This window comes from Bemisia tabaci, chromosome 6 (genome assembly GCF_918797505.1).
Source record: "Bemisia tabaci chromosome 6, PGI_BMITA_v3".
NCBI classification, from domain to species: Eukaryota; Metazoa; Arthropoda; class Insecta; order Hemiptera; family Aleyrodidae; genus Bemisia; species Bemisia tabaci.
The window spans coordinates 22,169,561-22,241,649 of NC_092798.1; the positions used below are offsets into that span (position 1 = coordinate 22,169,561).

At 40.0% G+C, this 72,089-nt stretch overlaps 2 protein-coding genes across 2 annotated transcripts; one reads left to right on the forward strand and one right to left on the reverse strand.

Annotated features, from left to right (window-relative positions):
- Window positions 1–7,176: 7,176 nt before the first annotated feature.
- Window positions 7,177–53,480, forward strand: LOC109041336 (probable E3 ubiquitin-protein ligase HECTD2; the record flags this gene model as incomplete). The annotated part of the gene is made up of 9 exons (XM_072301966.1): window positions 7,177–7,355; window positions 43,589–43,737; window positions 44,419–44,606; window positions 45,488–45,628; window positions 46,593–46,973; window positions 48,733–48,807; window positions 49,838–50,032; window positions 51,655–51,770; window positions 53,129–53,480. Coding segments are annotated over 9 exons (1,689 nt in total), but the record flags the coding sequence as incomplete, so codon positions are not given.
- LOC109041325 (uncharacterized) lies at window positions 36,134–42,382 on the reverse strand. The gene is made up of 4 exons (XM_019057659.2): window positions 42,343–42,382; window positions 40,215–41,851; window positions 38,611–38,923; window positions 36,134–37,027 (listed from the first exon to the last, which is right to left on the reverse strand). Exons 1-4 carry the CDS (start codon window positions 42,380–42,382, stop codon window positions 36,888–36,890), a joined length of 2,130 nt encoding a protein of 709 aa, XP_018913204.2. The 3' UTR covers window positions 36,134–36,887.
- Window positions 53,481–72,089: the final 18,609 nt, after the last annotated feature.

A 72,089-nucleotide genomic window follows, 5' to 3' on the forward strand; every position in this document is an offset into this window, starting at 1 on the left:
AGTGTTCAGTTCTCGGTATACCAGTCATAATTCATTTTAACATTTGTTTTCCGATGTGTTACTTTTCTAATTTTTTCTTTTTTTTCTTTTTTCAGGTAAGTGATTAACACCACTTTCACCAGAGATATACTATTCTTTTGCGCTAGTATGCACTGTAAGTTGACTTTAAATTTCTTGATTGTTACTCTGTCATCTTTTTTTCGCTAGCGGGCTACACCCCCTGACCGCTTCGCAGTCCAACTCCTTGAAACGCTTTGTGCCTCATGCGTTACGCGTTACACGTTTCTCTTGTGATATTATATTTTAGAGTAAGACATGAGCGTCACTTTCAGGTACACCCGATCTCCCTCCTTAATGTTCTCCCTGCATGAAGCTAGTTGATGGCCGGATTCCTGTGTACTTAGTGCACCGCGCCCTTCCTTCATCATCGGCCCGAGGCACGCCCAAAAACTGGGGGGTGACCTTTGCCTCTCTCCCGCTGCTGTATGAACGAACAATTAGATAATTCACGTTAAAAGTAAAAGGAAGACAGCCCGGTTTCCTGTGGGCGCAAGATCATTATCTTTATTGTCTCATTATATTTGTTTGATTTATCGGGAATTGTTTCGTTTACTGAGTTACTTCTCTCGAGGGATTGGTTTGTCGGTTCATTGCATGTTCCCTGCACCTCGGAGCCGCTTTTTGCTCGCCGGTGCTCGTGGAAGTTTCCGGCGCGAGGAGGTTAGTTTTGCCTTAAAACCGGTTTCCGACGATTTACAATATCCTTTAGTTCTTTCTTTTCCTGCATTAAAATAGCCCCGACCCTTTGGAGTCAATTTATTTTGAACGTCTGATCGCCGGAAAATAATGATATCCACCATGATGCAAATTTAGTTTGATCTAATTTTGTAAAAACGAGAAATGTGCATAAGGTGTTGCTAAATTTTCACTTCTCATTTATTTTCAAGGAGTCCATTCTAATTCTTCCTTAGATTTTTTCATGCAAAAATATCTTAAGTAGCTAAAAAAGGTGATTTCTCCATGTAAGCTTTAAAATGTGGGTTCTCGGTTTTGCCTACCATTAAAATAAAAAACTCCGTGACTTGGCTCAAAATTTCACATCCCCTCTTCCCAATAATTGAATTTCCTATTACAAAGATATATATGATTGCATCTCGCACGGGTGCTATACGCCCGGAACTTTCAGCCTCTCAGCCTGGAACGCGGATGATGTTTGTCTATAAAGCCGGTAAGTACGGCTTCCGCGGCCATGCAGAGTTTTTTTTTTTTTTGCAGTGTGAGTTTTTTTTTTTTCTTCAAAAATGACATTTTGTGGGAACATTTTTGAATCATAGTGGAGACCCAGACCCCTTGGAACCCCCCCCCCCCCCTCCTCGCTACTGTCCTTCTTAGAACGCCGGCCCATCCCTGGTAAAAATTGGCGATAAGAGCTGCGTTTCAAAATACCATAGGAATTCTAATAGCCGACTAAAAAATCATATAGCTGGCTGTAGAATGCGGAGAAAATCATACGGCCGGGCTATACGATGCGATAAAAAATGATGCAGCCGGGCTATAGTTCATATTGCCGGGATTTACACTTTATCGCCTAGCTGTTGCTTTTTCGCCATCGATTATAAAAGGCTATAAGAAATTGTGTAGAAATTCGTGTGCTTTGGAAATCATTAAGTTCGGTACGGAACCACCTTAATATTTACAAAACACTCATTATATTTTCCTTTAATACATTTTTTTTTTTCATCAATTAAAATGAGAAGAATCCATACAGGATGTGCAAACATTTCAAAATCATGAGTTGGCTGACTCCGCCAGATTAAATATTAGAGCCTAACACAAAGCGGAGCGGCGACGCACTGGCGCCTACAAACCTAACAGGGATACTTCACGCATTGCGCAACGCGTGAAGTATCCCTGTTAGGTTTGTAGGCGCCAATGCGTGTTTCGCGCTCTCTGCCCGCCTGCCACGGCGCTTGAAGCAACTATTTCACACCAGAGGTATTGCACAGTATCATACGAAACTGAAGGCGCTCTAATATATTAGTAATGGCAGGCATCCATCAAAAGTACGCTTTCCTCGCAAAATAAATCAAGATACTACTGCCCAAAAAGAGAGCAGTATTCCAAAAAATCACTAAGTCCTGGCATCCGTAATTAGTAACGTTTAGCATACACTTTATCGCCTGACTGTTGCTTAATCGCCATCAGCTATAAAAGGCTATGAGAAATTGTGTAGCCGGCTATAGAAGCTATTGCAAATCTTACAGCCGGCTATAGGTCTATGGTATTTTGGAACACAGATTCTACTGCCAATTTTTACCAGGGATATTTCGTCTTCATCCAGAAAATGTGCTATGATACATGTTATTCGAAGCCCCGTGCCGGAGAGCGCCTCTGGAATGAGCCCTGGATCTATTAGGAGGCTAAGTTCGTACGGGAGCGGGTCCCAGCGGGCGGACGGGAGGCGGGCGTGATGGAGGTGGATCGTGTGGAGTGGATTTAGTGGGCGAATCAATGTCGTATGCCGTAAGTGACTGCGCGAGGAGAATCCTAATAAACGAGGAAACGGCTATGGGATCCGTGTAACACTGTAAAGTAACAGTTCTCCGCCGCTATCACATGCATCTTGTGTCGGTTGCGGGTATGTTGCGTCCGAGAGGTTCGTCACACGGAGCTTCTGCCACTGCCGAGTGCGAGTGCCCCGTTGGCTCTTGATTCGCATTTCGAGAGCCACTAACTGTCTATTGTCTTTCGGATGCCTCGCGGAGTCGCCAAATCTTGCCGTTTCGTCAAAAGTGACAGGTTACACTGAGAAAGAAAAAGAAAATTCAAAGCTGCCTCCAGCTAGAAAAATGGGTCACACTGGGAAAAAAAACACATTGGAACTAGAGTCCAGACTCTTAAAAACATCGACAAGAAAAAGTACTCTTGATTCAATCAGAATCTAGCTTAAATCAAGAAACAAGCCTCTTAATTTAAGCGGATTTTGTTTTGATTCAAGCAAAAATCCGATTGAATCAAGAGTATTTTTTCTTGTCAATGTTTTCAAGAGTCTGGACTCTAGATCCAATGTGTTTTTTTTTTCCAGTGCAGTTGCACCATAGGTGAATCCAGACACTTCGAACGGAAGGGGCGAAAAGGGTAGGGGGTCCGGGAGTCTTCTTTCAGGAAATGTTCAAAATTTTAAAGCATTTTAATAGGAAGTTTGAGTCAATCTTGTCATGAATAGTTACCAAATGAAAGTACTCATGCAGAAAGGAACTATGTTGCAGGCAATCCCTACGCGCACAGTTCCTTCTAACATAAATACGTCTAAATAGAGACGTCATTCCTTATTTCCTCCTTTCCTCTTTCACACCATCCCTCTTTCCTCCTCTCTCTCTTCCGTGCGCCCCCTTCTCGGATCCGCCAATGAGTTGCGATGGTTATGGAATCGTGTTTTGATGGTTTAAGCTTATGCATTGCCAATAAATGATAAGATCTGCTCAAACAAAGTCATACCCATCTGCAAAGTTTCTACATCCAGCATAGGCGGGTCCAAGGCGGGGCGTTACAGACGTGCAAGAAACCCCCCCCCCCCCCCCCCGCCGTTTTTCCGAAAAAAGAAGGAAGGAAGGAAGGAAGCTTATATTTGGTAATTATTCATGACGAAATTGACTCAAAATGCATATCGGATGCTTTAAAATTTCGGAAATTTTCTGAGAGAAGCCCCGCGGAACCCCCTTCCACCCCTCCACCCGTTCCAAATATCTGGATCCGCCTATACTTAGCTACTGACGGAGATATCGCTCACTGAAAACTCGGTGAATAACGTTAGCCACCGCAATGGTGCTTATACCATGGTTTCTTCCACCTTTGTTTCATCCGTGTTTTCCGTCCATTATTTGGGAGTTTCTTAATTTTTCGAAGCAACACTAAGTCCCCTTAAAAGAGCACACATATTTCAAGTCATACATGGTCATAATACATGGTCCCTATAAGGACACCGCTGGAGTACTTGCAGGTTTTCATCTTTCCTCCTCTTCCTGCCGCACGAAGTGTCACTAAATGAGAACTCCATCAATCTAGATCGTCAGGCCTATGATTTATTATCTTTTATTTCGCGCAAGACCACCGCGTACCCCACACTTTTTTCAGCTCAGTTTTCTTTTCTGAGCCGTCTGGTGGAACCGTCCGCCAGAATCCAGAAAAGGACTCTTGCCACGTCTGGTAAGGACTCGGTTATTTAGGGCAGTGGTTCGTGTGGTCCATGTTGCCGCACAACATGAAAAACATCAAACCGTCATACTTGTTTTCGTTTTCTCAGAGACGTCAAAAGCAATTGCCAAACTGTGCTGAATTTCACACTTTTGATCGAAGTTTTTGCTGTTATATTTACTTTTTTCTACAGAGGCTTGACAACAGACCGTGCTGGCAAATAAACGCGAGCGCGGTGGGTAAATGGACGTATTTCTGCCCTACGGAACTTTGTGCATTATAACGTGAGCCCTGTTATACATATATTCTTATGGGTCTCAGGGCTCATGTCTCAATGCACATAGTTCCGTTTAGCAGAAATACGTCCAATGTTGATTGAAAAGCGATTCAACGCGTTGAAAGTTGATTGACAGGCATAACCAGCCATTGATTTGGGAGCTTGCCGGTTTCCAGCGCGATGAGAAGAAGTGAATAAGCACTGCATAACTAAGTAACAGTTTGGTTTCGATCCATCAGCACCGTCTGATGGAAGTTCAATGCATCGGCTGATTATGTATCAACTGTGCCACACGCATCACCAAATCAGGATGCCCTAGAATAAACACTTAACGCATTGAAAATTGCTTATTTTGTAACTTACCTTACGTGATAAGTTATTTCTCCGCGACCGGGAAAGTAAGCACAAATAACAAGTGCATGAAGGAGTGGGAGACAGTTAAAAGCACCAAAAATTCCTTCGACTTCAATATTTTTCAAAAAATTTTGATTTTGCATGGGTGTCTTCAAGAAAAACCGCCCTTTTCACGGCAATATATATTTGAACTTCAGTGTTCGAAAATTTAAGGAATACTTTAAATTTATGGGTTGTCTATTCACATTCGAAAAAAAAAATATTTTGGTCATACATGATCCTACGAAAAATTGATAAAAATGCATTACAATGCCTCTCCAAATACTTTTTCTCTCGTTCACATTTCACAATTTTCTGGCGGCAAATTTGCTCTCACGTGATTGCACTTCGTTATTTTTTGCAAAGTCTGTCGAGATAAAATGTTCCTGCGACTTGGCAATCAAAATACGCGATGCACAAAAATTTTTGCACGAAGCTCGTTCCGTTACATATGCTACCCGAGACACGTTACGCGTTACGTGACGCACATCGCCTTACGTTTTCGTCAATTCGCGACTTTCACAAGACCCCAGTTCATTTCAAAAGAGTAATCCATCGACTCAAAACCATGAGTATAAAGTGAGGTGTTGTACAAAGGACGGAGACGTCTTCTTGCCACTATGGAAACTCATTAGAATAGTTTATTAACGAGAATAACCTTATCGTAATGCACTTTTGTTTGTTGATATGATGAAATGAATCTCATTGCTATAAAGAAACTATCAATTTCCTTTTTTTAAATATAATTTGCGTGATAAAACCCCTCCTTGATGCAACAAATAATATCCTCCTCAGCGCAACCAGAGATGTCTGTTACAGTTGTCATGAATCCAATTTTTCCCAGTGTAAGATTCAACCATACTGAACGACACCAATAAAAGTATTTGTGCTCTCGTGTTACATTTGGTTAAAATAGGAAGTGAAAAACTAACAGAACTAACCCAAATTTTTTGTTGATTTTAGTACAGTTTTCGGTGAATTTAGCGTAAAAAACAAGGGACGGACTGGAAATCCCAGAGTCAACCAAAGGCTTGAGTAATTTTGTGTTTCCTGTCCCGTATTGACCAAACTTTAGTGTTGAGTTCTCTCTCCGTGCAGCAATGCAAAATCCAACACAATTAACGTAAATTCAGAGAAAAATACGAGAGGAAGAGAAAAAACGCATTATAAATATTGTTTTCAAAGAGAAGAATGCATCTCATTGCAGGATACTCTCTGGCTTAAATAGGAAGCCGAGGCATCCCTTCCAGATTCCAGCGGGCTGATTGTTGAAATTGATAGACAAAGAAGACACAAATGATATAGAGGGATTCTATGGGTGTAAGCGGCTGGTTGCAATGGACAAAGGAGATAGCTAGTACACTAAGTAAAGGCAACCCACGAGGAACCCGATAGTTAGTCCATTATTTTCTCCCCTCGTCTATACGAACCACCCATTTCAACCGATAGGATAGCTCCATACTCCCTATGTCTTCTGTGTCTATCGCTTTGTCCATCAATTCCAACAATCAGCCCGCAGGGCTACTTTATCGCTCGCATTCTCCACGCACTGGATCGCGTCTGGATACTGTAATCCCTTAAAATGTTGGAAGCTGGAGGCATGGTAACTGTGCTTTGAGCGTGCGTCGCATGGAGCCTGCCAAAGAGCCGTCAACACTCGACGGTAGAAAAGTCAGCAAGTTGACCATCGGCCCGTATGCCTCGCCGCGTGTTGCCACGACCGGCCGGCCGCCCGGCGTCCGGTCTGGTCTGGTGCCCATGCAGCGTCCCGTTTATGGACCTCGTAAACTGGTCGCAGCCGCCGTTTATTTCTCCTCCCAGTGCACCGCATAATGCTTTGATATGGAAGGAGATCTGTTTTATATTATCGTCCCCCATCGGAGCACTCCAGGTCCCCCTAGATTTTGTTTCAGCCGCTTTCATTCGGATTTTGAAAATGTGTTGTGTTTAGTCTCACGCTGAGAAAAATTAAATGCTAAGATAGCGTCTCGGACCCAAATTTTGTCGACCAGTTTACACACGGCTGAAAGTTGTGATATCTCAATATTTTCAAAAACTGCACTGATGCGCCTTGTCCTACAAGCCCCTCAATTTTTATGAATGAATTTATCATATACATTGCGGTGACAAAAAAACCCATTTTCACAGGTTTTCTCCAAGTAAAAAACCTCTATAGTACTGGTTTTAAGAAGCGCAGAAAGCATTTACCTAATCGTATGTCAAATCTTAAAAGCAGATTGGGTAACAAAGAGGATTTGTTCAAGCTCAGAATTAGTATTTTCCGTATTAGGCTGTTAATTGAGTCTCAATGATTGTTTTATCCCTTGTTTTGCAGCCTGTATTCAAAGGACGAGGTAAGGGCATACTTTATCCTGCTCCCATGCCCAGTTTTTGAGCCTCAGTCGTCGTATAACGTATTTGCACACCTACTGAAATCGATCGCAAATCTAAGCAGAGATGACCATCAACTCTTAGTCAATTGGTTCAAAATGTGAGTCATACATACGTACATACTGGAAGTCTATCCTGCGTTGCTAAGGAAAAACGCCGTATGCACATAACTGCACATTCAAATGTTGCCAAATTCAATCTCAAAAAAAAATTATTTTTTAGAAAAGTTATGAATATTTTTACAAAAATGTTTAGACACTTAGATCAAGTTACGAACAAAATTCTCTGAGATATTGGGTGAAAGTGGTTGAAAAATTTTACCGAAAATGTGTGATCGGTCGACAGAAATTGAATGGCAACGTCTGAAAGTTCTTACAGCGTTCTTCCTTAGCGCGACGCAGTATCCTCTCCTCTGAAATGTTATTTCTGACTTATTAGCGATACGGAAAGACTGGCTTTCCTTTCATTGCTAATTTCAGGGATGACCGCATATTACCAATTATTTTTTAATAGGCACCCACGAAGTCGTGTTCAGGCGTTCATTCGACACGAGGATAAATTATTCAAAGAACAGAAATGCGCAGGTGGACACGAGATCCTATTTTGCGTCGAATTTCGGTGACAAATATTTATTCACCCGTTTTAAATATATGGTACGAGGGACATTAAAAGGTCAAAACTTTTATGAGTAGATCGATATTCGTCCCTGCCCACGCGATAATTGTTTCGAATAGATTAAACAACTCACCCATTTAAACACACTTTCGATGTAATGCATTTCTTTCTAAGTATGATGGGAATGCTTGAATCTTTTTCAAATATATCGCTCACGCTATGGTTCTTCACAATAACTGATAAAGGTAAAAAGAATAAATTGGTTCTTAGCATAAAATATCAACCAAGGAGGTGCTTATTTTCACATAAAAAGTTTTATTTCATAAAAAAGCAACGAATCAAACACTATTTACAAACTAGGAATTTTATCAGTCCACGTGCTGCTCAAAGAAATGAGATTATTGGAATATTAATAATACTTGCAGAAAACTAAGCATCCCCTCTAGATGCGTGTACATATTGACATTTTAATAAAACATGAAAAATCTACGGACTTTAATCCACTCTTCAGCCCCAGTTGTGATATGGTTTGGTGACAGGTTTTTATATCGATGAAAAATTAAGTTCTATGATGAACTACGAGACTTTCTCAACGCAGGGTAGTTCTGAACTGTTGACGGTCCTACGAGGCAAGGTCAATCCTCCTACAGACTGAAAGTTTGAGTGGCAACATTGCAACATTGCACAATGTTATGACAAAGATCCGAATTTAACTTCGATGTGGCGCTGAAATAAAGGAACTTTACCCTTCTACAACGGTTCAGTAGGATTAATTCCTGACTTAACACTTTTTTAACAGAAAATTATAACATATTTGACATGTATCAAATTTCTCAATCGTCTTTTGTCCGTAATGCTGAATAAAATATTAAAAAAAAAACAAACTTTCTCGGCCTCTAGGCTTAAGAGCATTACAAAGACGCTCAATGTTAAATAAATAGGACATCGTTCTGACAGGAATAATTAAAAGTCCCTGATTTTAAAGTTATGACCTTAGTTTTTTCACATCAACGTAAGGAAATTACGAGTATATTGCTAAACCTCACTCAAAAATGGAAAAAGGTATTAACCCAAAGGGGGCGGGGCGGTTTTTACATCGTTCAACAAGACTGCAGTGTGTTTTAAATGGATCAGGAAGTTTTTAAAAGTACACAACATTTTTAAAAACCAGTTTAGCAACAGTTTAAAAAGTGTTTTTAATAGTGACTCAAACTTTAAAACCCAGAATAGCTCGGTCGAATAATTGGACTGCTTTTTGCAATTTGGAACTATATATGTAAATTCTGGCTCTTCTGGAAAAACACTTATGTGCATAGGGAAACTAATGGCAAATACGTTGTTTTCAAACCGGGCTAGAGTTTATAGTTCCAAATTGCAAAATGTAGTCCAATTTGAGGTGTCTCTAAAGCACTTTCTAGAAACATTCAATTGCCAATCGATCGATTGGACTGCACTCTGCAATGAGGAACTGCAATTTCTGGCTCATCCGTAAAAACACTCATGTACATAGGGAACTAGTGCTACTTGCGTTGTTTCTAAGCCGAGCCATAAATCGAAGTTCCGAATTGCAAAATGTTTTCCAATTAATTTCCCCAAAGGAACATCACGGAGTAGCTCATCGGTTATTTGAACATAAGAAATTCGATTAGCAATCATCAATCGACTACTGATTTGTTAACGAGAGTTAACGAGAGATGTTGTTAACGAGCCCTGCAGTATTTTAAATGAGCACTCACTGGAAGAAAAACTCTTGGATCTAGAGTCCAGACTCTTAAAAACATCGACAAGAAAAAATACCCTTGATTCAATCGGATTTTTGCTTTTATCAAGAACCAAGCCTCTTAATTTGAGAGGATTTCCTTTTCATTTAAGCTTAAATCTGATTGAATCAAGAGTATTTTTTCTTGTCAATGTTTTCAAGAGTCTGGACTTTAGATCCAATTTGTTTTTTTTTTTTCCAGTGTAAGTCTGGACTCTAAATTCAAGAGACTTTTTTTTCCAGCGTTTCCTTACTTAAAGTCGAATATCTTCTCACCCCAGTTTTTCTCTTTAGATTCAAATTTGATCAGCAAGCAATTACTGACTCCATTAAACCCCCTATTTTATCCTGTAGGTTCTTATTCACTAAGATTACAGGTTCATAATGATCATGACCCCGATCATATTCGTCCATACCCGCACATCTAGAGAAAGGTTCCGTCTCTCTTAAGCCCCAATCCTCATTTTCAGCGTAAATTGTGTACGGCTCATGGGCTTGCCTCGCTTCCTGCACCGACGCAGGCGCAGTTAACCCAGTCTTCGTGGCAGACTGAAACCCATGCACCGCGACAACCTGATCCTTCAACTCGGAGACAGGTCCATCAGATAGAATCAATTTTTGACTTACGCTGTTTTGCTGACTTTGCTGAGGTCCTGGACCGGCGAAAACTGGTTGGAGTTGCTGTTTTTGCTCAACTGGAAAATACAACCATACCGGAACACCGTAGAATTCTTGCCCTGAAGAGAAAAGACGTCCGTACTGATTGAATTCATTCGACGCAGGGTTGAGGGGCTGGAAAGTTGATGATGGTGCGAATGGATACGGTCCACCACGCACTATTGGTCGGAGTTTTGATGCGTAGTCTTCGAAGTCATCTTGTGTGGAAGGTTTTGAGATCTGCTGCTGCCCTTGCACTGCTGTCGGTTTTGCGATTTGAGGTTCGTTTTGTCCATTGGGCTTAGGATCTTGAATGGGGCCTGGCACAGGTGGTGGTAAACCATAAGCAGGTATAGTTAAAGGCGGTTGAAGCACATACTGACAAATTAGTGTTGGCCGCAACTCCAAACCTGCATGTTGATCTGGGTAACTAGGAACAGCCTGAGATCCATACGGCGATGGTGTCAATGGTGCGTAGTGTAGGAACCCATTTTGCGGTATTGGTCGAGGTCGTACAGGTTTGACTAGGGGGCTTGGGAGAGGGTACTGATCGTATCCATTGGGAACTGGTTTCGATGGCTGAGATTCACTCTGAACGGGACTCACAGGGCTTGGAGATTGAGATGAACCTTGGTCTTCGAAAATAGGTTTCGAAGGTTGAGGTTTTGAATAAACTGGCTCACTTTGCGATGCGCTGGCTGAGGATCCTGAAGTGAAAATTTCAGTATTGGGATAAATTGCGCTGGGAATATACTGTTGAATGTTATTTGCGTTGATTGGGTTAATTGGTATTGATGGAGGAGGTGGAAAACGCACTGGACCCTGGAAGGGTTTAACGGGTTGGTAATTCTGCTGCGCTGTTTGGTACCAGTAAGGATTAAACTGATTTGACTGCCAGGAGGTTGGTGGGTTGGGAGACTGGGGCAGTTTTGATGCTACCGGTGTAGGTTGAGCTTGTGAATTACTTTGTTGTTGTATGCCTCCATCTTGTCTTGAGTAGTAATAATTTCTCCCACTGTGCGACTGCGATACAAAAACATCTGAACCTTTTTCCTCGTCCAATGGGACTGGTTCGAATTCGATTGCCCTGTAATGACGCGTGACTGGGTCATCTAGTGCTGAAAATACTTCAGTTTGACAAGCACGGGCTCCTTGCCGCTTTGCCCGAATGACGTCACTTAGAGGAAACTCATACTCAAGTCCATTCAATGTTGAGTCAGCGGAATCTTCGACTATACTTCCAGGGAACGTTTCACCTGTACCCGCGCGAATTAAACTTGCGAAAAATATCACAAAATGCAACATTATTGGAAGTAGAGAGAAACTACTGAAAAGACAATGGTTAAAAACACTTTTTTAAGATGCGAGTCTACGCCGTGATCATTCGAACAGTAAATCCAGCAGCGATTTAACGATCACGCAGGTATATTTCGCGCACAAAAAATTGGCCTCAAAACCGAGTTCAACACTCCCGGTCACACCGCTAAGATTGAGTTCGAAATCAGCTCGAATCAAGTGTCATCCCGAAATCAAAACTCAAATTTTCTTCCGCGAAATATACACTATTGTCACCGGTAAGACATAACAAAATTGTCACCCGATTTGAGGACGCCGTGTGCTCATTCATTCGATCCGCTACGACGTTAGTGACACCCGGAGCATGAGCCGAAGGTGTCCGTTTCAGGTGCCGTTGTTTTGAGGCGGAAGATTGTTGTGCAATCACAGGCCATCGCTCTGAAATTGTGTTTTGAGAAGCTGAGGTATCACCTGCTCTCGGGGAAGTTACAATTTTCGTGTTGGTTTCCCTTAACGTCCGCTGTCCGAGTCTGGTTCGAGGGTTAGTTTTCCAAAGGAGGAATAGATAAAGGCCCCCGCGCCCCTCACTGGAAAAAAACACATTGGATCTAGAGTCCAGACTCTTGAAAACATCGGCAAAAAAAAAGTACTCTTGATTCAATCAGAATCTAGCTTAAATCAAGAACCAAGCCTCTTAATTTAAGCGGATTTTGTTTTGATTCAAGCAAAAATCCGATTGAATCTAGAGTATTTTTTCTTGTCAATATTTTCAAGAGTCTGGACTCTAGAGCCAATGTGTTTTTTTTTTTTTTTTTTTTTTTTTTTTTTTTCAGTACTCTTCCCTATGGCGGATCAAGAATGACATAATCCTCCTAGCATGATTTTAATAATTTTGTATCTCTTTCCTTGTTTTGTCTCTACTTTCTGCACATGGTCCACGAACTCGGTTTGTTCAGATAATGCACTGCTTTCCACAGAAAAAAAGGATGATGCTGACGACAGAACCTTCTGTTCACAGGGCTCCTGCAGTTTCTTGGTTACACTTACAGAATTTTTCTGTTGTGAGAACAGAACTTCAGTCGTGGGAATACTGTACTCTGTCCTCATAACGGAAGCCTCTGTGACTTTTACAAAAGAAGTGCAGGAGCCCTGTGAACAAAACTATTTTTTCAGTGTCATGCGTAGAACTTATTATTTTTTTTCAATATAGTAGAATTTTTTTTTTTTTTTAAATTCAATATACATATCGACGGTGTAAGTCGGCAATCTCATAACTTGGTTTGCAACGTCGCAGACTTCCTGTCATACTTCATTTTTTAAACGGAAAACTACTCAACGGCAATTCTTCAAAACTTCCTTGATTTTTCTTCTCTGTGCGAAGAAGATCCTGCAAAAACTTTAAGGAATGATGCTAATTTTCTCTCCTTTAAAAAAATTACATAGAGACGGAGATTTTCAGACACCGCAAGAGAGATATGTGATAGCGGACTTCCGCCGTCAATATTGCAATTATGTTGATAACTTATTGCAATTATTTCAAGTATACTAAAAAATACTATATACCCTGCCGTTCTGTATATAATAGAGACAAGTAAGTAGCAGTTCACCTTTATTTTCTCCATTTTGGGGAGGAGGGGTAGGTGAAAGCTTAGGCAGAAAGCCTGACTTCGATAATTACGTATGTAAAAAGAAAACAGTCCACTGAAAAATGGGTCTCACAGTCTACAAAAACTAAGTTTGAATTATAAATATACCGGACTTAATCAGAAGAATGTTTTAAGAACATTTTGGGACAAAAATTCCAAGGAATGTTGAACCACATTAATCCGTTAACTTCTGGCCCAAATATCTTAAGTGTCATTTGCCCTTAGGCACAATTTTGCCGTACATGTCATTATTGTTCCAAGTTTTCTTTACGACTTTTGCACATACTTTCATGAAAATTTCAAAGATCCATTTTGATGGCAAAAGAAATGTGACGTGAAATGTGCAATTAATTTTGTTGATTCATTTTCCGTAAACAACTGAACAATTTTGAGAAGTCTGGCTACGTAGTGCCTGGGCGCAAATGACATTCGTAATACTTTGACCAATGGTGACGAATTTAGAAGGATTACAGTTTGCAGCTCAAAAACTTGATTATGAGGAAAAGAAATGTGAAGTTTTGATCTGTCATGGTTTCAGGTAGGTCTGTTTGATCAAATGGCCTGTAATGACACAAAAAAATTAACCTCTCGCAATTAATTTTTTGGACTAGTGCGCGGATTTTTTTTCTGAAATCTTAAAATCGGATTTTCAACCCAATTAAAAAAATTGCCGTGCTAAAAAATACAGCACCTCCGTAGACAAAGGTCCTTTTCTTCATGGATGGTCACACCTTGATGGCTAAAGTCGAAAAATGTACATTTCTGATAGAAATCATTGCAAACCTTCAGTAATAGTATTATTCTGTCAGAGGGGCTCTATCTGACGGCATCTCTTGAAATTGTCCATGTATTTTTTTTCCGGATGAAAAAGTAATTAGAGAACTTTTTTTTTCTTTTAAAAAATGAAATATGTTCGGAAATTTCTAAGCGTTCATAAAGAGATACGTATTTGTTGACTTTGAAAACCTATGTGCACCGTGTTTTGCCTCACTGTCAAAGTAGTCTGAAGAATTTTTACCTAAAATGGCCGGAGATTAGGCATAATTTCTATCACAAAAATTGGACTTAAATTAGGAAAACATTTTCACTGAGAAATGCATCGATAGCCAAAGGACAAAACCACGTATCTCCGTTGGAGACATCCTGTGATACATTATTATTGCTTTAGAAAACAAGTCTGCATAGATTCTTGAATACTATCACGATTTCCCTACTCTGTTAGCAGAATTTTCTTTAAAGTTTTCCAACGATGAAGTTGGCTTATCTCTCTATGGAGAAAATAAAATAGGAACTGGGATTTTAAAAAACCACAATGGAGATACTTGTTTTTGCACTTTGGCTTTTGTTAAGGTATTATGGTTCTTTTACGTATAAGGCCACCCTCTACAATCTTAAAAAAAAAACCGATGGCGCTTACTATATTTTGAATTTTTACGCTCCCGCTACTTCAAGCAAAGGGGAGAAGTCTTTTCTACCCTATAGTGTTTCTCATTCCGTCAAAACTTAGGTAAAACATACTTTGAAAGTCACTACTTATCATACTCTATAATGTAAAATCATAAGAGTAATGCGTGATTCATAACACATGAGGCGCGGGGCGCTCCCGGGGGTTGGACCGCGCAGCGGTCAGGGAACGTAGCCCCTAGATCTACATACATTGGATTCCGCAAGATCACTGCTGCATGTGACTGCGGATCTCTTTGCAACTACCTATGTTAGTGATTTGAATTTTATTCAGATTGAGTACGTAACTAATCCTCCTCAAAATTATTACCTCAGTGCTGACCAACAAACTCTTATATGCACTGGGAAAAAAAAAAACACATTGGATTTAGAGTCCAGACTCATGAAAACATTGACAAGAAAAAGAACTTTTGATTCAAGCAGATTTAAGCTTAAATCAAAAGGAAATCTGCTCAAATTAAGAGGCTTGGTCCTTGATTTAAGCTTAAATCTGACTGAATCAAGAGGGTTTTTTCTTGTCGATGTTTTTAACAGTCTAGACTCTAGATCCAATGTGTTTTTTTCCAACATGAATTACGCCACGACGAACATCGTTGACAGTTTAAGTTATTTACTATCCTTTGCTTTCGGCTAAACTTGGAAATTGTGTATACTTCTCCGTGGCTCTTGGTGTGTTTCTGGAAATTTTGAAACCATTTCGGGCGACACACAATATTAAAAAAAATTGCAACATTGTGAAGCTTCACTCATGTTTTCATTTTTTAAGGGAAAATTACCAAAGTTTTTCCTGTAATTGTCTGTGAATTGTTCTCACTCATTTAACTACATTAGCACGACATTTCAAGGAGATATTTTGATTAATTTTTTAAAAAGATTGGATCATTATTGAAGATTTTTAAAAGTTGTATGAAAGATACGCATTTTTTAACTTCAGCCATCGATGTGTAGAAAAATGAGAACTCCTCTTTAATATTTGTTTAGACTTGTATCGATTCAATAGTGATACCTACTCTACCATGCTAAGTATAAACGACGTATGAGCATTTGAATGTTGTCATATTGCCTCTCGGAAAATATTTATTTTTGAAGCAAGTCATGAATATTTTTCCTTCAAATTTTCTGAAATTTTGGTATGAACTAAATTTTCTGAGACTTTGGAGGAGACATGTGTACATATTTTCCAGACAATTTGCGATTGTTCAAAGGAAATTCGGCAATGTCTGAAGGCTCATATGGCGTTTTTCCTTGGCACGGTAATACTTGCTGCTTTAGTTGCATAGACATTTAAAAGTCATAAAATTTTTAGACTTAACAAAAGTCAATAATTCAAAGGATGTTTTATCGTATGCTCGTAGCTGAATGAAACTTAGAAATCTTAAAAAATTCCTTTTTCTTCTGTATTGAACTTAATCTTTTTTCGGCGAAGGAATGTATCAAAAATTCGAGCAATTTCATGTTAACTTCCCAATAAAAACAATAATTCTGTTTTCGATCAAACTACGTAAATATAAAAATTGACCTTATTCATGATTTATTATCCATCGAAAGGAAAAAAGCTTTGGATTTACGATCGAAAAATATACACTGGAAAAAAACACATTGGATCTAGAGTCCAGATTCTTAAAAACATCGACAAGAAAAAGTACTCTTGATTCAATCAGAATCTAGCTTAAATCAAGAACCAAGCCTCTTAATTTAAGCGGATTTCGTTTTGATTCAAGCAAAAATCCGATTAAATCAAGAGTATTTTTTCTTAGCAATGTTTTCAAGAGTCTGGACTCTAGATCCAATGTTTTTTTGTTTTTTTTTGTTTTTTTTTCCAGTGTATATATTTCCTAAAATGAAGAACTCTGTAAGAAAAATTACGAAGAGGCTTATAAAAGGCTGGCCATTCATATTGAGAGGACATTCTTTGATTTTTACTTCAGAAAGTTAGAAACGTCTTAATTGAGCCTCAGCTATCTTTTAAGTAAAGACGTTTTAATTCACTCTTCCGTAAGATACAAGAATATTTATATATAAAAATTGTAGTGTATCTCTAAGTTTGTCAGAGGCGGATCCAGCAATTTGGCAACACCGGATTTCCTCCATTTAAACACATGCTAAGTAATCGATTCTTGTCGGAGCACCTGGCCCTTCCATGATTCGATACATTTCCATAGGATTAAATGGAGAAAATACAATGTTGCCAATTTGCTGGATCCACCAATGAAGTTTGTAGATGACATTTGTCGAAAAAGTTATATGTGTCTTATGTGAAACTTGAAAAATTTGAAATTGCAAGTGCATTCGTGGGAATAAGATGCATGATCTTTGATTGAGATGATTTCAGCAGGCTGGCGTTATGAACAGCGACTGAAAATCATGATTTTAATTTAAGAATGAATGAAGTGAATAATCGAGACAGTTAATTTATTAATTACAACAGAGAAAATATTTCTTTAGGGAACCAAAATTTTATCTGACCAGAAATGCAACATTAAAAAAGTAAAAAAATTACCCTTTGGCAAAAAATTGACGGTTTAGTTTGTAGCTTTTAGTTTTAGAGCAAATGTCAGGATGCAAATTTTGGATTTAAGAATGGTGGAAAGAATCAAACAATAACTTTCTTTTCAACAAAACTGAAATGTGGCATACATAGGAGATGTAGTGCTTCTGCTGTTCAAATTAAAGATGCACTTTGGTTTGTGAAAAAATTTGATATACCTACTTTGATAAATTTTAACTTTGTTGTAATTAATAATTGATTTTCTCTTGAGTTTAAATATTGAATTGAAAAATAGCTGATCGAGAATTCATCTCAAAGAAAATGTACCGATTCTTTTTTGACCACAAAAGCAAAGATATTAGTCTCAGTTCGGTTAAAAGAAAAAAGGTAAAATAATACGGGACACTTGAAAATGATAACGAAAAATTGCAAAATTATATACACATTTAATAACACAGTAACAGAAGAAAACTAATAATAACAATTATACGTAAAAAAACTCCCTCTTACGAAGCATTGTAAAAAAAAACCTCAACGATCGGTTGAATGCGTTCCAGTTTATATTAATAGGAATAATTTGGTCTTTTTGGAACATCGTTGGGAATATTTAATGGACGGAATGATAAGGAATAAGAAATTCAGAGGAGAACATCTAACACCGTGAAATTAAACATAAAGAAGAAATCCAACTACTTTCATTATCTTTCACGAGTTACGAGATTTTCATATTGCACTTTCCCCAAGAAAATGTAAGAAAAATATATCGATGGTAAAAGCAAGATGCGCGAATGTTTCATTACATTTGAAGGCTAACCTTTCATACTTTACAACCCCAAACTGAAGCTCGACTAATATTTACACTCGAATTTTCACATACTGATAGAATACTATCATTAAAATTATCAAATTATCAGTGTTTTGTGTGATATCTTAGTTATTAGTAGCAATAAACAACAACACTCATTCAACACAACCCACACATTCATTCATTCGTTCATTCAACACATTCATTTCCCAGGGATAATTTTACCCCTGCGTCGGTAATTTTACTTCTACGGTGGTAAAACTATCACTTAATGGTAAGAATACTACTATTATTTGTTATGGCTACTATAAAAAAAGCTCATTCGAAACACCAATAATCTGGTAATTTTAATCTAGTTTTCGCTTAAAAATAAATACTTTTGGATTTCATTGAATTGGAGGTTAAAGATCCTAACGATTTCACGATGGAGAAAAATTAATGGTGAACTGATTGGGTCTCAGTTTTACCTTTGGCGGATTCAGTATTGGCGGGTTGAGGGGCTGCGGGGGCGGGTTTTCCTTCAGGGATGGCAGCAGCTTTCTCGAGGGTGGCAGATTTCTCAGCGGCCTGGTACTCAGCGTTGCGTCCCCAGGGTTGGGGGTAGAATCCGCTACCGTACTGGGGGGCGGCGGCTCCCTGGTACATACCAGCGTAGGCGGGCTGGTACATGGCTTGGCGGCTCCACTCGGGGGCGATGGCGGCTCTCTGGTCGGCGTAGGCGGCACGGCTCATTTCAGGGGCGTAGGCGGCACGGCTCATCTCCGGGGCGTAGGCGGCTCTCTGGTCGGCGTAGGCGGCACGGCTCATCTCCGGGGCGTAGGCGGCTCTCTGGTTCATGTCCTGGTACATCTGGCGGATCTTGACTCACCGAGGTAAGCGTTGCGCTGTTCCGGGGCGATGACAGCTCTCTGGTCGGCGTAGACAGCACGGCTCATTTCAGGGGCGATGGCGGCCTTCATTTCAGGCGCGTAGGCGGACTTCATCTCAGGGGCGTAGGCGGCCTTCATCTCCGGGGCGTAGGCGGCCTTCATCTCCGGGGCGTAGGCGGCCTTCATCTCTGGAGCATAGGCGGATCTCATCTCAGGGAGGGGAGCGTTCAGGTACTGGGCTTGACGGCCGTATTCAGGGATTTCAGGGGCGATCATGGCCGGAGCGGGAGCGTTCATGTCATAGCCGGATCCCAAAGACTTGCCGATGGCCTGGTACAGAGCGGTGTCTCTAAGAGCAGGGTCAGCGAATTCGGAGACTTCAGGGTTGGTGGTGTCCTCATCGGCAGACTTGTAGCATGGCTTCTTGTAGGAAGTGTAGACCGGCTTGTAGGATTGGTACGATTGGTAGGACTGTACCGGGACGGAAATGTGTTGGTATTCTGTCTGTGGGACATTCACGGTGTGGTACTCAGTGTGCGGAACGGTGATTTGTTCGTAGGAGGTGTGGGGCACTGTGACCTGCTCGTATTTGGTTTCAGGGACGGCGATTTGCTGGTAGTGCTGGACAGGGACGGAGACCTCCTGGTAATGGACCTGGGGTTGAACGTAGACAGGCTGGACATGGACAGGCTGGTAGTGGGCTCGACTGGTCCTTCTTGTGTCCGCATGTACGAGGGGATGCTTCACGGTAGTTTTCAGGGGCGGGTTGTCCGTAGTAGTCGCCGGAGTACGGGGTGGCTGATTCTTGTTGCAGTTCTTCGATGGTCTTGTACTGCAGCTGGCGGACAGGGCGGGCCTGGTGCACCTTGAGGTTGCCGTGGTAACCTCTAGGGATGGAGGACGGCACGGCGTTGCTGATTTTCGAGGCGGCGAGTTGCACCAAGACGGTGAGGAGAAGTACGGAACTCACTTGTTTCATCTTGGGGCCGGCGCGTGCGAGAACTGCGAATCAAAGAATGGGCGACCGACTCAGGGGTCTGCGGAAAAGTGCCGACGGGTTTTTCGCACCGGCGAAAAGTAGACTCGCCTCGCTCGGTGCTTTTAGGGCAGCCGACTCGGGTTCCGAAAACACCGCCGGGAAATCAAAACACGCCGCGGAAAAAAACCCGGCCGCGGTTTGTGAAATCCTTCCTGATGTTTCGAAAATGTCGCAATAGCCAGAATTGCGATGTGAGATACCGATTGTCTGCTGCTTGTGAAAGTTAAATATTTGCTCAGCAAAAAATGTGTTCACCTGAGAGCTGGCTTCGAATTCACTCGACAAGAAAATCAACAGAGCTCTTTCCTTGACGAACTTCAGGGAAGAGGGGGAAGGGGGGCATTGTTCGGACTTCAGCAATGAAAAATTTTCCAACGGATTTTTTGCAATATAGAATTGGCGAAAATTTTCATGGGAGTGACATCGAATTAAGAAGTAACAGCAACAAAGAAGATCTCTACCAACTACGGAAGGTGGAGAGTTTTATTACTCTGTTAAAAAAATAACCTATTTTATTCGGATATTATTTTATTTTTTAAGATTTTTCATTAGTCACAGTTCATAATCATTGAAACCGAAAAGGCCTTGCGTGAACATAGAAATAACAGAGATTTTTCTTGATTTCCTATACGTTCAGAAAAACAAAATCAGCTCCTCTTAAAGATATTCCAAAGAAAAACTACTAGCGCAACGCCTTGCCAAGTGTGTATGAAAAGTTCAACATTTTGTTCTTTAACAGCAGAGTGAAATATTCCAGACTATATTTTACAATATTTCAGATCTGCTCCTAAAATCAAACGAAAAGGTTCTTACCTGCATCCACTCAGTTACGATTAGAAACTGTGCCATCGCACCGGTGCTTAAGATTCAAAAATTCAGTTTCATTCATAATATATGTAACTGCAAGAATCTTACAGTAAATGCCTAAACTGAGTTAGGAATACATCTTCATACTCCCTTGGACAGAAACTTTTTGTGGGTTAAAAAGATGACAAGTATGTGGAACAGGACCGGATTAAGGGGGTGGCCAGTTGGCCACATGGGCCGCGGCCCATGGCGGCAAATCTAGGGGGTGGCAAACTTTGCAATTTTTTTAAATGTAGGTACATATATAAAAAAAAAATCAGATTTAGAAAAAAAAATTACCTACGAAAAAAGGCGACAAAATCTCTCATTTCCTGAGAGTATAGTAATTTCTAATTTTGTCGTCTTTCATTGATACAAGTGACAGCACCTTTAACTAGTCGAGTTAAGAGAGAAACCAAACACGCAATTTGGCCGGGACTTGGAGAGAAATGATGACGAGGACTTGAGATGAAAAGGAGAAGCTCTCGGCGCGGCGATCGATCGGCATGTAACACATATTAGCGCCCACAAGACTGCACGAATACTTCACGCATTGCATCAAACACACTGCGGTCACTGCGGTCAGCGTGAAACGGATAGCGCCTGCAAGAATGCATGAATACTTCACGCATTGCGTCAAACACAGTGCGTTCAGCAGCGGTCGGCGCGAAAATCATAGCACCTACAAGACTGTCGGAATACTCCACGCATTGCGCCAAACACGACGCGGTCTGTGCGGCGCGGTGCGGCGGAAGTTAAAATCATTAAACCACATTTATGTTTGTTCTTTCATAATTTTTTCGTTCATTTCTTATGAATGGAAGGCCTTGTCCACAAAGAGATAGGTTTACGAAACTTAAATTTCACGCAAAGTTCCGTGAACTTTTGCTAGTAGTGTTGACAGAGAATCCCCCAAAAATGTGTCCAACACGAGTAAACGCGTCTTATGCACCCCTCTCCCGCTGGCACGTTCACTTGATGGTTTTTATTGATGTTTCAAAACGAATGAGGAGGGGGCGGCAAGATAAAAGCGGCTCATGGGCGGCAAGTAGGTAAATCCGGCCCTGATGTGGAACTTAATTGAAATGGCAGCGTGTAAAACTTTACATGTTAATATAGAATTTTACGAGCTCATCAATAATAATCCGTTTAAACTTGCTTGTAATGCTTACAGGACTGCTCTGATTGACTACCTAGCAGATAATAAAAGCAATTCCCAATTTGTTCAAATCTGCGAGTGTAATAATTAAGAGGGACAACATTTTTTCATGAGAGCAGCCTTCGTGAAAATTAAAATAACAATATCGACGTAACTTTCAGTGTCGATTTTCCCTTTTAAACTCACACAAATTCCCTTCAAATCAGACGTTGAAGAAATAGAGAATGAAAGGGTTATCGTCATTATTTCTGATGATTTCTCGATATTATTGATAATTTGTACTTGCGTCTCTCTAAACCAGTAGACAACGTTTGGACGTATTTAAATAAAAAAAGAACTATATCCACTGTGACATGAATCCTGACATGCATGCACTCTTATGAGGCTCAAGGCTTATATCCGAATGGATATAGTTCATTTTGATTTGAATACGTCCATGTAAATTCCTGAAATTGATGAACATGTCTCAAATGCAAAATTTATCGCAGAAAACAATATCCACTCAGCAAAACGCTTGCTCGGCAATTATATCGTCGCTCCCCTGACGTAAGGGCGTACCTCGATTTTCGCATGAGCTCTAGAAAGCATGGATTTATATGTAAATTAGGGCTCACATGGAAAGTAAGATACGCCCATACGTCAGAAGAGCGACGATATCCTGCAAAAATCTGATTTCACAATTTAAAATGTTTTAAAGTTAATAGAAGATTTCCTTTCCTCTTCTAATCAATTGGAAATTGTCGTTGCCAGTTCCGATATTGATATTCCTTAGATCTTTCTCTCCTAAAAACTAGATTTATACAGGGTGAGCGAAAAGTCCCCGACCCCCCCTCTAACTTTTGAACGAATTGAGCTAGGGAAACGAAACTTTGGGGATGTTCCTATCTCAAAGGGGACCATCTTTTGGGGGGGTCAAAATTTTGGTCCCCCCCTCAGGGGGGGACGGGGGCCCCCCAACTTTTTTTTTTCAAATGGCAACCCCTATCTTGTGATACCTCATTCGAAAGAGCATAAAAAACTAAGAATTTTGGCGCAAACCGCAGATCAATATCTTAATTTTTGACCGAGTTATGATAGGTCAAAGGTCAACTTTGACCTATTTTCAAAAAATCATAACTCCGGTTCAAATTATCGTAAAGGAAAAAATAAAACGGGAAAATGTACCAAATTGTGTCCGCTTTTAAGTAAAAATTGCAAAAATCACTTCGATTTAATTTTAAGGGGGGGCTCGGACCCCCAAATACGTCAATTCAAAGGTCATTCAATTTTCCCGCGAAATAAGCCAATTTCCCCTGGATTTGCCGCCACATTATCTCAGTAAGGTCAAAATCAGTTCAACATTACGTTGGCAAGTCCCCAAATTTCGGGAAAAGTTAAAAAAAATGATATTTAAGGTAATTAAATTTGACCGTTTAAATATCATTTTTTTTAACTTTTCCCGAAATTTGGGGACTTGCCAACGTAATGTTGAACTGATTTTGACCTTACTGAGATAATGTGGCGGCAAATCCAGGGGAAATTGGCTTATTTCGCGGGAAAATTGAATGACCTTTGAATTGACGTATTTGGGGGTCCGAGCCCCCCCTTAAAATTAAATCGAAGTGATTTTTGCAATTTTTACTTAAAAGCGGACACAATTTGGTACATTTTCCCGTTTTATTTTTTCCTTTACGATAATTTGAACCGGAGTTATGATTTTTTGAAAATAGGTCAAAGTTGACCTTTGACCTATCATAACTCGGTCAAAAATTAAGATATTGATCTGCGGTTTGCGCCAAAATTTTTAGTTTTTTATGCTCTTTCGAATGAGGTATCACAAGATAGGGGTTGCCATTTGAAAAAAAAAAGTTGGGGGGCCCCCGTCCCCCCCTGAGGGGGGGACCAAAATTTTGACCCCCCCAAAAGATGGTCCCCTTTGAGATAGGAACATTCCCAAAGTTTCGTTTCCCTAGCTCAATTCGTTCAAAAGTTAGAGGGGGGGTCGGGGACTTTTCGCTCACCCTGTATAGTAGTCACCCTGTACAATGAGAATTTACTGTTTCTGGCTTATTTTAGAAACAACGTGAGTGCCATAAGTATTCCTATGTAGATAGATGCTTTCATAAATGAGCTCGAATTGATAGTTCCTTTTTGAAAAATACAGTCCATTTTTATCATGATTTTGTGTTTCAAAAACAGAACGACGCCTAATGATATGTGTGCATTAAGACATGAGCCCTGAAACCCATAAGAATATATGCATAACAGGGCTCACGCCGTAATGCACATAGCTCCGTTTGACAGAAATACGTCCAATTGTCATCTGATTTCAAGCCTGGACGCCATTCAGGATGTACTTATCAAGTCTCTACAGAATCGAAGTCTAGCGGGTGGTAGTATCATTCATTACGTCTGTACAACAATCTCTACTAATTAAGATTTTTAGATTTTGTAGATTGAATATGGAGGTAAACTTAAAACTTTGCCTCTACATTTTTGAATGATTGCCGTCTTGACTTTCTTTTTGATGGGCAACAAGCTCGTAAAATGTGGCTCTTTTTTTTAACAAAAAGGGCTTAATATTTACCCCAGTTAGCGTAAATTATGGCAAAAAGCACAGAGGAAGAACAGTTTCGACGCGATTAAGTATCGTATGGAAAATTTAACGATAGCATCCAAAAAATTGCATTATACCAAAATTGTTTTTCATCCCACATTTTGAATGATGAAAAATCAGATTCAAATAAATAAAACCATTTTCGTTTGAAATGTTGCACAGATCGATGTGTGATGGTACTCTGAATAAACTTAAAAGACAATTTCAAAAATTCGGAAGGTTGCGATGATTTTTTCTTAAAGAAGTTGGAAAAGTTCAGAGCTGAATTATTTCATAAGGCAATTTCATCATTTTCTAAATATAAGTTTGAAAGTTGAAAAGTTACATCGTTTTTTTAAGCACTTTGAAAAACAAAAATACTTTTGTAGTTTAATCTGGTGTCTAAAAATCGCAGTGCTTATGTTGTGCTGGTAATTCTTAAATTTTTCAAAAATGCTGCTTAGCATATTCATGCACTTTAAACCCGTTCTGATAGGTGAAAAATAGGAATGTGCATTTGACGAGAAATTTCTAATTGCTGAAATAGAGGAAAGCTCTTTCAGCTTTGACAATCAATCTTTCTATATCTGGGAATATAGCTATAAGAATATTAGAGGCAAATTAGAGTGAATGATGCCTAGTGAAATTAGATAGAGCAGAGCTTCTCTCCGTTTTCAGTAACTGGGGGTTTTAATGTAAAGTAATTCTGGATATCAGTTCGAAAAATTGTTGAAGTTGAAAAACGTGAAACAAAAGCATTAAAAACAATTCAAAATTTTATTATACACACTTATGTACAGATAAATTAAAAACAAGTAAAAATAAACTCTATTCTTAACGAAAATGAAATCGAACCTGCAAAAACGAAAATTTGGGCAAAATGAGCAAACCTGCATACTGACAGTGAAGAAGAAAGTTGCCATGGGACATTTGATATCGCGTAATACGAACTGGGCGAAATATATGTAAGGGAATAAATTGCAGACTTTTTGTCCACGCTGATCGTGATTTTTATAAGAAATTGCCTCTGAAAAATCAACTCCTCTGTCCGTATTGCTTGTGCACAAGAGATCTATTAACGGCAATTAAGTTCAATAAATTAACACTGAGACTTTTGATAAGGGTAATATAGTCTTCATTAGCTAAATGCTCCTTACTCATGCTTAAAAGTTTTCGCCAATCGTTAAATCAATATTTTATTATTGCAATATCAAATGAAATTAAAATGATGGAAAAGACACTGTCCATTTTTTTTCACCGAAAGTACTAAAATCTTGGAGCTGACAATGAGCCTTGTGTTACGTCGAAAGTATTATTGACTTTTATTTTTCTATTTAAAAAAAAATCATATACTACATGAATGAGGTATAGGCTCCTTCCTTTGATGATATAATCTAATACATTCACGAAAATTAATGAGATCGGTTTATGCATAAAGTTTCAATATCCAAAATACCTGATAAAATTTGGGGAAGCATAATGGACTGCGTCATACATCGTGATAGTTATAACGGTCTAAAAATGTTCGCTATCATTAGGATAGAAACTCAAGAAATGGGTGACCTTGTTTCAAGTATATTTCCTCAATATCGGTAAATGTCAGCTATGAAAACATGATCCTTGACGCTTACACAACGATCTCATTTGAACATCAGTTTATCAAACGTACACTGGGAAAAAAATACATCGGATCTAGAGTCCAGACTCTTAAAAACATGGACAAGAAAAAGTACTCTTGATTCAATCAGAATCTAGCTTAAATCAAGAATCAAGCCTCTTAATTTAAGCGGATTTCGTTTTGATTCAAGCAAAAATCCGATTGAACCAAGAGTATTTTTCTTGTCAATGTTTTCAAGAGTCTGGACTCTAGATCTAATGTGTTTTTTTCCCCAGTGTACGTAGAGAATTCCGAAAAACTTATTTCTTCTTAGTACATGAAAACAGGATACGGTGCTGTAAACGTAGCCCTCGAACTAGGAAAATATTGCTCACGACCATAATTAAAATTTTGCGGCGGACTTACACCGTAGGATCGTGGGGCCATTACTTCTATACCTGCATTTATTATATTCGAAGGATCTGAGTTAACCACCTCACGCATTTGCATCGGACTGGCCTCTAAGGGAAATACTTTGGTGGTTCGATTCTTTTCCATACTCGTATTTTGCAGGATAACGATGAAAACTTCCCCAATTAGGGTCAATATCGAAATCTGATCTTAAATGAGGTCTGACTAGTTTCAGGAAAAAATCCTCTTCTTTCATCCAAAGGAACTGAGTCAGGTTTATAAAAATTTTGAGGGATTCCTTGATAAGCCAAGAAATTCGAGGGAGCGAACATAGCATTTTGAGCAGTCGATACTGTGCGATGATCATCATAATAGTTCACACCGTTTGAGGAAGGTTTACTAAGAGGCTGAGAATAATAGTTAGTTTTTGGTGCCATGTAGTTCGAGTTAATTTGATAATTTGGCTCATAAAAACTATTTTTGGTGACTTGATTAGGCTCATAGCCGAGGTTTCTCAAGTCAGACACTATTGCTGATGAGAGACTTTTTTCATAAGGATTTTTGTAGATTGGTTCTTGTTCATTTCTCACGGGTAAATTATCTTGCTTATAATATTGTTGAGAATTCTGAGCACTATAATCCCTCAAAAGACTCGGAACTGGTTTCAATGGAAGGGGTTCTGGACTAAAAGATGAGGGACTTTTTTCATAAGGATTTTTGTAGATTGGTTCTTGTTCATTTCTCACAGGGAAAGTATCTTGCTTGTAATATTGTTGAGAACTCTGAGCACTATAATCCCTCAAAAGACTAGGAACTGGTTTCAATGGAAGGGGTTCTGGGCCATAGGAAGATGGATTTTGCAAAACTTCAACTGGTTTAGGAGTTAGATAGCCTGAGTTTTCCGGTTTCATTTGCTTGAAATTATTTTTTCCAAAACCCTTTACGAAGTCCGGTGGACCACAAGAAATGTCACAAGGCTCATCAAAATCATCTTCCTTTACGGGTTGCGGAGGCGATGCATCAGGGTAGTTTGGACTTGAATTAACCGGAGGGTTCTCAGGGATTGATTTTAAATTTAATTTACTGGGATCGTGATACAAATTCTGATTTCCTTCTCGCACGACATTCTCATTTAAATAATTATTTGACGGGTGATTCGCATATTTCAGCGAGTTGCCATCCTGTAATTTAGTATTAGACGTAAAACCATTCACATACTGAGGCGCACTTTCAAATCTTTGAGGTGCATTGCTCATTGGATTTGATCTAATTTCTGAGGTATCCGAGGAACTATCGGATGCATCATAGAATTTAAGTCCATTTATAGTAAATTTCTCCGATTTTTGTGGATAATTAACAGGCATCACGGGCCCTGAGGCAAGGGGCTGATTTATATGGACCCCTAGCTGAATTTGCAAAATCATTACTCATTTTTTGAGAATAATTAGGAGGTGCGGGAGGATACTGGCCTGAAACAGGCGTGGGAGGGTACTGGCCTGAATTGATGCGGGAGGGTACTGGCCTGAAATAGGTGCCGAAGCAAGAGGCGTTCTATCATAGGCTCTGAAATCTGAACCGGGTTTCGGCATATAATTGGCAGGTGGAGGGGGGATTGAGGTTTCGGTACTGGCACAGAACTTAAAGGTATCCTAGCTGAGTTTACGTAATTTGAAGTTCCTTTCAGCATGAACTTAGGAGAAGGTTTAGGCCACGAACTTAAAGTATCTAAATCAGGAGTTCGCGCTGAGACTGAAATATTTGAGCTCATTTTAGGCATGAAATTAGGGGTTGGGGTCGAAAATCGAGACTCAGTATTTGAAACAGGAGCGTAGGGTGTTCTCAAAGAATTAGTGAAATTAGAACTAGATTTTGGCATAAACTTAGGTGACGGTAAAGGCCATCGATTCAGAGACTCTGAATCAAGCGTATAGGGAGTCCTAGCTGAGCTGGTAATGTTTGAACTAATTTTTGATGGGTAGTTAGTGGGTGGAGGATATGGAGACCCAGACCTGATGTATGTAAAGTTAGTTCCGGGGATTTTGAACGGAGCAGGGCCGTCAGATGAGGACTTGATAGACTGAATCTGCCCGTTGGCAAGCTTGTACCTGTACTCTGTTGGCTGGCCGGTACTCACATTGCCTGGTCTCACGACTGCTTGGCTGAACTGCGGGGTGCTGTCCATTCGAACCAGTTGATACGTTGTTTTGAGCGGAGATCCGACAGGGCTCACAGGGACCTTCTCTCGTGGGACGGGCACAACTTCATCTCGAGAATCGGGCGATGATTTTGGCTGATCGGCGGATTTTGACTTCACTTCACTCACAGTTACGTCGGCTGGAATCTTTCTTGAACCTTCCTGATCTTCAATTGCGGATTTTGCCTGAGGATTTTGCTCTTCTAGCTTTGTTGATGCTGATTCTTCTTTTTCATGCACTGGCTCGGCTGATTTCATAGGGACAACGGAGGGGGATGATTCTGACTGAGTTGATCCCAAACTCTCTTTCTTGCCAGCTTCTTCAGGTGACGAAGCGGTCCTTACTTCAGGGGTGGCCACAACTGCCGGTTGAGGGCTATGAGGAGAAGCTGGAGAAAATTTAGGTGCTGCATGTGCGGTTTCTGGGGATGATTCTGGATGCTGGAACATTTTCGGAGTTTTCTCTACCAAAACGGCTGATTGAGGGTGCTGTTCCGTTTTTGGCGCAACTGCTGCAATGGGTATACTTGATACTTGGTGCTGTTCCGTTTTTGGCGCAACTGCTGCAATGGGTATACTCGATACTTTCGATGGTTTACTCGTTTGCAGGACGGGAGGGTCTTGAGTGATTTTTTGCAAAACCGTCGAACTTAAGCTCTGAAGCGACTTAACGGCTGACCGCATGTTGGAACGATCCTCGCTAGATGAGGGCTGCAACGGCTCGTAGTAACCGTGGTACTGCGGGGGGTGGTTTTCTTCCAATTTCAACTCGCCGATCGCGGAGTAGTCCCGAGGTCGCGAGGCGGGGATGGTTTCCTGAGGCAATCCACTTTGGGGTGGAACTACCTCTCCGTTATCAAACTGACCTTCCACGGCGGTGGGAGGGAAAGCTGAACGTTCTTGATCCATAGGAACGACGTACGTTACTTCAGATATCGGATTGTAAGCGTTTTCTAAAGGATCGCCCTGAATTTCGCCCATGTTTTCAGGGATCTGGTTGACGATCTCGACTCTCTGGAAAGCGTCTGGATTTTCGATCACCTCTGCTGTGATCAAAGTTTTGGTCGGGTCACTCTCGAATTGAGCCGGTTCACTTGGCGGGAAGTATTCGTCCGACACGGGGACCGGGATGGGAATGAACCAAGGGTCCGGAGCTGATGAGTAGGGGATTTTGGAATAACGGCTGGACTTAACGCGGGTTTTGTAAGGTCTGGTTTTTGAGAAGTAGGTTATAGCATGCGCTTCTTTGACAGCTTGGTCGATGTTCTCAATATTCTCGATATTCTCGATTTGATCGGAAGGGATCCATTGCATCCTGGTTTTCTGATAGTGGCTTGGACTTCTGACTCCGATTCTGCCCGTGTGAGGTACATTTCCGGAGACACTGTAGACGTTTGGGAGATAATTTTGCGCGGGGGTTTCGAGGAACGCGACACTCAAGTAAACGAAAATCACGGTTAATTTCGACATTTTAGAGGGTTGATAACGATTTATTGATAAGAAAAGTTCTTTAACAGTAAATTCAGTGAATTTCCTTTAAATTTCAGCCGCACAGAGTAATAATCGCTGACAAAAATAAAGTTTTTATTTCCAATCACAAAAAAAACTAATTCGAACAAAGTATAAGTTTTTTCACTGGCAATTCTGTAGTTATTTGAGTTCTCTAAGAGTCAACAGAACAAGTATAGTATTATATTTTCGTTATTTTGTAGTCAACCATTGTTCCAATCCATTTTGAATCCGAAAACGTGTAGAAACCAGCGAGGATTTTGAATAAAAATTGAAAAGTAAAGTGGCGTTAAGAATTTAAAACTCACGATTTTCAGTCCATAACGCCCAATAAAGTTTGTATTTCACTAAAATCGGGTGTATTCTCCACAATATTGCAAATAAACTTTCGAAATGGTCAAATACACCGACAAAGTTCCGGATGGCTGACAAAAAAGTTCAAAGTAAATATAATAATAATTAATGGTCAAAATAATAAACCGCGACCGCAAACAATCCAAAATACCACGCAAAATTTTTCGCGAGTTCTACGTATAATTGCCTCACATTTGACGATCAAAATTCCACATTAACGTTTCGACGTCGAAATTTTCTCGGCAAATTGAATTTTTCTTGTTTTGTAAACAAAATTGGCCATCGATCAAGTAGATAAGTTGCCCACCACAGTGCACTCGTATTGTTGCGTTTTTTGCGTAGGTTTGCGGTTTACTTTATGAGGAATGCGTCCACGATTTCCGCTAACCGAACGCTCTTTGGACGAAAACTGTTAACCTATTCCTCTCTCCGAAATCCAGCCTCGTCGTTGATTTTTTCGAATCATGTTACCAAGGTCTCCTGTTGAGTTCACTGAAATGTTTGAGAAACCGAAGCTGGATGTATCTTTCCATTTCTAGTAAATGTCAATGTCCTGTAAGATCCACGTGGATTATTCAATCCAAGGGCTTTATACCTATCGCATTGATAAACTACACCATCTAAAACTGAACAGACGCAATTTTTGATTGCAGGCGCAATTCAATGGAAGTTATAGTGGCCGAATTTTAATTTCTTTAAATATCGTCTTTTGTTATATCATTTTTTGTGACGCCCGATCATCTTAGACCAAAAAATGAATGCTGCACATTTGTGTTAATCCCGATCCTTTCAGAATCCTATCTGAAATTAGGCTTATTTTTTCTTCATCGTACACCGATTTTCCAGAATATATCTATCTTTATAACAAATTTACATTTTTTCAAGGAAAGCCAAACTGATTCAAAAAGACGAAATTCATTTCCGAAATTAGCGCTAAAATTCAACCAGGCGACAATCTCAAACTTTCTTAGCAGACCAGCCCTTGCTGACTGGTGCAATTTATTGGAAAAGGCCGAATCAGAACAATATCTTAAGTCAATAAATGAGTCAACCTATTATTTTTTTCATATGCGTGTCACTGCGCATCCAGTTTACAAGGTGGACCAAAAATTATCCTATTCAAAAAACTTACTCGAAAAAATTTATCGAGTCACTTGTATCTCTTTCACTATTTGCCTGGCAGCAGAGCAGAACCAACGCCTGCCAGTTGTCTCAGCTTCATTGATATCGAAGCTTATGGGCAGCCGAACGCTTTTTAAAAATAAAAACGAATTCGTTTGAGTATACATGGTGGGCCAAAAGTAACTGAAAAGTGTAAATAACTTTTGAACAAAAAGAGATATAGGGTTCCGGTTTGGATTATTGCTCATTGTGGCAAGGGGCTGATTTTTTCAGGGGGACTTCCTTGGGGACCCCATTAATGAGCCCCCTTGAAAAAATTAGCCCCTTGCCACATTGAGCAATGATCCAAACCAGAACCCTATATCTCTTTTTGTTCAAGAGTTATGGACACTCTTTTAGTTACTTTTGGCCCACCCTGTGTATTTTCTGAAAATTGTTCTGGGTGAGAATTCTGTCTTGGTATTAACTTAACTAGCTCCTATAAAGTTTTTTCCTTTACGAAAATGAACAATTAAATTAAACAGCTCTGGTAACAAGAATATTTATACACATATCAAAGCACAACGTTTCGACTGAAAACTCAGCCTTCCTCAGTTGGATAAAAGACAATAAAAAATTTAAAAAATCCAAAATCTCGGAGAAAACAAGGAGAATATTGTTATTTTGGTGCCCTTAACCTGGGATACCTTTTAGTTGTTTTTTTATAAATGAATGGTAAAAATATGAGGTTATTTTCGGTTTCAGCAGGGGAAAAATGCGTGAGAATAGGCTGATCCAATACCTAGGGCAAAATGTTTCTTGTCTTTTGAAATGCAAATTAATCACATTCGTTTCATCTGGTACCGTCAATTTTTGCGCACAAGTTGACCTGTAAAACCTCTTTATCAGAAATAGTGGGATGATGAGAACATTCGTAGCATGTTGTGTAAACAACAACATTCTTCTCGTTTTGAAAGGTATAGCAACCGAGTCCTGAGATTTCAATTTGTATATTTCTTACTGTCTTTTTTCCAACTGAGCAAGGCTGAGTTTGTAGCCGAAACTTTTTGGTGTTATTTGTGTGGAAAAAAAGCCTTAGTTGTTACCCGCTGTTCAGTGGCGTGGCGTGAATTGCGATGTATCGATTGTTATGCCATTTAAATCTATTGAAAAGGATCGATAAACAGGGTGTTCGCAGCGAACACCTTAATAATCGATTCTTTACCATAGGTTTAAATGGCAGAACACTCGATACATCGCAATTCACGCCACGCCACTGCCGCTGTTTAATTGTATATTATTGCATATTATCTTGTGACGGGCTGCGGAGCATCTAACTTGTCTCGTGTATTCATTTAGAGCACTGTTCAAAAACACAGGCTGGAAATTCTTCTGAACTAGCAAAAATAAATTGGATGCGAGTTTTTTTTAGTTTTAAAAATTTTATCTAATTATGCTGATGACATTTTTCCTAAGGTTTCTTCAATTATCATAGATTTATCTGTTCCCATGCCCAATCGAAACGGAAGTTTTCTCTAATGTGTGCTGGACAGTTTATGAATCTGCTGAATCAAATGAGTAAACAGTTGGCAGTGAGCGCCCATAGTCTTAAATTTGCAACAATTTCAAAATATCATTGTTAAGCGCACGTGAAGATAGACACGCAAGCTTAACTTCGATGTTGCCGAATTATATTGAACATTGTGCCCAAATTATTTAGCTAAGAAAAATGTACGGCAAAGGCAGGTGGATTCTCCAACCCCTCCCCTCCCCCAAAAGAGTAAAAGACAGGACAAATGGACACAAAAAGGTGCTTTGGCTTGTAAAGTTGCCAAAATGTGTTGGTAACATGTTATTTTTGTAATTTTAGTATCTGTCAGATTTAGTTCCGAATAGTAAAGCCCAAAATTGCATTCAGCAATCATATTTACACAAGAAGCACCACACAAGACCTTTCGGAATTTTTTCAATGAGGTTAAATTCTCATTTGCCTGAATGATATAATACACATCTAAAGGGGGAAATGTAATAAATATTATTGTTGTTTATTTTCATCGTCAAAATAGAGTGAGAAATGTCCGAAAATTAGGTTACAAGAAGTTTTGTTCTCAATAGATTATTAAGTTGCCTAGCCTAAATTTGGCGATAGCTGGCGCGACTTCGTTTCTTTCCGCCGAATGCGGGGTACTTCATTCTTTTAAAGTTGTTTCTTGGCTTTCTTTCTCTTCTATTCCCTAATGTTTGAAGCCCTACCTAAATGCGTCCAATTGCTTTGAATCGGTTGAAATCCGGTTGTTGGCCCCTGGAAAAAGTACTGTCGGACGCGAAAAATGAAAGAGCATGATACAAACGGAGCAAATTGTGCATTAAATGTGGACATTGGACTTTTCAGATGCGCAAAAGTTATTTTCACACAATTTTACCAAATAAATTTTACTTTCCGGTTCGATGTTGCTCACTGGAAAAAAACACATTGGATCTAGAGTCCAGGCTCTTGAAAACATCGACAAGAAAAAATACTCTTGATTCAATCGGATTTTTGCTTGAATCAAAACGAAATCCTCTTAAATTAAGAGGCTTGGTTCTTGATTTAAGCTAGATTCTAATTGAATCAAGAGTAATTTTTCTTGTCGATGTTTTTAAGAGTCTGCACTCTAGATCCAATGTGTTTTTTTCCAGTGCTCTTTCATGCGACAAACCGACTGTAAGATAATAGTTTGTTGAGAATGCTCCAATTCGTCACCTACCTGACATGAAGGCGTATAACTACACACTATCTAGAGTCCAGACTCTTAAAAACATCGACAAGAAAAAGTACTCTTGATTCAATCAGAATCTAGCTAAAATCAAGAACCAAGCCTCTTAATTCAAGCTGATTTCGTTTTGATTCAAGCAAAAATCCGATTGAATCAAGAGTATTTTTTCTTTTCGATGTTTTCAAGACTATGGACTCTAGATCCAATGTGTTTTTTTTTTTTTTTTTTTCCAGTGCTTATGTCAGCCAAGCGACGAATTCTTTAGCAGGATAAACCACCCTACTACTTCGATACTGGATGCATGTATTTTTCCCTCTTCACAAATGCAGTTAATTATTTTCGAAATTGTACATGTACAGTCGATTGTTCATTTTTTTTTTTTTTTGTTAATTCGTGTATTTTAAACACGGTGAAACATGGCACGCGATAAATTAAAGCAGCGCTTACCGAAAAAGATAGTTCCGGAATAGAAAGTTCTCTTATATAAGAAAAAATACTATGAATAATATTACAATTCTGCATGATAGTTAATGATAATGGTGCGAAAAATGCAGGAAATGTTATCTCTGCAAAATTCATAACTACAAGGCATTTCTGTGAAATATTATCTTTGTTTAGAAAAAAATTGATGCACTTCACTGTTTTATTTTATGTTTTGCCTGCGAACTTAATTGTTGCTGCCACAAAAGTGTGTTGTATGGTCAAATTGACAGTGACCGTCTCATAAGAAAATAACATAGAGCTGTCTCAAATTCATAATACTTAATATGAAGTATTAAATAAAATGCAGAATTAACGTGATTCGATGGACGCTATATTTTGTGTCAGAACTAAATGCGATATTTTGTATTGATCAGTTCTATTTTTTTAGCTACTCGTCATTTTTCTCAAATTTTAAGATTGCAAATCTGTTTTCAGGAGACTAAATAATTCAGTTACTAATTTTAACAAACACATTCAACGTAATAAAGGCGTTGATTTTCGATATCAGTATCAAATGCGATATTGTTCCTCTAAAAAACAACGCCTTTATTACGTTGAATGTGTTCGTCAAAATTAGTAACTGAATTCTTTAGTCTCCTGAAAACAGACTTGCAATCTTAAAATTCGAGAAAAATGACGAGTAGCTGAAAAACTGGATCTAAACGATGCGATATATCGCATGTCGTTCTGACACAAAGTGTGGCGTACATTGAATCACCTTAAGCTCTTCAGGTTCGTGAGGCTTTACATTTCTTATGTTATTCCCGATGCGGGGTACGTATCAAGAGGTATAGAAGTTTACTAACTAGGAGCTTAGTTTGACTGTAATCAGTGGTGGCAGCCATATTGAATCTACTGTCTTGCTTTTTGATGCTCAATTTATAATTCAAATATAATATGTATACATCGAACGGATGAAATTAAAGAAATTCCAAAGGATTCAATTTATGCTATAAAAGTTTTAAAATATCAGAGTTTCATTCGAAAACAGCAGTTTCTCCCAAACATAGACTCTAAGACTGAGAAAAGTTTATACACTTTGTGGTAAATTATAAGTGTGAGAACCGATTTGATACTTTAAAATTCTCAAATATATCAATAATTGATAATTTTTTGCATCAACAATTATTATTCATACAGAAAAAATTATTCTATCTATGTTGTAGTCATTTGTTTCCAAAAAATGAGTGTGATGCAATTGAAAGGATAGCCTCGAATTATGAGACTAGACATTTATATGAAAAGAGACGACACATTATAAAAAAGTACAAACATATTTATACACAAAAAATTACACATAACAAATAAAGTTTCTTAAACATATTAAAACGTACGCTGCAAAAATAACAAATTCTTTGGTGTCAAATTAATTTAAAGCAGCTCATTAAGTGCAGTTCTAATGAACTGCTTCGTGGCTAATTTATTTTCTTTACTTTTGTATGCTTATTAGATGACGTGCTCCGCAGTCGAAGTTTATCTCACTGATTTCTCTCTTTTATAGAAGTATTTTACGTCCATAAAATACACTAAAAAGAGAATGACTCCTTCGCTCTAGAAAGAGTCCACTGTTAGGCACAGTATAAACCAATATTGAGCTTTGCATTTTTTAACACCAATGTAGTCAAATTCTTTCCTTCTTCACAATCTCATTCATGCCAAAACAAATAACAATCGATTAACTTACAAAAAAAAAATAATCGTAAAGCACGATAAATGAGATACACAGTTTCAAGTCACTCCGATGTAATTCTGCCTCATTGAAATTGTAAGTTACATCTAACTCATCAGTTGGATTAATCAAAAAAGCCGAATCCACCAACGTCAAGAGAGCACAATTTTTCAGTAGGTACGCAAACCATAATATCCTCTTACCGCTTGAAACTTTCTTGCGAATATTGAATCAGTTAGATACTCTAGCAACTCACAACAGTGCTCTATCAAATGCAGAATAAGTGTGGAGAGGAATGAACCAAATCATGATCCCCATTAAAATGTCGTGTTCATGTGGATTACCAGTGACCCTGTTCATGCAATTCATCGGTTATCTTGACGACTTTTCGCAACAGTGAGGATGTGAAGTTGTCTTCCATTTCAGATTTTTTATTGGTCAAATATTGATCAGCAGGGATTGGATATGATACTTGGAGGCCTGGAAGAAAACACTCTCTACAGATTTCATGGAATGTTTTGAATGAAATTTCCCTCGATAAATGAACCACTAACAAGAAGCATGCACATGATATCCATAGAGGTCAGCACATCAAAAGTACATCGATGGTTAATGGGCGCGTATCACCGTAATAGAAATGTTTAATCTTGTTGGAAATTTGGATGGAATCTATTGAAAGTTTTAGAGAATCTTGATTCAAAATCTTGATTGAAATTGAGCATTATAAAAGCAAAAAACCAAGGGTCCTCACTTTTTCCTCTTCGATGTTACTGATTTGAAGAGTATTGAGAATCTTCCGGGAGGAAAAAAAAATATCCCCCATTTCGGGTGACACAATAAAACGAGAACACAGAAATCATTGATGAAAAAAAAATGTGCATAGGAATGATTTGTTTACGTTGCTGCACTGAGAAATACGACTCGTTATCATAAAGATAATTGTCTGGAAAATATGACTTGGTGATTTTTTCCCTAATTGAAACCAAAATAATGTTCCTGGGAATCAAAAGATGAATCGAACAGCTTGAACCGGAGTCGGCCTAACTACGTCAGACGTTGCCTAATATTCCCTAATATTTTAGTTATTAAAGAGAAAACCAAGCAACACAGAAACTTGAAATCTTGCAGTAAATTCTTATCTGTAGAATCTATGATTAATTCGCGAACAGTTTAGAGACGCTATGTTATCAGTTCTCTGCTGAACACTAGAAAAAAAGTCGCTTGGATCTAGAGTGAGTCCAGACTCTTAGAAACATTGACAAGAAAAAATACTCTTGATTCAGTCGGACTTTCTGCTTGAATCAAAAGGAAATCCGCCTAAATCAAGAGGCTCGGCTCTTCTTCGAGGAAAAATAGGGTTGAATCAAGTGCATTCTTTCTTATCAATGTCACTAAGAGTCTATATTATCTCTAGATCCAAGCGATTTTTTTTTCAGTGAAAAACAAAACATGATAGAAAATTAGGCGACGTGAAATGCAGTTCTGCTCAAAATCCGCAAAATGATTATTTTACCAGCACTGGAAAAAAAACACATTGGATCTAGAGTCCAGACTCTTAAAAACATCGACAAGAAAAAATACTCTTGATTCAATCAGATTTAAGCTTAAATCAAGAACCAAGCCTCCTAATTTGAGCGGATTTCCTTTTGATTTAAGCTTAAATCTGATTGAATTAAGAGTCCTTTTTCTTGTCAATGTTTTCAAGGGTCTGGACTCTAGATCCAATGTGTTTTTTTTTCCAGTGAGGAAAATAATTAATGTCGCAAGAAAACCGCAAATAATTAAAAATTACCATTATAATAACGAGTCTTATTTCCGAGTGCATTGAACCAAAATGTCTTAAATAAGTAAATTTTCAGGGCGCGGTCAAAATTAAGGAATATTTTTGGCAACAGGCTCCATCAATGCCTTCAATGCAGTATAAACGCCAGACAATCTCTTCCTCAAAAGCTCCTCGACGGTGCTGTAAAGTTTCTCATCGGTAGGGGCGGGGGAGGCTGCCTTGGGCATTTGGATCATGGGTTCATGAACCGCCGCGGAGGTGGATTGAGCTGAAGATTTACCTGAAACAATTGGCTGTTCAGGGAGGCTGTCCGGTTGAGCGCTGCGCCCCGTCGAGTGGGGTGCGGGCCCCCATTTCCCTGAAACGTCCACGTTCCATCCCTTGGCTGACCCTTGGAATTCTTGCGTGATTTTGTGTTCACCTGGTTTCTGATCTCTGTGGTTGGAGGTTTGTGCATGTGCACTGCGCTGAGAGTCTTCAGCCATCATTTGGGCGGATTCGGGCGCGTAGTTTTGCCTGAGGATAGGGTGCATATCGGGTGTTCGTTGAAACTGAGGCCAGCTTTGGTAGTTCATCTGGTCAAATGATCTCATCTGAACATGAAGAAAGAGCGAATTGAAGTACGATTTGAAGACGTACAAAACGAACTCAACTTGTTAATTGAATTACTACTTTTAAAAAGGGCCGAAGTCTAATTTTTCAAACTCGTTTTTTTTTTTGTATTTTTGAAGCTCTTTTTACGTGGCATTCGCGTTCCTCCATGTCTTTTACTCGAGTTTCAGGAAAAGAAATGTCGCTGCTTCCTTGGGTATAATATGGTAATGACAACCGGAGGGTTCAAAAAAGCAAAAGAAAACGATTTTGAAAAATGGACTTCCACCCTTTGTAAAAATTAGAAACACTGATTCAATTGTATTATTTTACAAAATATTAGCGCACTCTTCTAAAAATAAAACTTTGGTTTAAACTGGGTTTCAAATTACTGTGAAAAAATTGTAAAAATTTGGAAAAACCCGTAGGAAAATTAATTTTTTATACATTCTTTGTACATCCAAATACGTTTAGGTATTTGAAATTATCAGTGAAACAAGAGTATCAGATAATTGGCAAAAAATAAAATTAAAAAAAAAAAAATAGATGCGCCGGCACCGTTTCTTAAAAATGTATAAACGCTCTCGAAACTTACTTTATTCTGCGCATGAGCTTGCCATTTAATTCTAGAACTTTTAGTTGCTCATATTAAAAATTGGATCACATTTTGCGACGAGGAACTACGATTCAAAGCTCAGTCTAGGAACATTGTATGTGCCATCAGTTTCCCTATGTGCATCAGTGTTTTTACGGGTGAGCCAGAAATTGTAGTTCCTAATTGCAATGTGTAGTACAATTTCAAGATTTCATTCTAAAAAAAAATATCGAACATTCTGTTTAATTTCTCTGTATAACATCACAGAACTTTATCATTCTCTCAACTTAATCTCAAACAAAATTCCTATACTGTAAGTTAGATTTCCTTTTGGGTTAGGCTTTTGTTTTTAAAGCGCTTTCTACACTCATTAAGCTTGAAAGGACGACGAAAAAAGGATCGTAGTTCTTACTATTTCAGGTCCCACTTACCTCTGTGTCATAGTTACAGTTTTATTTTGTGGCATCAAACAGTTCAGCCCCGGCAACACACTACTTTAGTTCCACTTACAATGCTGAATTGTTACCGGTGCCGACATAATTCTTACCAAAAAATTAAATTTCAACTACGACTAGAAAATTAGGTTGGACCTGGAATCAATTAAGAACACCGTAAGTGCAACGATTCTCTTTTCTCTCTCAGTATTTGCACCGGATTTACACTAATTGAAACAAGTAGAAAAAATCAATAGGTCTCACCTGGGGTCTTGAGAGAAATTCCGGTGACAAAGGCATTCCAGGAACATACTGCAGGGGCTGCTGATACCCGCGAAATTGAGGAGCGGGGTACTGCTGATACCTCATGTTGCGAGGGTTCCAAACCGGGATTGTCCTCTGCATCTGCGGGTAACGGAGCTGGTTGCGCTGGATCATCATAGGTCCTTGGGGTTGCGGGTATCGGAATTTGTCCGGCTGGGCCATTGGTCCCAAAGGCTGCGGGTAAAGAAGCTGTCCTGGCTGAGGGTGCGGGGCGCGGAACTGTTCTGATTGGCTGATCAATCCCTGGGGCTGCGGAGCAACAGCTTGTTCCGGTTGACTGATTAGGTCTTGAGGCTCCAAGGCGCGAAGTTCATCAGGCTGACGGAAGTGTCCTTGAGGGTGCGGGCTTATCATCATGCTTTGGGATTGAGGATAGTGAGGTTGGTCGGCCAGCAAGGGTAGTCCGATGGGTTGCGGCATCTGACGTCCGTGGAGGCTGACGTCTTGTCCTGCGGCAGGGTAGTAGTTACCGTACTTCTGTTGGAAGGGTGTGGGCATCGATGATGATTGAGGAGCATAATTGGAAGGGTTGGCTCTCTGGTCCAAAGGGAGGGGCTCGAGGCTGTTCTCATTGCGGTAGTCACTCTGGCTTGGCTGGATGGCGCAGTTCCATACATAGCGGGATCTCTGGTCGATGTCTTCGGGTTTCGTTCCTACAGGGACAGGTTTCGGCTTTGCAGGTTCAGGCTTCGGTTCAAAATGTGCTGGGGTATAGGAGCCTCCGGTGGTGGTTGGGGCTTTTACGGGGGTGGGTTTAGGTTTAGCGGGGGCGGAGGCGGGCTTAGGGGGTGGATTCGACTGGATGTCAGGGGTGTAGAGATTAGGAGGTGCAATTGGCTGTGCTTCAGGGGTGTAGAGATTTTGGGGTGCATGGTAGGATGGTGCGGAAGCTGGGGCGGGAGCTGGCGCGGGGGCGGTGTGTTGGGGGGCGGGTGCAGATGCGAGATGATATGCGGGGGCAGAATATTGGGGTGAGGACGGAGAATAGGAGTATTGGTAGTGAGGGTACTCGTGAGCGATGACCTGGGGTTCTTGAGTTTGGGACACGAAGTGATGATAGGCGTACTGAGGGGCGGGTGCGGGCACGGTTGGAGGGCTTCCGTGCTGTCTTGCCCACTGCTGGGCCGGGATAAAAGAGCTCTGGGCGGGGTACGGGCCGGGAAAAGCGTAAGGGCCGTAAGCTCCGGGGCTGTTGTAGGGGGTGTAGAACCCTTGGGGTGTGTACACTCGCGGTAAGGGCTCTGAAGCGGCGCGGCTGGCTGGGTTTACGGCGGTGACGACCGGCTCAGCCTTTTGGGTTGCGGGTTCCTTCTTGGCAGAGTCTTTGGTTGGAGCGGCTGTGGTTGTTGCGTTGCCTTTTTCAGCCTCGTGTTCTGGTTTTACTTTTTCATCTTCGTGGCCCTTTTTGGCCGCATCGGCCTCTGGAGCCTTTGTAGTCTCTGGAGCGGGGTTTTGGGTTTGGGCTCTTCGGTTGAGGTGTGTTCCTTTGAGTCGTTTTTCTCTGCGCTCTTGGGTTGTTCGTCTTGGGGTTGGTCCTGTTTTTGGTCCTCTGCGGATTTGTTGGAGTCGAGTGAGCTCTGTTCAGCATCCCTTGCCTTTGCGGAGCTTAAATCTTCGATCTGTTCGTCACCATTATTATAGTCACCATACTCGGCGAAAACAAAACTCACACAAAAGAATAGAAGCGATAGCCGGAGAATATTCATGACGGGAGAGGAATATTCAGCTTAGATTAATAGAACTTTTAAGTGACTGACCCCCGGATAACGAACTTTTCGATGAAATTTGTAATAAAACTCCGCGAAGTTACCGACTTAACGCAAAGTCAGTTTCAAAGTGGCAGAATTTTGGAAAATGAGGACAGAGGAAAAATTCTCGCGTCGATTTTGCAGACGCGGGAAAGAAGAAGAAAGAAAGCCGTTGTGCAACGCGCTGCTCAGGTGGTTTATTGTAGGTTTGCGGAGATATTTGTGATGATTGCCGATTCTGAAACGATAAACAACGCGGCAGATTTTCGCCAAGTCATTAAACTGAGTAGGCGACGACTTGAGGTCTCATGCGAACCAACGATTTCCTTCTTTTACTTGGCCGGACTCGTCTCGTATCATCCTTGCCACATTGTCCAGAAATTTCATCAAGTAAAGCACTGTATCCCTGTAAAGTTCAAGAGATTTCCCTGATGAGTGATGATGTTACTACATGACGTCTTTTTACAGATGAAAGAACGGAACTTCAATTCAACGCCGCGAAATCTCTCATCGCAAATTGTACTTTTAGTAGGAACATGGTCAGAATTTCTGAATGAAAACTTCACTGATTTCACTTAATGGAGCTTCTGCCTAAGACTCTGAGATCGTCGTCAGACGCGAGAATCAAAATTCGATTTGGGTCGTGCAAACCCGAGTTGAAGCGGAGAAATTCTTGGTTGGTTAAGGCTCTGTCGTATAATCTCTTGCGATGAGCTGAGGTTTGGACATTCACATAATGATTATGGTGAAAATGAGATGGCTCGAGTAAATTTTGAAACCTTGGAATGTTCCTCTGACTAGAAAATGACGATAGTATGTAGTATGCTCTAGTTGGATACCGAAGTTCAGCTTATATAATCTATCAACAGCCTACTTTTTAATATCATGGATGAATCGTCACCTTCTGGCCAAAGTATCACAAGCGCCATGCAATATTTCAAAATTTCCGCCGCCATTTTATTTTTTTACAGAGACTTTGTTGGTTGAAACGGTTATACCATTTCACTGAATTCTATCGGCAGCATCAAGAAAATTCAGCGAAATTTTCGCACAGCTTTGTTGAAAAATGTCTGTGTAAAAAATAAAATAGCGTCCGAAAATTTTTAAACGTCGCATGGCACTTGTGATACCTTCACCGGAGGGTGACGAAATTTTTTTCGTTGAATAACCGGAGTTCAAATTTTATTTTGAATGCGTAAAGATGCTCAACTTTCGGGGCTTTTTTTTAATTTCTAATACTATGAATTTGATAAATGAAAAACTCACAATCACACTAAAAAAAAAAACTCCGGCCGTGGGAGCCGCAATTACGCGCTATATATACATACCGTCTGTTCCGGGCTCAAAGGCCGAAAATTCCGGGTGGTGGAGCCGTAGCTTTGGCCTCTGAACCCGGAGCAATCGAAGCTATGGCTCCAGCAGCCGGAATTTTCGGCCTTTGAGCCCGGAACGGACGGTATGTCTATATAGCCCGTAATTGCGGCTCCCACGGCCGGAGTTTTTTTTTCAGTACAGCCCAAAATTAATTTTCTGACTTGCATATTTATCAATTGATGAATTTTCCAGACTGGAGACAGTTCGACTTCGGGGAGTTGTTCGTAACATCTTGCAGTTCATTACAATTCGCCAGTTTCCGCCTGCAGATAAATCCCTTCCGTCCCTCAGCAAAAGCCGATGGTGGATCCCGGCTGCCACCAAAGTCCTAGCACTGATATGTAAGTATCAACTGTACGTATTTGGTGCATTTAGACATGAGCCCTGAGATCCATAAGAATATATGCATAACAGGGCTCACGTCATAATGCACATAGTTCCATCGGCAGAACTATACGTCCAACTGATATGGTTTGAAAGCAGAAATGAAATATTACCTGATACCACGTTTACACCTTGCAGAAGCTTCTGATGCCTACCTGGTTATTTGAAGGCGAATTTTTCTATATTCACTGGGGCAATGGGTCAGTTGCGCTGGTTATAGAATTGTGTTTTGACGCTTGATTCCAGTAGATTAATTCGACGATGAAGTATTTGCCGTTATAATAAGTTTAAAAAATGACATTTTACACAAGAAATAAACTGAGAAGCACATGTCTGCTTTCATTTTTTCATGGACAGTCCGAGAACTGGAAGACACGTTGGGAGAAAATAACATCTTACTTCTCACAGCAGTAGCTAAGTGGTACACGCGAAATGTTGTCAACCTTTAATGTTAAAACCACGAAGAGGAAAAATACTTGTATAAAATTAAAATTATCAAAATGCAGTCAATGTTAGTAATTGTAGATTGGCGCTGATGAGAGACTCAAGAGGAACTCGATGCGTCTTATGAGCACATTGAATTTCTGAAGATGTTATGTAGGTGTACGTTATAATTTGAAAATTTCATTTTGACTCAGATGCGGCCAGTAACTTGACTGTACCACCTATGCTGGACTACACCGAATTCTACAACTCAGCACTAGACCACATCGACTTGATGCAAGATTATTACAATTGGCAATCCACGCACAATAATAAACAATTCGCCTACTGCCAATATCCTTTCATACTAAGCATCGTTGCCAAAAGAGTCATCCTCACGAAAGTAAGTAGATTTTTTCTCTGATAAAAAAATTGACTTGCCATCCATTTTCTATCAGCAATTTCTTTACTATACGTGTTCCGGCTCAAAGCTAAACTGATACTTAAACATGTCCAGTCAGTTTAAATAATAAACTAAGGGACATGTTGAATGGTATTATGTTCAAGTTTCTCAAGTTTAAAGTTGAAAATTCACGTATATATTTTTAGAGCATGAAAGTTTGAACTAACTTTAAGAGGCTACAAATTGAGGGCTGAAATATCTCACATTTTATATGTGATGGTTCTTGTAAGGCAGAAGATAACTAGTAACTTAATTTTCTAAGTTGGAGGTAAACAATCGCTCAGTTTTTTCAAGAAAACTCACTTCACGTGCTCATGAATTGAACAAGAAAGATACATATAAACCATTAGCAATAGAGAAGGAGAGGTAGAATAATATATACATAAAGTAGTACAGTTATTAATAAAATTTAAAATTGCCTAGTCCCCGACGTAAATAGCCTAGATGCTGATCGTCGTTAAATAAAATTAACTAACTAACTATTTGATGTAAGCCATTTTTAGAATGCCTGATAAAAGGGTTATTATGATATAATAGTTTATGTAACTCCGAAGTTACTTCTAGAGATATGTATGCTAATTAAAGCTATTGGACTCATATTTCAACTATAGATAATTTTAAATCTCTTATCTATTGAAGTATACAAAAATTATATTTATTTAATAATTTAATTTGATTTAATAATTTTTTGATTTATTGATTTCAATATGTATCTTTCGTGCTCATTGAATCGATGATATTTAGTCATACAGGAATTTTTATATTTTCATGAATTCTATACAAAATTAATGTAAATAAAATAATGCAAGTACTAATTTCAGGATTCAGAGCAGCAAATGATTCTGCGGGCCCGCAGATCGTTAGCTGCAAAAGTGGCGCGACATCAAGCTCCTCAAATAGACATATTTTTTCTAAACATTAGGGTCAGAAGATCACACTTAATCAGCGATTCTCTAAACGAGGTAACTATTATTCATGCTTCATTTTTTCAAAGTACACGCAAATTTTCATACATTTTAATGTAATAAAAAAAAGAACAAAAAAAAACCATAAATATGGAATTTGAGAGAAAAATAGCTGGTTCGCCTCTTTCACATTGTTTGAAAATATCTCAATCAAGTCGACAAACATTCCAGGAAGCTTGAGTGGAGCGTATGCAAGTTCCGGGAACGAAGATGAACAGATTTTAATTGAACTGACATTGTCTCATAATTTTCAAGAGATTTCCCTAAACTAGATGTTTACTTAGTGCCCCTGCAACTTTACTTCTTGGCACTTTTTGGCGGGTCTTTGGTCAAGTATAAAAATTTGCGTAAAATTCGTGTAAGCAGCATCTTGGATTCTTAAAACTCACTACAATGTCGCACAGAATTCGTGGATTCAGCTAGGTCTAAGTCATAAAATATTCCGTCCGTTCAGACGGAGTCTATTGCGGAATCCCTTCTCCTGAACACGAAATCACTTAAACAAATTCAAAGAAGGGTACGAGGTGCCGAGTTGGTTCCGTCTTCATTTTCTGTTAGTGAAATCAAGTTGAAAAAAAACATATCCTTAAATTTTCCACCAAGAAGTATTTTTTCTTAAATCAAGAATTTTGCTGCTTAATATACACTACTTTTTTGCTAGGCTCAAGCATTATTTTTCTTGTACCTAGAAAAATTCAACTTAAATCAAGATAACAGAAAAATTCTTGCAGGCAGATTCAAGAATCAGAGTGCTTGAGCCAAGCAAATTTTTTTGTTAGGAAGTCAAGAGGAAAACAGCTGCATCATGATTCACATGGAGTGCAGCGCTTTTTGCTCACTTTAAAAAAAAATGAAAAACGCGGTTCTTTTTAGCCACTTTTTGTCTAGATGTCCCTGGAAGTATATCGACGTTTCCTCACACAATAACCCACTTAAGAAATGTTGTTTGTGCTTTTCACAGATAGCAACTAAACAGAAAGATTTGAAGAAAAAGCTGAAGGTCTCATTCATAAGCGAACCCGGTCTGGATATGGGTGGTTTGACGAAAGAGTGGTTCCTCCTGCTCATTCGACAAATCTTCCACCCTGATTATGGAATGTTCGTGTACCACCCCCGATCAAACTGTTACTGGTTCAGTGTTGCGCAAATCGAGAACTTGCAGGAATACAACCTGATTGGAGTTTTGATGGGGCTGGCTGTTTATAACTCTATCATCCTTGATCTCCATTTCCCGACGATTTGCTACAAAAAACTTCTCTCGCCACCGATTGTGCCTATAAATGTATCCAGTGTAGGAATCATTCGGAGACCGACTATTGAGGATCTTGCTCAAATCATGCCGGTAAGTTATTATTAATGGAATCGGTAGCACTGAATTCATAACTGCCTTCCATTTTTCTCCATCACGTAAGAATTTTTCGAAATAGTTGGGGAATGATAGAGGTTTAATAGATAGCCAATGATACGTAGTGATAGGCATGTGAGATGCCTGAAAAATTCTCTCACTTCTCAGTTCTGACTTTTTTTGGCCGACTTAAAAACCTTATCCCATGTGCGAAATTTTATTCGTTTGATTTCCGTCTACAAAGGAAGAAAAAAAGGCTTTTCTGCATGTATTTAATGAGAATATTCTAATATACTTTTGGCTGCTGAAGCGGAGGATGATTCTGACTTTATTCCAATCACCAACCACCCTTTTTTGGAAAAACGAAGTTTCCGAAAATTGCCAATTTTAACCCTCAAAACGACCTTTTGCCGCACCAACGGAAACGAATGTTTCTATTGATGGATTAATGCCACGAGCATAAGTCTTGGGAAATATCTATTTTCAATAGAAAATCTATATATTATCTATTAAAAATAATCTAATAAATCTCGACATCCCTCTGCAAGATGACTTTTTACAAAATAATGATTCAGCTTAGCTCTAAAACGTAATGTGATTCATTAGACCCATAATTTTGTAATCATAAAACAAATGTAGGCTTAAGAATATTTTTCTACCGGAGAATTTTTGTAAAAGGTAAAACATATCGTAAAAATAAAGGCTACATTTTGCAACCGTTGGATACATTCGTCATTCAATATTCAATTCGTTAGGATGCGAAGTACATAATCTAACGTCTAGACTCACATCTTTCGAATCGTCTCTCGGTTCATCCACCGTCGCGTTTCGGATTTCAAAATACGCGTTTTCAACGGATCAAACAGCTGCCAACTCGGAAATGTTACAAAAAGTAAACAAATCCTCCTCCTAGCAACCTGTCACCTCTAAACGAGCATCAGGTGACCATCAGGCTTGCATTAAACTCCCGGATCAGAGACGAAAATATGTATTATGAAAATAAGAAGTTTACATTATATTTCCTACAAAATTAATGATCTGTACTGATCATACAGACTCACAAACAAACATTTTTGAGGCGACAAGAATCAAAATAAGTAATCTCCTCTTTTTTGCAAAATTCACTCAAGAACACGTTCATTCCCGAAGGCTTTTCTAGAATATTGACTCCGTTTGAATCTAAATAGATAATATTCATGCTACAATTTCGAATTTTGGATTAAAAAGGATAAAATCCATGAAAGAATATTCAAGATCATTTAACTCTTAAATTGATAGTTAATACATCCGGCATTTGTGTCCCTGACGTGCAAAGATTCTCCATATGCATATTAAAAACATTGGTAGCCATTACTTAAAGGCTAGTCTAAAGATGCCCTAAAGTCCCAAAAATTGCATTGCATTGTGTTGAATTTTGTTATTGTATTTTCTCCAGGTTTTAATCCGTTGGTTCTAGGGCTGCAGGAATAATATTTGGCTTAAAAAAATCGTGTGATAAAGTAAAATATAAGTACATATAAGTAAAAACCATTGACAGGAACTACCAAAATTTTAAAGCTCTTTAAACAAGTAAACCTCAAAATTTAAGGTGATTTCCTGGTCTTTGAAGTAACGACTGGTCGTCGTAACTAATTAACTATACCTATAATTGATAAAGGGTGCAAAAGGTGTGACAAAATATATAATATTACTTGATGGTCGAATACGAGATTCACTTCACATTCAAAATTTTTATGGATTTGTTTATCTGTTGTAGGATATTTCGAAGAGTTTAACCGAATTGTTGATTTACGAGGGGAACGTGGAGGATGATTTATGTCAAACTTTTCAGGTTTGTCTCTGTCAAAATTTAAATCTGTAGAATTAATTAAAAACCGATTTCTCGTTTTTTAGTGACCCTTTTTTGTTAATTATAAAAGCAGAGGTCTTCTATATTCAGAGATTGACACATCACATTCATGATTAATTGCAAACATTTCATTTTGAAAAGTAATGGATTTAGACAATTGAACTCGGGGCGTCGTTCGGTACACATAGGCCCGGCAAAGAATCGAGCACCTCACTTATAAATCGCTGACAATGGTTTTTTTGACATGCATTCTTGTAGGCGCTGTCCGTTTCACGCTGTCCGCAATGACCGCACTGTGTTTGATGCAATGCGTGAAGTATTTGTGTAGTCTTGTAGGCGCTTATATGTGTTACATACCGATCGCCGCGCCGAGGCTTCTCATTTTTATCTCAAGTCCTCGTCATCACCTCGTCCTGCGCCGCGCCGTTCCAGGCCAAATTGCGTGTTTGATTTCTTTCTTTACTCGACTAATTAAAGGTGCTGTCTCTTGTATCACTGAAAGACGACGAAAGTAGAAATTACTATATTCTCAGGAAATTAGAGATTTTGTCGCGTTTTCTCGTTTGTAGTTTTTTTTTCTGAATCCGAATTTTTTTTATACCTACATTTAAAAAAATTGCAAAATTTGCCGCCCCCTATAGATTTGCCGCCATGGGCCGCGGCCACCCCCTTAATCCGGCCCTGTTGGTACGCACATGCTTTGGATTGTATTTTGCAATGCGGAAGTACAATTTCTGGCTCACACATTAAAACACCTATCTACATAGGGAAACTAATGACACATATGTTGTATCCATAATGAGCTAAAAATTTTAGTTCCCATAATTGCAAAATGTGTTCCATTTCTGAACAATAACATGACCTCCAGGAATTCTATCTATGCTGTAAGTTTTAAAACCCGCCAGTCATGGTTCAGATAGTTATCATTTCATAGTATTATTTAATTTTGTAGATCCTTTAGCTCACCAATCCTGTCATTTTTTAATCACACTTGCGAAATTTTTGTTAAAAGGTTTCTTTTGAAGAATTTGGCAGAGTGGAGACATTCCCTCTAAAAGAAAGCGGCGAAAGCATAGCAGTGACCAACGAAAATCGAGAGGAATACGTTCAATTATACCTAGACTGGGTGCTCAATAAGGCTATATTCGAGCAATACCGTGCATTTTACCTAGGATTTCACAGCGTTTGTGCATCTAACGCTCTCTTGGTAATAATTTGAATATTCAGTAAACTGAAGTTAGGCTCGTTAAATGACTAATCAAACACCAAAAATTAGAGAAAATTTCAGAGATGGCTGACTTGAGATTCAAATCTTTAAAAGAAGGTGAAACCGGGTGGAACATTAGAAAATCTCCATCAAATAATTGTCTGCCTTTTAGTGTCAGTCCCCTTTCACAAAATTCTTCCGGGCACATTGCCATAAATTGCCTGAAATTTTCGATGCTCAAAAATCTGAAGTATAAGTCTATATTTGCATAGTGGTGATTCTGGCAAGTTGACACCATAGTTTTCCTCAAACATTTTTCTCGCTTTGAAAGGTACAGCCAACTACCAAGTTTTCAGATTTTAAAATTTCTTAATGTTTTTATCCTACTAAGGGAGGATGAGTTTTCAGCCGAAACGTTTTGGTGGTTCCTATTTATGTAAAAATTAGCCTTGTTACCCGCTGTTTGAATTATTATTATTGTAGTTTTCCTCGAAGTAACCCCAGTATAAACATTGATTCTTGACGAGGTAGCTTGCTTCTTTTATGGTTTACGCACTTACAAATCGATTGTTTGTAATAAAGAGAAATCTTCACAAACTGGCAACAAGAGTGGACAGTGTATTGCCAACATAAAAATCCTCCAATGTCCATATTCCCTCAACTTTCTGGTCTACCACGAGCAGATCAAGTAAAATTAACCAGGCTGTGCTTTGGGCACACGTCTTTCACCCACCAATACATAATCAAAAAAGTCCAACCCCCAACCAGCATCTCTTGTAATGTCCCTCTCTCAGTTAAACATGTTTTAATAACTTGCCCTACATATCAACAATTAAGATCCACAATTTTCCCTCCACTTTCTGATCTCCATACCATCCTTTCAAAGTATTTTCTGAAATCCCTCTCTTTTTCAAACGAATTAATCTCCTTTAATGTATTATTTCTTTGTCCTAATATTTAATTTTGTACTACCTTTTGTGACCCCTACTTTTTAAATTTTTAAATTCTGTACTATTTATTTTAATCTCTCCTCTAAGGTGTTAATGGCTCAATTGTTAAAAGCACCAAATAAACGTATCTACCAACCAACCGCACACTTAGATGGACGGAAAACGATGTTGCCAACTTGCAATAATCGGCACCGCTTTCCGAATATCAACTAGAGTTCGTGACATGGCAGTATTTCAACTCCACAGACTTAATTTCGCCGAACTGCTGAGTTCGTAGGAACTACTTCCGCAATTTTTTTTTGCTGAGTTCCTTCGTGCTGACGATGTCTCACCCTGTTGATAATTTATTTTGATGCTAGCGAACTTAAGACGAAAAAAGAGCAACAGCTCAAGGCATATTTTGTCAATGAAAAGCGCTAAGATAAATGTACGCAGTATTTTTTCTAAGCCGAGTAATGAAGTTTTTCTGGTCAATAATGATTCAATCTTGCACTCCAGCTTTCGCATTAAATTCATGATTCGATTTCGTTGCCAATTGGATGGGATGTACGTTCTTTTATTCAAATTTTCATTTCCACTCACTTGATATCATAGGCATTTCTGTACAGTAATGCAAAATAAAGTTTCAATGATAGGTGAGCTAAATTTCAATTTGTTTGCGTTTGATTACAGTTGCTCAGACCTGAAGAAGTAGAAACTTTGGTTTGCGGTTCTCCTACTATAAATATCACTGAACTGAAGAAAATTACGTCCTACGAAGGTTTCAAACCAAATGATCCGATTATCAAGTGAGTCTTGTTTAGATTTCTCAAACTTAAAATTTTTTACGTCTCCAGAATCCATTGGGGCTTATAAGAAAATCTATTCATATTTTAGCATTATCGTTCATCGGTCATTCTAGAGCGTTCGGTAAAATTGATGTAGTATTACATCTGTTTTGAACTGTTCCTATGTAAGGAGAAAGATACGACCACCCTTGTGTTCTTATAATGCAATACATTTTTTACTGTTTCTTTGAAATTACTTTTTATGATTTTAGCCAAGTTTTTGATACATTCATAAGTTGAGAAAAATTACGATTTGCATCTGGACCCATTATGCATATGCATGATAACATCACAGAAAACCTTCTTTGACCTGAATAAACTGAAAAACTCCCTCCTTCATAAATTATCTATCAAACAAATCGTGTTAGGAGATAATAAAATCATCTTGCAGGATACACAAGGCAAAGACTAAATGGATTAAATTTTGCAATAAGAAACCACTAGCTCTGGTTCTTCCATGAAAGCACCTTTCTGCTTGGTGAATCAATAGCACATATGTTGTTTCTAAAATGAGCCAGAAATAGTGGTTCCTCATCGCAAAATGTAGTCCTTGTAAGCAAATTGCTAAAATTATAAACATTTGAGGAAATGAGGATTTTCCGGTTTCATGTGAGAAACTGAAAAACTGGATTCTTTGTTTGCAGGCGCAATAAAAATTAATTTTGATGTCATAAAATTGCAATTCAATGATCTACATTAAAGGATGGGCGGATGAAGGGATAAAGGTGGCGATGTGGTGAGGGGGTGGGTAACAGGCGTTCCAATTCACTGAAAAAAATGTGCTTGACTCAAGCATGCTGATTTTTTAATTTCCCGCCAATGATTTTTTTCTCTTGTTTTAAGCTGAATTTTTCTTGATGCAAGAAAAATAACGCTTGGGTTGAGCAAAAACGTAGTTTATGTTAAGCATCAAAATTCTTGATTTAAAGAAAAATACTTCTTGGCGGCGAATTTAAGATTCTTTTTTTGTCAGTGACAAAAATTGAGTGCACAAAAACTTGATGACGGTACACTGGGGAAAAAAACGAATTGGATATAGAGTCCAGACTCTTGAAAACATTGACGAGAAAAAATACTCTTGATTCAATCGGATTTTTACTTGAATCAAAACGAAATCTGCTTAAATTAAGAGGCTTGGTTCTTGATTTAAGCTAGATTCTGATTGAATAAAGAGCAATACTTTTTCTTTCCGATGTTTTTAAGAGTCTGGACTCTAGATCCAATGTGTTTTTTTCCGGTGTGACACAAATTGAGTGCACAAAAACTTGATGATGGTATAGTGAAGATGATTAATTTTTTGGGCTTGAAACTTGTTTCAGGGATTTTTGGAAAATTCTAGACTCGCTATCCACCGAGCTGAAGAAAAAATTCCTACTTTTCACGACGGGGAGCAACCGAATTCCTGTCGGGGGCATGGAGGAAATGACGTTCAAAATCACGAAGATGATCAACAAGCGTGAGAACCTACCAGAGGCACATACTTGCTTTAATCAGCTCGTGCTTCCCGAGTACGAAACTACGGACGAGCTGAAACAGAAGCTCATCATCTCAATATCAAACGCTGAGGGTTTTGGACTGGAGTAAGAATCTTAATGGTGCGGGGTTAATATTTGTACATATTTTTATTGTTTTAAATAAATAAAGCTTCTATGAGGTCAGATGGTCGAAACGCTTTCATCACTGTCACTGTTAAAAATGGCCTCTATTTATTTAGACGCTCTTGCGTAAATTAAATCTCAAAATAATGGCCTGGTTACACGATCAAATTCCCGTCAAATTCCGATCAAAATGATGACCAAGATGGCGGTCGATAGTTATCTAGATTGATGAGTAAAATTAATGAAAACAGCGTGTTGATTGAAATAAGCACGAAATAAGCACGGTTGTGTGGAAATCAGATGAAGGATGAGCCCCACAGCTCCATCACCTGCCATCAAACTTTTGCAGGCCGCAGAAATTTGATGGTAGATGGTGCGCACCAGTCACCATTTGATCGGAAATTGATGGAAATTTGAGCGTGTAACCAGCGCATGAGCCGAAACTGCAAAGTTAATAGGCATCAATACACGATCAAATTCCGAACCAATTCTGATCAGAGTAGACCAGGCGATGACTGATGGTCACCACGCAACAGTCCTCTCTGACAAAAATTCGAGGGGCCGTCAAATTTTGTTCAGAATGGAGTGCCACCATCATTTCCTGCTGCATGAAACATTTCTGCCATGTTTTCATTTCAAAGTCAATCAGAGGAACGATTTTAAGACTGATGACTCCTGACACTTTGATGGCTTTGGTTCAAGGCTTTGATGGTGTATCGAGACCTAATCGGATTTTTAGACAGCTGTAAGATTAAAATTAAATCCACAAAGTACTCCAAATATATTTTGCCGAGTCAACAATAAAAACTTTTATATTGATAATAGTGATAAGGTATTATATACGAGCATATAATTACATAATTTATTGAAGGCGGAAGAAGGCTGAAGTACAGAGAGACTGACCATAACGGATTGCACCTTTTTCTTTAACGGTTTTCATGGACATGCAATAGGATTAGTTGCAGGTATTCGTGGCCCAGCAACAAAATGTCTATACTTCGAGAATCAAAAATTTTCTACTTATATGACTGAGATTACAGTTTACTCGGAGTAAACCGATAAAATACCTTCCCTTTGGTTTTACCTTACCTAACTAGTCCTAGCGAGAGTCTTTGGATCAAAATGATTATTGAAATTAAAAAATTCTATAAGTAAATATTCTACCAAAATGAAAAAACAGGGAATTTTTTGCCTTGAAATGTACCAATCACATTGACTAGAGTCTACCTTCATCGTCGTCATCGGTTTCTGGTGCTATCGTCAAGAAACTATGTCATCGTAGATAGCCTACGAACAATCATCCGTTTTGTGCACTGCGCATGAACCCTACATAATGGTCTCGAGTTATCTCATAGTAGGTGCTTCATAGTTTACTTACAAACTTGTATAAAACAAATTATTCTTGGTCCTAAAACTGACTTCTATCACTAAGGTTCAACACAATTTATTCTTGAATTCAAGCAAGCCAACGAGGATCAGTACCCTATTCAAAAGTAGGTTCTACGCGTCGTCACGCTTCGGCGAAATGTAACGCCCCTTCAAAACTCACGAATGCAACTAATCATGCTCATCATCATGGAGTTGCCTACTCGCTCAAATAAAGGCGAGCACACACGGCTAGCTTTTACGATGGCCGATCCGACCAGAAAGTCATCAATATGACCATTAATTTATTCTCATATATCAGTGATATTAAGGCCACAGCAGAGACCATAGTTGCAGATGCGCCGAAAAATTAATTACTCTTACTTCATTTTATTGTTTTCATTAGGACAGAAATATTTTAGGCCTCCAATACTTTTATCTTTGTTTCCATAAATTTACTTTTACAGGTGTTTGGTTTTTATATTAATCCTCATGAAAAAAATTAAAATTAAAGTAAAAGATAAATGCGTGATTAAGATGAAAATTGTTGTAAATTAGCTCATAATAAATTATGATTTGCATTCGATAGTTTTGAATGGAATGTTCGAGGATGTTATTTTTCTCCCGAGACAATATAGTAAGAACAAAATAAGCCCAGCCGTTTTAAGATGGCTTTGAAGTTTTCAAATGCTGCATTTATGATCGCGCACCACCGTGGGTCACACATTTTAAGATTAGGAGAAAATGCTTTGACGTAAAATGAGGCTCCAGATAAAATTTTCTGGAGCACTACCAGGCGTTTTATTGCGTTTCATTATTGGATCATAGAAAAGCGGATTGTCTTCGAAACGCACACTTTCTTTTTTCCATGGATTTATGGTGTGCATCTTTAAAGTGAAATTCCACAGAAACGTCGAAATATCGAACAAATTTTACACTGTGATACAGGTCTTACTTTACATTGGGAAATAAACGGATCCATTTGAGGCCTGGAGACGCAGCACAGCTGTTGAGTCTTAACATATCTCTACTGTGGAATCTAACTTAAAGTTAAAAGTATTTGAACGCGTAAATAACCGTTCCATGGGACTAATATGCAATATTTCGCTTGTGGACATCTTCAGCTTTATTTTAGGGTTTGCACAATTGAGTTAGAGGAATCAGCTTAAATGTGCCGCTTGGTGAAATGAATCCACTCTCCGAAAATTTAAAGAAAAACCAGTAAATTAGCAAAATTTGTTCCATATCTAGATGATGAGCCGGTGAGGGGTGAGGGAGGGGTCACCTTAAAAGCGAGAGCGAAACAGCCTAACAGAGGCGATCCAGTAACTTTGCAACACCGGATTTCCTGCGTTTAAACCTATATTATAAAATCGATTATTGTCGGAGCACCTGACCTCTTTAAGAATCGATACATTTCCATAGGTTTAAATGGGGGGGGGGGATGTTGCCAATTTGTTGGATCCACTAATGCAACCGGTTCCACACAGAAGCGTCATACAGTGGCGATTCTTGAAATTGGCATCGCAAGGTGTCGCCCCTTTAAAAATGTGGCCGGTATTAATTATTAATTATTAATTAAAATGGAAAAATAATCGACATCTATCGAAATTTTATGGAGCATCTGGCTTACTCACGAAGAATCGATTACTTATTATAATTGAGTTACATGCATTGGAAAAACAAAGTTGCGACTGCACTGTACTGCACTGGAAAAAAAACACATTGGATCTAGAGTCCAGACTCTTGAAAACATTGACAAGAAAAAGGACTCTTGATTCAATCAGATTTATAAGCTTAATTCAAAAGGAAATCCGCTCAAATTAAGAGGCTTGGTTCTTGATTTAAGCTTAAATCTGATTGAATCAAGAGTATTTTTTCTTGTCGATGTTTTTAAGAGTCTGGACTCTAGATCCAATGTGTTTTTTCCCCCCCTTTTTTTTCCAATGCACTGTACCGGTGTTATGAAACGAGCAGTGTGAAAGTTTACTCGATCGCTCATTAAATTTAAAATCAAAGATCTTGTAGATAGATTTCCTTGGATTACGTAAAAATGCGTTATCCTGGACGAGGATCGAATAAATTCGAAGTCGAGGAAGTTACGAGGAACGGCTATCAGTGATAAACTAGAATTCCAGCGGCTTCTCGTCGGTCAGTCGACTTAGCGACACTTCTGCCCCAGCGCGGGATGAAGGGCGGCAAAAGGAGCGACTCCTGTCACTGTCGAATTCATTATTTTGATCGGCGAACGATGCTGCGGCGGCGTTTGGCGTGCGGTAATTGGCGCATTACCGTGCAATTAGCGCTCATGACACGCGAGGAGACATGAAGCTGCGAGCTGAGCCGTGATACGCTAAACGGTCAAGTGACAGCTGAGCTTCCCGCCGTTGCCACGTCTTTGAATTATTTGACCAAAAGGGAGCGGGACACCGGTTTTATCGTTTAAGCGTGGCAAACTTTGAAACAATACTGCCGAATGACTGCAGGGTGATGATTGAAATTGATGGACAATGCTATAGACGAAGCAGACACAGGGCAAATGAAGATATACCCCATTGGTTGAAACGGGTGGTGGTTATAGAGAGGATGATGAACTGACAATAGGGGTCCCTTGTGGGTTGCCCTTAGTTAGTCTATTACTTACCTCCTTTGTTCTTGCAACCAATTGCTCCTACACGGAGAAAAAAACTTCGTGCGTGGGAGCCAAAGTTTAGGTCATATGGATCTCTAAAGTTTTCGGATTGAGCATCTTAACACTTAAGGTCTAGCTGCCGAAGTTCAGGTCAGACATCTGAAACTTCAGTTCTTATATCTGAAGTACCTCACATGTGAGAACCGAAGTTTTTCGGATGTGAAAACCGAAGTACTTCAGATGTAAGAACTGAAGTTTTAGATGTGTGATTCGAACCTCGACAGCTAGACCTGAAGTGTTCAGATGCTCAATCTGAAAACTTCAGAGATCCATATGACCTAAACTTCGGGTCCAACGCACGAGGTTTTTTTCTCCGGGTACCAATATATAGGATGCTCTATTTTCCCTATGTCTTCTTAGTCTATCGTTTTGACTATCAATTTCGATGAAAGCCGTCTAAATATGAATTTACAAAATCAGGATGACTGTATCATGGTTTGCTTTTGGCCTGAAAAGGAATTATGAGAAAACAACCCCCTACATTTTCTATATAAGGCTGCGTCGAATTCTTTGGGGGAGGGGTCTTAATGATTGTACCCCTGTTCAGGCACAAAATGAGTAATGCTAGGGGTCTTTATTAAAAACGTAACGCTGAAAATCAAATTATTGGACCACCCCCCCCCCACTTCCCCAGTAATGCACCCGTTCATACAGGTCTGCATCTTCCTCAAGGTAAATACGTAACGCTCTGATAGACCACGTTGATGTGTGTTCTGAAATGAATGTTGGATGAAAATTTGCCGCTTTGCGTCGATTTTAAATTTTAAATGTTCAATTTTGTTTTAACGCACCGCAATCCTGAACTACCTCCTCTTCCCTCAAGGCATCCGTAACGCAAGGTCAGACAACCCCCCCCCCCCATCCCTTGGGCGTTACGCATTTTTTGAACGGTCACTTAATTTACATTATCATTGTACGGTTGAGTGCGGAGAGATTAGTGATAAGAATAAATGAACAAAATAGGGTGACGATTTGGCAAGTACGAGACAGGTGACTCGCAAGAGAAGTCGCTGGCTCGTCTATTTTCCATAAACTTTCTCCCGTGGTGAGGTTGAGGCTTGAGGAGGAGGAGATTGAATGCAAGCATGTGGCATGTGCGAGACAAAATTAAGATTCCCGAGGAAGGCTGCGGAAATGAGCGCAGTGCGGTGGCGCGCCGCAGCGTGAGCAGCATCTCGCTTTATGTTCCTGCTCCGGCGACCGTGTTCATGTGAGAATTCCGTCATCCCGAGCCCCGCCCGCACCACTAAGCGGCACTCCCCCACCGTGATGGTTGGACCTTCCAAACACACCGCTGCGGACAGACCTCTTCAAAAGAAAAAAAAAAAAAAAAAAAATTAAATAAGACCTCTCCATTTTTTTCAAAAATGGGCCTGTTGCAAACTTTTGCTAGAGCAAAAATAGAGTTGTTTCTTGTAGATAATGCCTCAAAAATCACGATGAGCGCATCGGCAAAGTCTGAAATGCACTCATAACTTCACAATCTGCGTAAGAAATTTGCGTTTTTTTAAGCTTCCCGCTTCAAAAACGATACTACGGCACAGATGAACATTTTGTTAGAGGAGTCGCTCCATCGTCGGCGATATTCATCATAACCGACGCTTGCGCGCAGTTCCGCGCGTAATTCGAGGAGAGTTCAAGGTCAATCAATTCGGGCGTGGAAAATATGAACGTTAACACACCGATTATTATCTGGTCTAATCCAGTTCAGGTGTTATCTCGTCCCATCAAACGTGTTTTGGCGGATTGGCGTCGGCCATGATGATTATTGCCGACGATGAACGACTCCTCTTACAAAATGTTCACCTGTGCCGTAGTATCGTTTTTGAAGCGGGAAGCTCAAAAAACCGCAAATTTCTTACGCAGACTGTGAAGTTATGAGTACATTTCAGACTTTGCCGATGCGCTCATCGTGATTTTTGAGGCATTATCTATAAGAAACAACTCTATTTTTGCTCTAGCAAAAGTTTGCAACAGGCCCATTCCCTAAATTGACCTAATGACTCGAGAAAAGGACGTTTTCATGGGTAATCTGGAGTAATTTAATAGGGAGGGTATCAGTATGGCCACAGGGCCCCATGCAGGGCTTAGGACCCAAATATGGTGATGCTTTGTTTTGGTTTTTGAGGATGGAATCCATGGAAGGGGGGGTCATTGCCAACTTTTGACGGTTACCACCTGGATATCACCAACCGCACGTGCTGCCAACCTTACTACATCCAAGATGATTTTTCTACAAAATTACACAAGCTTAGCCGTAAAACCACGTAAATACGTCGTAACAGTGCATTTGAGTAAATTATAGTTGCGATATGCGGATAAAACTATATTTTGAGTCATTTTGTATTTTCATTTCCTTACAGCGTCCATCATATTTGGGTCCTAAAAGGCTCCATTCAGCCTAAGATGGTTGAGCCAATCAGAGGTGGAAACCGAAATGGACATTCTCTCCCCATTAAGGTACTCTAGGGTAATCGACCCCCATGAATTCGAGTTTGAGGGTCCTGTCATCCCCAGAGGATTCTCTGATGGGGCACAGGGGGACTTTGAACTTGTAAATTTAACCAGTGCGGGGTCCCCCTATGCCCTTTCAGAGAAGCCTCTGGAAACGGGCCACGGAGGATATTTTTGAACTTTCATCATCGATGTGCATCGCATTTTTATAGATGCTTAAGTCCTTAAGCCTTACGCGTTACAGCAAAACTCCGCAATCTGACATCACTGAGCAAATACCTCTTCTATCTGTCGCCAAACGCAAACGCATCCAGATGAACGTGCCCCCTCGACCGAGAACGCTCACGCTGATTTCTATTTGCAAAAGTTGTTTTACCTCCGTTTTTTATCCTAATGCCATTACTGTAGTCTTACGTCTAACTCTCTAATGAAAGTGCCAATTAAGAACTGTCCTCGTCCTCAGGCTTGGCTCCCAGACCCCGGTTTCAGCCCCCCGCCTCCTCCCCATTCCCCCTCTCTCCATCGCGGAAACGCTTTATTAAAACAATCGAGCGCCGACTCTCCAGAAATATCCGAGTTTTATTTTCTTATCGCTCCAAACAAACTGAAATAACCGCGATAAGATTTTGCATGGGCGAGGCTGGTGGGGGTCGGTCCCCGGGGGTTCCGGGCCCCCTCCGCAAGACTTGCGGCCCCCTTCCAGAAAAATTTTGACAGCGTTGCCGCTTGATACCTTCAAATCTCGGATTTGTCTGAAGGACGATGCTGCCGTGCTAAGGAAAAACGCCTTATGAACATTCGAGAGTTGCCAAATTTCCTTCAATAAAATGTTTAATTTTGAGGAAAGTTATGAACATTTTTCCTTGAAATTTTCAGGTACTTTAAGTGAACTTGCAAGCAAAGTTATCTTTGCCGATGAATACCAAAAGGCGGATTCCGGTATCGCACATTTTCAACCAGAGTTGAATTCAGTAACCTTCTGCACATGTTTTTCATCTCAACCTTTGCTAATCTTTGTTTTTTATTGTTCCGATAGTTCTTGTTTTTAATATTAATTGTCACTTCCATTGTAAGTGAAAAAATTATCTGTTTTATATATTCAAGCGATAATAATAATAATGAAAAAAATGTAATATAAAAATTTGGAAGAAAAACATTTGTAAGTTTACCGGGAAATTCGTGTTTTAGAAATAGAAATTTGGCAACGCTTGAGGGTACATACTGCGTTTTCCCTGAGTACGGCAGAATGGAGCCCTTGGTCCCTCAAGCCTCAAAAAGATTTCATGGGGGACTAAATACTTATACCTTTTCCTGCGAGATTAATCCAGTGAGAGTCGTAGTTCCTCCTCTCTTTATCTCATTCCGCTTGTTGGGCATGACCTTAAGAATATCTCACAAAATTCGTCACTGTCATAAACCTGCTGCACGTAACAAGGCCGGATTAAGGGGGTGGCCACATGGACATCAGCCCATGGCGGCAAATCTAGGTGGCGGCAAATTTTGAAATATTTTTAAATGTAGGTATAAAAAAAAATCTGATTTAGAAAAAAAAATTACAAACGAGAAAAGGCTACAAAATTTCTCATTTCCTGAGAGTATAGTGATTTCTAATTTTGTCGTCTTTCTCTTTCTCTTTTGTCTGATACAAGAGACAGCATCTTTTATTAGTCGAGTTAAGAGAGAAACCAAACACACAATTTGGCCTGGAACGGCGCCACTTCGGGAGAAATGATGACGAGGACTTGAGACGAAAAGGAGAAGCCCTCGGCGCGGCAATCGGCATGTAACTCATATTAGCGCCTACAAGACTGCACGAATACTTCACGCATTGCGCCAAACACAGTGCGGTCAGCGTGAAGCGCATAGCGCCTACAAGACTGCGTGAATAGCGCCGAACACGGTGCGGTCGGCGCGGCGCGGCGGCGGAAGGTAAAATCATTAAACCAAATTTTGTGTTTGTTTGTTCTTAATGTTTTCGTTCATTACCTATGAATGGAAGGCCTTGTCCATGAGAGATAGGTTTACGACACTTGACTTTCGCGCAGAGTTCCGTGACCTTTTGCTAGTAGTGTTGACAGGGCTTTCCCAAAAAATGTGTTCAACACTAGTAAACGCGTCTTATGCACCCCTCCCCCGCTGGCACGTTCACTTGATGGTTTTTATTGATGTTTCAAAACGAATGAGAAGAGGGCGGCAAAATACAGGCGGCCCATGGGCGGCAAGTTGGAAAATCCGGCCCTGGCACGTAAAATTAATGACCGCCAAATGCCAATCTATCAATATGATCATACCGCGCATACTATGAGCGGTGGTACCGATCAATGTCAAAATTTCATTTTTATAATAAGCTTTTACAGGGTGTCTATACTAAAACAGACTGGCCAAAAATCAGTCCCTTTACAGTACTTTTTCAGTACATTCCCAAAAAATTCACCTCGTCAACAGGAAAATTCAGTACTTCTTCAGTACCTCCTCTACAGGAAAATTCAGTACTTCTTCAGTACCTCCTCAACAGGAAAATTCAGTGCTTCTTCAGTACCTCCATTTGACAAAATTCGAAAAATTTCACGAATTTGAATTCCTCTCTCAAATTAAGACAAAAGTGAGAGAACAATGAAAAAACTCCGGACCGCTTGCGGAATTTCCGCACTTTTGCAATACTTCCGGACCCCCTTTAAAAATTGGTACTATTTCCGGACTTGTAGACACCCTGCTTCACCGGAACGCAGAGGCTTTCTTTTGCCTTTGACGATGTTAACCGGAGGCGAACGACCTTTGAGGCCGGAAAAATGTTGGATTCCCAAGTAACACCTGCGTGGTAGCACAGAAGTGAGGAGAAAAATTAAGACGGTCGGCGATCTTATCTGGGGTCATAGACATGGTTCCCAACACGGGGCTCATGGGATCGAGCTGGACGGTGCTCTGTCATCAACGTTGCCAACTACTTCACGAGCAACGCTTTTTTCATTGGTGAGACGTGATAGTTCTGCAGCACATCTGGCAACAGCTGGTAAACGCAGCTTGGCCACTTGGGTCGGGTTCTGGGTTCCCATTGGGAGGTCATTATCAAGAGCTTCGGTTTAAGCCTCCGCCCCATGCGTCGCGCTCTCGACTCCGAAGTTGCCATATCACGTCCTCGTTGATCGGCCCCGGTGTCTTCGTTCCCCTATTTAACGTGTCATCGATTTAAAGATTTGATAACCATGCACCATGTACATAGACGCCAGCTTGATAAGAAAAAAGAATTTGAGTGGTTGAAGCTGGAGCTATCTTGGGGGTTTTCCTGGAAATCCGCACTGAAAAAAAAAACTCCGGCCGTGGGAGCCACAATTACGGGCTATATAGACATACCGTCCGTTCCGAACTAAAAGGCCGAAAATTCCGGCTGCTGGAGCCGTAGCTTCGGCCTCTGAACCCGGAGCAATCGAAGCTAAGCCTCCAGCAGTCGGAATTTACGGCCTTTGAGCCCGGAACGGACGGTATGTCTATATGGCCCGTAGTTGCGGCTCTCACGGCCGGAGTTTTTTTTTTTTTTTTTTTTTTTTTTTTTTTTCAGCGCGAGATGGTAATCTATTCCATCGGAAAACTCAAAGAAAAGAACTGTATTACGTGCGCAGACACACAATCAGGGATCGAAGTTCATGTAAGCCATTGAAGATGGCGCATCTATGTCAACTTGTGCCTTTCAAGTGTCCCGAAGTAATTGTCCTTTGGCAACAAAAAGATTACCTATTCTTAGGCCGACTCCTTCAGCTACTGTGCAGCTTTGTAAGTCGCTTGGACATTTCCATTTTTCCGAGTAGAATGTCTATTGTATAAAGAGAGTAAGTGCAGGTATGTCGGTAATTTTAAGGTTTGGTCGGGGAGCTCTTGGGGCTAAAAAGGGCAGCCAACCTATGAATTCAAATTATCCAGAGTAATATATTATTAATGCCGATACGATCCGTCGTTTAGGAGGCACACAGTTGAGGAAGTTTTTACATAAATTTACTCATTTTTGCGGAGACCGCTCATTTACCTTTGAACATTCTTGGGCATCTTGGTTTGATATTGGAACCTAAAGATAGGCAACGAAATATTTCGTGTTAGAAGGTTGCCTGCCCTATTGTGCCCTCACACCTCCATGTTTTGATGTGTCCGCACATGCATGTAAAGCCGCTTTTATAGCGCTATCTGGCGCGGCGCTCTGCGACACCTAGCTGCCGAAGTCCCCTATCCTCCCAAAGCCTTTCAACACGGAGAAAAAAACTTCGTGCGCGCGTGGGATCCGAAGTTGAGGTCATATGGATCTCTGAAGTTTTCTGATCACGCATCCGAAAACTTGAGGTCGAGCTGTCGAAGTTCGGGTCAGACATCGAGGCACTTCGGTATGCACCGGAGTACTTCAGATGTGTGACCCAAACCCTTCGGTATATATCGGAGTACTTCAGATGCCTGAAACGAACTTCGGCAGCTGGACCTCAAGTTTTTAGATACGAGACCCGAAAACTTCAGAGATCCATATGACCTCAACTTCGGGTCCCACGCACGAAGTTTTTTTCTCCGTGAAGGAGATGGCACATCCTCATTTCTCCAAAATTCCCTGTCGCCACCCTTTCACTGGGATGTGTCCGTAACTTCCCTGTATGTATTGGTCCTCTTGTTTCCGAGTTGTACGTCTTCATTCTCACTGATCCAACCGCAGGATCGCAGCGATTATCCGACTATATGGCAGCGGTCTCAGCTCTCGCTTTTGGCCGGCGGCGGCTGGATCCTGCATGAGCATCCCTCCTGGTGCGGCGGCCGGTCGAGAGGTCTCGGGCTTCAGCGCGAACAAGGTCGGGTGTCTCGCGAGCCGTGTCGTGCGCGAGTGTGAGTGCGCGGCGCCGCGCGCGGCCGGAATCAATCGGTGAAAGCAGCTCCGCGCGCGCTGGCGTTTTACTCGCCGCGACGCCCCGCGACGTGCCCTTAATTGAAACGATGCTCTTTAATACCCGCCCCTGCCCTCCGAGAGCGGGACGCTTCGCGCTTCCAGCCGCGCGATGTCAACGCGTCGCCTAAACGAGGCTTCCTCGGCGAGTTTGATCGAGGATGAGGAGGATTAAGCTTTCGGGTGTGGATAGCGAAGGCCCAAATCATGTTTCAATGGAGATGTTGCGCATGTGTGAGGAATTTGCGATTTGACTGCTGATTCCTATGTAAAAGTTTGCGAGAAACACGATGGTGCCACTGGTTTTCTCTGAAATCAACTCCCAAGCTCAAAAAAAGCTCTCAAGTTGAGGCCAAAATGGAGGGGATATCCCACGCTACCCTAAGAGTCCACCTCTACATCAAGACAAACTCTCCATGCAAAGATAGGGCGCAAATACATTAGCAGGGTTGCCGTGTTTTCAATTTTAGAGTCCCCAAATAAAGTGGCAGCCCTGTCAATGTATTTGCTCCCTATTTTTGCATGGAGAGTTAGCCTTGATGTAGACGTGGACTCTCAAGGTAGGGTGGGATATCCCCTCAATTTTGGTCTCAACTTGAGAGCTTTTTTTGAGCTTGGGAGTTGATTTCCGAGAAAACCAGTGGCACCATTGTGTTTCTCGCGAACTTTTACATAAGAATCAACAGTCAAATCGCAAATTCTTCACACATGCAACATCTCCATTACACAGACACCCAACTTTGGAGGCTGATTTTAGGAATTTATACACAAAGCTACAGATAACTGAAGACAGAGGGAAAAATGAAAGGATCCTATTGGTCTAATCAGGTGATTGCTACAGACTGAAGCGGAGGGTGAATAGAGGTCCACCATATGTCTGGAATTCACAATTTGCGAATTAACATACGTAAAATTTTGCGAAAAACACACTGGTCTCAATGGTTCTCTCTAAAACGGACTCCGAGGCTAAAAGAAGTTCCCCGGAGGAGGATATGGAGGGAATATCCCACGCTACTCGGAGAGTCCTTCTCTAAAACAAGTCAAACTCTCCATCATGCAGAGATAGGTAGCAGATACATTAGTAGGGTTGCTGCGTTTTCAGTTTTGGAATCCCGAACAAAGTATATAGCAGTGGGTAGTGAACAAGTGGGAGTTCGTTTCAGAGAAAACCAGTGGCGCCATCGTGTTTCTCGCAAAATTTTACGCAAGAAAAAGTACTTACCTAGATCGCAAATTCCTGACACATGAAGAGCTGTATTAGGTAGACTGACCGTCTCACGTGAGTTGCCGTCAGTTGGCCCATCATTTCCCACCTCAGTCTGTTACATAACCACTCGTAATAGGATCGCTCCATTTGCCCTCGATCTTCTTTGTCTATCATTTTGTCTATCAATTACAATAATCAGCTCGCAGAAGTGGATCCTCAAGTGATCGTACGTTCCCCTTACAGGTTCTCTACTCGGGAAGTTTCGCTGCACGTACACGGAGAAAAAAACTTCGTGCGTAGGACCCGAAGTTTAGGCCATATGGATCTCTGAAGTTTTCGGATTGAGCATCTGAACACTTCAGGTCCAGCTGCTGAGGTTTGGATCACACGCCTGTATGACCCGAACCTCGATGGCTAGACCTAAAGTGTCCCGATGCTCAATCCGAAAACTTCAGAGATCCATATGACCTAAATTTCGGGTCTCACTCTCAAGCGCTAGGTTTTTTTCTCCGTGTATCAAAGAGGCCACCGTTTTTCTCTGCGTGTTGTATAACAAATTCTTTGCAGGCGCATCACCCAAACACTCAATTTTCCAGGATCACACCTACACGATCGTTTCCCGGTCGCGAATTACGGTACAGCGAAGGAGGAAGCGGCTCCGGCTGGTGGTCACCGGACTAGAACATCGATAATCAGCGCTCGAACCATTTTGCTCGGCATTAATTTCGCGGTCACTGGTCGAGCACCAAAGCATTCCGTTGCACTGCGTCGCGATGCGTTTCGCCGCCGCCGCGACGCGAGAAGAAGAGGATCGGCTTTTCCAACGGCTCGGGTAATTGCGCGGGCGGGCGACGGCGGCTCCTGCGCCGCGATCTCATCGATGAATATTTATCCTCCCGCTAATGGCGATTAAATAGTGCTGTTATGCGAGTGTGATACGTGCCGTTATGGCAGACCGACAGTGGTACAGTTACGTCACGACCGTAACAAAAAGACGATGCGTCGCGACTCGACGCAGCGCGGAGTCCGTGTATGTTCGTTGCCAACTCGTGGATGTGCAAGCGGATGGGCAAATATACTGCTGTGCAACGCAAAAACGCCGTAAACGCCATTTTAATTTTTTTGGAAACAATGTATCATAGCATAGCAGAAAAGCTTGTGCACCTTGGGACAATGTTTCTACAGAATTTTGTCGAAAACACCCTCAAGAACTTAACCTGAAAAGTTAAGGTACAAAGGTAAAACAGTTTTTATTTTATAAAGTGTTAAGTTCCAAATAATGAGGGAAAATCTTGATGAATTTACGGCGTTCTTACTTAGCACGGCAGTATAAGGGTACGGTTATGTCTTTGGAGAGAAATTTGATAGTTGATTGATCAATGGATAATTTTTGTATATGTAAGGATATTTGTTTTTCAAATATCCCTGAACGTTACAACAAGCTAAATTACGTAGGTTATTCTGAGTTTGTTCACTGTTGAACTTGGCTATGCATGCCAGATGCGATGCACAAAGTCTGCTCTAACCAGGGTGTCATTTCTGCAATAGCTTGTCGGGGGCACATCCATTTGAGTCGAAGGCAAATTTTAAGAACTGAGATTAATTTTCACCAGATTGACCTAGATTTTCGAGAAAACATCAAAATATACTTAATATTGTCGGAGACATTGCCGGTATTTCGCAAGAAGGACCAACTGAAGGGGTTGTTCAAGTATTTTTGTTTACTTTTTGACCACTCCCTTTTAGCTAACCTCTCATCCCCTCTTTTTTGGATTATGTAAGCTTGGTTTAACTCAGGGCCGGATTTAAGGGGTGGCCACACGGGCCGCAGCCCATGGCGGCAAATTTTACAATATTTTTAAAAGTAGCTATAAAGAAAAATCGGAATCAGAAAAAAAAAAATTACAAACGAGAGAAGGTAACAAAATATCTCATTTCCTGAGAGTATATTTTTAATTTAGTCGTCTTTCTGCGATACAATAGACAGCACTTTTAATTAGTCGAGTTAAGACTAAGAGAGAAACCGAACACGGAATTCGGTCTGAAATGGCGCGGTGCAGAGAGCAATGATGACGAAAACTTCGATTGAAACGGAGAAACCCTCGGCGCGGCGCGGCGGTCGGCATGTAACACATATTAACGCCTACAAGACTGCATGAATACTTCACGCATTGCGCCAAACACAGAGCGGTCAGCGCGGCGCGGCGGCGGAAGTTAAAATTATTAAACCACATTTATATTTGTTCTGTCATTATTTTTACGTTCATTTCATATAAATGGAAGGCCTTGTCCACACAGAGGTAGGTTTACGGAACATAACTTTCGCACTAAGTTCCGTAAACTTTTGCTCGTATAGTGTTGACAGGGCTCTCGCAAAAAATGTGTCCAACACGAGTAAACGTGTCTTATGAACCCCTCCCCCTCCGGCACGTTCACTTTATGTTTCTTATGAATGTTTCAAAACGAATGAGAAGGAGGCGGCAAACTACAGGCGGCCCATGGGCGGCAAGTAAGTAAATCCGGCCCTGGTTTGACTTTCCTCGAAATTTTGCCGAACAATGTAATTAATTTCATTAATTTCTTCCTTCCATTGCGTTTTTAACTTTCAGTCGTCTATGCCTGATGACATGGGCAATTGAATAGTTACGTTGGCTCCATGATACCTCTATAAGCTCATGCTCAGCATTCGATCCCGGCAAAGTTATTTTTAAGAGAAGGCCCACTCAAGGGTCTAGGGTGATTCAGAAAAGTAATTTCGGTTCCAAATTTTGATTTCCAGTAGAAATTCGGAAATCCGATGGAAAAATCGCATGTGTATGCGCTATATTGAGGTTGAAAAACGCGTAACTGCCCGCGTTCTGACAAAACCGCTGGGAAATTCGCGTATTTTCCGCAGTACTGAGATGAATATCGCATGTTATTCCTTATGATCTTACAAAACTGCTAAAAAAGTTGCGTATTTTTTTAATGTTTACGGAAATTGCATTAAAATGCTTTATGAAACAACACTGGTTAAAGCGGAGCCCAGCGCGCAACTATTCGAACTCCGGAGTAGTTATGTGGTATCGCTCAAAAATGAAGGGAAATCTTAGCTTTTCACCTGTCTAAAATTACCGTCGTTTATGACCGTAGGTATCATGCTCACATTGTTAAACGTAGAAATCAATCGCGCAACTATTCGATCCTCGGAGTAGGTATGCGGTATCACGGAAAATTGAAGGGAAACTCTAGCTTTTCGTCTGCCTCAAACTACTGAAAGTTAGGTAATTCCAACGAGATGGTGAAACGGGTTGCTTGCAAGAGGAGATGAGGGTTGAAAAGTAATCAAAAATAAATTTACGTAATATTTAAACGGCCCCATAATGGTCTATTTAATTATGGTCATCTTTAATTTTTCCCCTACCCTATTATTTGTGGAGAAAATGCAATGAAACATGTCGCACAACTCTCAACTACAAAGAAGAATACACCGATGGTTTTTTACGAACTGCATATGGGCGAACAGTTTGATAGCGAAATAAATTTGGCCAACATGCAGTTGGGTTTTAATCAAAAAAAGTAAAAAATTTGGAATCAAAAGTACAGGAATCATCTTTGGACTTCACGCGAACTTGATCATCACAAAAGCATGATTCAGCCTCCAGGCCACAATGGGAAATTTAGTGCTTCGTCATCGATTGCACATGATCAAAACTATGAAAAAAGGTGACGATATGAGCTGATTTACAAACCACACATCAGCACTCTTAAATTTTACTTCAGCTAGCCACTTGACACTCACCAATTCCTTGAAAGTTAGCATTCCATGGGTTTCTTTTAATTATTAGCTGAACGTGAGGCTTGTTTTCAATGATCGATTGAGGCCTTCGTTGAAGTGGATTTTTGCATGGACAGGAAGTTTGATTTTTTTTTCTTATTTGAATGTCAGCAAGCAATAAATGGGAGACAGACAAAATGTGCATTGAAAACTATATAAATGAGATACCTTATACCACACTGTAAAGGGGTTTATTTGGCTTTGACACCATTAGGCACGAAAAAACATCTAAAAATTCCGAAAGTTTATCCTTTGGTAGCAAGTAAGAAGTATAAGCAAGCAGGAATCAGGGGTGAAAAACGGAAACTTTGGGGGAAACGTGGTTAAATTTTTCTGGAACCGTTATCAATGTCCCTTGAACGATTCGCTCTAAGGTACGAATTATGCTTTGAAACTTCGATTAAATGGACCTTAGAGTGTTAAGAGGTATGTGTATCGTATAGACTGGAAATCGATATTTCTCATCCAGTCTCCACCTCAAAACTCTTTTTGTCTGACTTCCTTACAAACGCGTATCTTTTACGCACACATTAATTTTAAAAATTCTCCATAGGTATTAAGATATATTATCGATAGCAAGTAAATGCCAAAAGAATTGATTTATTTTTGACGACATGCCGCGACGAATACCTCTAACGCATTCTCGTGGCATTTTGTCATCGGTGCTTGGAATGACGTCTAACTCAATTTTCAATATTTTCGAAAGGTTGACACTTACAACTAGCCCGTTATTAATGATAGTGAGTCTTCAATTATTACTTAGGTGGTTTACATGAAATATGAGTAATCATCTTTCATGGTGCTTAAAATCTATTTTTGTCTATTCTTTTTTAATAAGGCTGAATTCCTCACAACAAAGAAGGCGTTTTATTGACTAAACTATTTTGAATGATTGATGAATGAGCGGAGTTCCTGGCAACATTGGATTCCTCGTCCGAAGTTGGCTTTACTCACTCACCCACTTGCCCAAATACAAGCGCGGTCACAATTAACGACCCCAGCTCCCGACGTCTATGGGCCGATGCCCTCCTCTACCCCCCTTTTCTCCCCCTACCCCCTCACATACATCCCCAGACCGCGTCCCCTCTTGCTGACGAGTGCGCTGTCATCGCCGTCAAAAGGCGAAAAGTGCCTCGTAATACCGAGCGTCTAATTGACTTCAATTCATTTAGCCGGGGAGCAATTAAAAGCGTGACAACGCTGATCAAGATCAACTCCTAATCCCGCCGCTAAAAAACGGCAATGACATAAAATTAAAATTATGTCGCGTGGTCCCCCTCCGAATCAACCGTTAGCAGTTGCGCAACCGGAATTGTTTCTTTGAAATGAGCGTTGCGAAAACTGTTGGTAACACTCAAGCAGGGGCCCTCTACTAGTATCCCGGCAGTGGGAGACGTTTTGACTTCCAGGAGTTTATAGGAGCCATGAGTCTTCATCTTCACGATGTAAAATATACTGATACTGATAAGGTTAACTTATTCCAAGTTCAACTGGATGGATTTTCAAACATTTTTTTTCGTTTCATTCCTCAGACGCTTTCATTTGTCTTCAAACGAGAGGATTTTTGAAAATTCCAAAAACTGAAATGTCCTTGAGTTTTTAAAAACATTATTTAAAAATTTCACCCTGCGGACCCTTCTTCAAGCTTTTTTTTTTTTTTTTTTTTTTTTTTTTTTTTTTTTTTTTTTCGTGAAGAAGAATTGAAACATACCCTCTTCTTCGTAGTCAGAAAAGAACAATTATAGCGGATTAATAAAAATTATTTTTGAAAGTTCATAAAGTACTTAGATTCTGAGAAAATTGTGCCTTAAGGTCATAAACGTTGTTTTGAGGAAAACCTGAAGAGATATCTTCGATACATTCCTATGTTTCTCAGAATGAAATACAATCATATTCTGTTTTTTAAAATGACAGATTGAAACTGAGCATATCTGAAGGGTCAATGCTCCTAACATTGAACTATGATTCCAGAACATTACATACAACGATATCCCATACGATCAACGGAACAACTCTAGCCCTCGTCAACAGATCCATCCAAAGTCAACACGAACAGCATAGTAAATACCTAAAAGCATACGGTACCTTCAACACTAACCGGTGGATTATTTTGAAAGGCAAATCAAAATCGATTTTAAACACGGAGACTACATCGAATTGGAATGTAAACACGGTGCACCCGTTGGAAGGGACTGGAGACGTGATGGGAGAGGGGGGAGGGGAAGCAGCTTTCTTTAA

Coding starts and splice junctions, on each gene's coding strand:
- LOC109041325 (XM_019057659.2), bottom strand. CDS start 42,382: ATGATACGAGACGAGTCCGGCCAAGTAAAAGAAGGAAATC. Junction 41,852..42,342: donor CCAAGTAAAAGAAGGAAATC/GTTGGTTCGCAT, acceptor GATGCTGAACAG/AGCTCACTCGACTCCAACAA. Junction 38,924..40,214: donor AATTTCTCTCAAGACCCCAG/GTGAGACCTATT, acceptor CTTCATGTTCAG/ATGAGATCATTTGACCAGAT.